This window comes from Candoia aspera, chromosome 4, assembly GCF_035149785.1.
Source record: "Candoia aspera isolate rCanAsp1 chromosome 4, rCanAsp1.hap2, whole genome shotgun sequence".
Classification (NCBI taxonomy): domain Eukaryota; kingdom Metazoa; phylum Chordata; class Lepidosauria; order Squamata; family Boidae; genus Candoia; species Candoia aspera.
The window spans coordinates 112,383,829-112,455,917 of record NC_086156.1 but is presented as its reverse complement, the minus strand read 5'-3'; the positions used below and the strand labels follow the sequence as shown (position 1 = coordinate 112,455,917).

At 42.6% G+C, this 72,089-nt stretch overlaps 4 gene segments (V, D, J or C); all 4 read right to left on the bottom strand.

The window, feature by feature from the left end:
- Positions 1 to 1,145: 1,145 nt before the first annotated feature.
- On the bottom strand, positions 1,146 to 1,619 carry LOC134495868 (immunoglobulin heavy variable 3-30-3-like; the record flags this gene model as incomplete). The annotated part of the segment is given in 2 exon segments: positions 1,146 to 1,492; positions 1,574 to 1,619. Coding segments are annotated over 2 exon segments (393 nt in total), but the record flags the coding sequence as incomplete, so codon positions are not given.
- An 18,690-nt stretch (positions 1,620 to 20,309) lies between these two features.
- On the bottom strand, positions 20,310 to 21,274 carry LOC134497135 (immunoglobulin heavy variable 3-48-like). The segment is given in 3 exon segments: positions 20,310 to 20,319; positions 20,846 to 21,146; positions 21,229 to 21,274. Coding segments are annotated over 3 exon segments (357 nt in total).
- Positions 21,275 to 23,078: 1,804 nt separating this feature from the next.
- Positions 23,079 to 37,151, bottom strand: LOC134497134 (immunoglobulin heavy variable 3-7-like). The segment is given in 3 exon segments: positions 23,079 to 23,291; positions 36,654 to 37,024; positions 37,106 to 37,151. Coding segments are annotated over 3 exon segments (630 nt in total).
- Positions 37,152 to 41,511: 4,360 nt separating this feature from the next.
- LOC134497133 (Ig heavy chain V region 5A-like) lies at positions 41,512 to 47,347 on the bottom strand (the record flags this gene model as incomplete). The annotated part of the segment is given in 3 exon segments: positions 41,512 to 41,735; positions 46,850 to 47,218; positions 47,302 to 47,347. Coding segments are annotated over 3 exon segments (639 nt in total), but the record flags the coding sequence as incomplete, so codon positions are not given.
- Positions 47,348 to 72,089: the final 24,742 nt, after the last annotated feature.

The window sequence follows — 72,089 nt, the reverse complement described above, 5'->3', positions numbered from 1 at the left end:
AGCATTACTCTATTATTTTGCATTTTCTGTGGGTGGGGGATTCTTGGTTTTTCTCCTAAAGAAAGGCCAAGTCACTCATGCTCACTATATGTGGGGCTGCCCTTGAAGACCACCCCAGAGCTTCACTTGGTTCAGAATGCAGTGGTGCAGGAAGTGATGGGCTTCCCTCCATATGCCTACCTAATAACTCTACTTCGCAAGCTGCACAGGTTCGATTCAAGGTGCTGGTCACTTCGTATAAAACTCTCCGTGGCATAGAGCCTGGTTACATGAGGGACTGCCTACAGTGTTGAAGTTTTGGGGCTGATTTCCTTTAATCACACGGAAAAAACTACAGGTCTCACAAGATGAGACCACAGGATTTATTTGGCTATATTTGCCTTTCCATTTCCCTGTTACGGAAGGAGGCTGAGGGATTCTAGGCAGTTAGTCTGCAGGACACCAGGTCAAGGCACCCCTGTGTTTGAGAGAAGGTGGTACCAGTAACTACCAAGAAGCTACACAGTCCAAAGTTTGCAGACCCAGAGGGCTCCTGAGAGAGGAGGTTCTTGATTAGCAACATTTTCCTTATATTTCTTATAACATGACCTCTTTTTCACTACCCTTTCCTGATCTTTTTACACCTTATTTTCTGCCTTCTGCCCCCTTCCTTGGTGCCACACCGCACCACACTCTTGGGGGTCTTAGACCATCCTGAGTTTATTACCTTGCTACATCCCTATTGCTAGCAGAGGAAAATGATTTTAAAGATATGTAAATTTTCAAACGTGTGCAGGCATGCATTTGTGTGTTTGTGGAGAGAGAGAGAGAGAATATATATACACAAAGAGACACATGAACCCAAAGGGGGGAAGATTTGTGTCTGAAGAAAGAATCAATGAGGGTTGAACTGCAGAACCAAAAGAAGCATGAAGAATTCTAATTAATGAATCCAATTTTGTATATCTAAGGAAAGTTTGACAGTAGAATGTGTGAGCACATTGCCTTTGCTGTCTTTGAGGATATTTGAGGATATTGCCCATGTAAAGATCTCTTCCTTATCCATCATGGCACTGAGGCAGCTTTCTCAGGTCCCTCTCAAGTCTCCTGGGAAAATCCAGCCTTCTGGGGCTGAGCTGACTTGCAGAGCAGCTCTGAGGAAGAGAAGGTTTTTGCCAGGCTTCAGACTCACTTCCTCCCACTGTGTCCCTCGCACAGTAATAGACTGCCGTGTCCTCCAGTTTCAGGCTGTTCATTTGCAGATAGACTTGGCTTTTGGAGTTGTCCCTGGAGATGGTGAAGCGTCCCTTCACTTTGTCCGAATAGTAAATGGTACCTGAATTGTAGCTTATGGATGCCACCCATTCCAGCCCTTTCCCAGGGGCCTGTCTCACCCAGTACATGGCATAGCTCCCGAAGTCGAACCCAGAGCCTTGGCAGGAGAGACGGAGGGACTCTCCAGGCCTTCTCACGTCCCCTCCGGACTCCACCAACTGGGCCTCTGACAGGACACCTAAAATAAAAGTTGTTTTAATGAGCTCTCTTTATGCAAGAATTAAAATGGAATGAACCTGAATAGGAGGGAACCAATTACCTCTGAGGACTGCTAGGAAGGAAACCAAATTCAGCCACAGGATCATTTTTGCTCCCGTTAAAGATTAAAGGGGACTTGACAGGAAAGGATTCAGGAAAGGGCACAAACTTTGTGTTGGTGGGTGTAGCCTGAAAAGAGACACCCTGGGGCTCCTTTAAAGGGGAAATTGTGGCCTGATTTCCATATTGCTCAGCATAAAAGAGCCCCTCGGGGCATTGAGGTATAGATTTATTTCAACACACCTTCCACACATGGGACATAGAAGAAAGGGCAGCTTTACCCTGGAATAGTTAAAGCTTCTGACAGATGCTCCTCACTTAATGTAAGGGTTTTAAGGTGACTGAAAGAAATCAGGCATTGCAATTTCCTCAAAAAGCCACGTTACAGTCCGGAAATAAAGAGGGTGGCACATCAGAGTTCAAAATGGTTGCTCCACAGTTGTTCCCTTGACCATGTTCTTTGGAAGAAACCAAAATTAAGTCAATGCAGACCAAGCCATAAGGCCCAATTAATAGGCCACAGATCAATTTTACATGCACATCCAAGTCTCAAAGTTGGAATATAAACCAATGGAAGACTGTAGAATGTTTCTTAATGGTTTGGTTTTTAACTCAGCGGCCATACTGATTACAAATATTGGGAGGTTTTTGGGTGGCCATTTTTATGGTCTTATGTGTTTTTGACTGCCCAGAGTTAATTCATACTAAGACTCAAAAAAACTTGCTCTCCTACACTTATTCCATGGACTGAGAAACAGAAATAAATGACTTTTCATATTCGAAACAATTCAGTTTGTTCTATATTTAGCAAAGCACATCTGTTCTCAACTCAGATATTGCTTCGTTGTGAGGAATTTAATCTCTTGGGATGTTAAATTTCTCTGAATTGCCTTCAGTGATCTCTCAGGAAAATGAGCGTTAAAGTAATGATGCCTCCGAAGTGAGACAAGGCCTGTAGACCCTTCCTTTGGTCCCCTCCCCCTCCCCCTCCCCACACATATGCAAAGCCATTCCCTGTGACAACACTGCCCCCTGGTGGAAAACCTGAGGAGGGGAGGCATCTACTTTACTTTCCAAAGATTCTTGCATTAAGAAATGGGAATTACGGCTCAAAAGAAATGAAAGAGCTCCAGGAAAGTAAAGGTTGTCTAGGGAGTAATCAAAAACCGCACTTTTGTTATATGAAAGGAAATTCCTTTTGATGGGTTATTCTATGAGATACTGTATTTTCCTGAGGTCGTGTATTCTTCTTTTTCTCCTAAATATCATGAAATCACGTAAAAACGAGTTGGGAAGGACCATCTCGGTCGTCTAGTACAACCATCCCTAAGTGGTGGGGAGCCAGACCCTCTCTGCAGACCTCCAACCAAAAGGGTCTGTTCTGGCCAGATTGAAGCAGGTCCCCCTCGTTCTTCCCTCGGCCTCGTTTTACTCTAGGCAGGGCTTATCATTGGTCAAAACCTGCTCTATACCAGTTTTGTATTCTCTCTGATAGGAAAATAATTCTTAGCACCTCTTGTCCTTCTTCTACCATTCATTTGCAAAAGATTTTGCTAAATATGGGACTTAGAGGAAAACATAATTTTATGCTCTTTTTAGTTTTCTTTATTTCTTCAAAATTTATTCCATTTTTCCTAGGTAAATTCCATGTCTACATACGCTGGACTATTTTGGCCATTTCGTATGGTTCAGTTAAAGGAGAAGCAGTATAGAGTCCTCTGGGAAAAAAAAAGATGCACTCAGTGCATGGACCTTCCACTTTTCCTTGAAGGTATATTCCACTGAGGGGAGGAGAGGAGAGGAGAGGAGAGGAGAGGACAATTGTCCCTTAGTTTACAAATGTCTTTGGATAAAGAGTCACTCTCTCCATTCACATGAAGGATTCCTTTGAAACTATTTTGAAATTATGTGAGTGCTCTCTAGGGCTATTAATTAATATCCTATCTTATATCCTATATTACTAAAGACACAATATCATACAGTTCTACCTATTATTATTTTGCTGTGGCGCTGTGGGTTAAACCGCTGAGCTGTCAATCGGAAGGTCGGCGGTTTGAAACCGTGCGGCGGGGTGAGCTCCCGTTGCTCATCCCAGCTCCTGCTCACCTAGCAGTTCGAAAACATGCAAATGTGAGTAGATCAATAGGTACCGCTTCGGCGGGAAGGTAACGGCGTTCTGAGTCGTCATGCTGTCCACATGACCCGGAAGTGTCTATGACAACGCCGGCTCCAAGGCTTAGAAACGGAGATGAGCACCGCCCCCTAGAGTCGGACTTGACTGGACTTTACATCAAGGGAAACCTTTACCTTTACCTTATAATATTACTTTTACGGTATACTATTGACTGAATCAACCTGGAGAGCGGCTGTACAGAAGGGACCGTTTTTGCCAGGCTTCAGACTCAGTTACTCTCACTGTGTCTCCTGCACAATAATAGACTGCCGTGTCCTCTGGCTTCAGGCTGTTCATCTGCAAATAGAGCTGGGTATTGGAGTTGTCCCTGGAGGTGGTGAAGTGTCCCTTGACTTGGTCCGAGTAGTAAATGCTACCTGAATTGCAGCTTATGTATGCCACCCATTCGAGTCCTTTTCCTGGAGCCTGTCTCACCCATCTCATCCAACAGCTGCTGAAGGTGAAGCCAGAGGCTTGGCAGGAGAGATGGAGCGATTCTCCAGGCCTCCTCATGTCCCCTCCAGACTCCACCAGCTGGGCCTCTGACTGGGCACCTACAAAGAAAGGTGTTTTGGTGAAATCTCCTGTATACAAGAATTAAGCTGGAAAGGACCTGAATATGATAGAAACGATGACCTCTGAGGACAGCCAGGAAGGACACCAAGTTCAGCCGCAGGATCAATTTTGCTCACTCTAAAGATTGGAGGGGAATTGACAGGAGAGGATTCAGGAAAGGGCGCAACCTTTGGGTTGGTGGGTGTAGCCTGGAAAGGGAATCCAATGGCCTCCTTTAAAGGGGAAATTGTGACTCAATTTTCATATTACTTCTGATAAAAGAGCCCCTCGGAGCACTGATCTCATAGCTTTCCTTGCACACAGCTGACACTGGTGACTTTCATCATAACTTTCCAATCCTACAAAAAGTGAAGGGAAGTTTTTTTTTTTTCTTTTTGTTCTTGTTTTTTACTGTGAGTACATAGGAGAAAGGCAGGTTTACATTACAGTAATTAAAAGACAGAGATGCAAAATCCCAGCTCAGGAAATTCTTTTCCACCTTCTTTCCCTTAACCAGGCCCCCCTGAAGAAACCCCAAAGAACTGAATTCAGAACAAGCCAGGAGGAACAATTTATAAGTCAGAGTTTCATGAGAGAAATCAGAGGGAGAAACAAAATAGATGGAGCCAGTGGGTTGTTCTTTGCCTATTTGAATGGTTTTTAAGTCAGTAGTTGTATGAATTTAATATATTGCTTTGTTTGAGTCGGTATTTTGTGTGGTGTTTTTATCAGTTGCCAGTTGCCCAGAGTTGATTCAGCCAGATGGGCAGTCATAAAATTTGAAAGAGTAATAATAATAATATTAATACCAATACCAATACTACTACTAATAATAATAGCAGTAGCAGTAGCATTAGTAATACCAATGCCCTATACCCATAAAAATGCCTGGAAATACACTCTCTCTCTTGATTGGGAAATACTAATAAGTCTGTTTCTATTCCCCAAAGGGTTCCGTTGCTCTCTATTTAGCAGAGCGCATCTGTTGTCAACTCTGACATGGCTTCCCAGTGAGGATTGGAGCCTCCTGAGATGTGAAATTTTCTTGACACCTTTTTGGTGAACTAATATGGAAATAAAGTAGAAAAACAGAAAAAACAAGGATGCCTCCAAAGTGAGACAATATTGATAGACAGACTTTATCCATCTTGCTCCAGTCCATTAATTTCTAGCATATAAGAGCCTTTTAGCTTCCATCTCTGGATGGATGAACCAATACCTTGGAAGGCTGCTAAAAGGGAAATGAGTTGGAGCAAAAGGATCATTTTCCTTTCTCAGTGTGTCAGAGAAGAAGTTCCAGGCAGTCTGGCTCTGGACCTCTAGCTACAGCTTGAGGAGGGGGGAGAAGGAGGCATATAAAGAGAAAGGGTGTCTCTGCATTAACATACACTTCAGGATAAAAGAGAAGCAGAGCTTCTTGGTATTTGGCCTTGGTAGTCTGGACACTTTGATGAATCCCTGCCTCTCAGGCAGGTAATTCCTGAATATATGGAATGTGTATTGCACAGTTTACATCTTTAGAACAATTAATTAAAAGTTTGATTTCCTACCTGCTAACAGGATATTGAATGATGATATCCCATTCCAGGATTTTATCTGAGTCCAGGCTCACCCCGATCACATTGCAAAGAGTGAAGTTGAAATTGGAATCTTCAGGCCATACTAATAATTTTTATTTTCCCTGCAGCAAACTTTCCGATTTGACACCTATAACAAAAGAGTCCTAAAGTTCTCACTAGAGGGCTGATATCTTCTTCTCAGGTAGCATATACACAAAAGAAACCCCTCTGTTATGGAAGTAGAGGAAACAAACTGCAGCAAAATGATTGCATTTATCTTTGTCCTTTCATTCCACCTGCTATGCTCTATTGTAGATGGCTGGAAAATGGACACAGAAACACAAAGGTTAATTTTATAATGAATTAGATCTTGGTGAAATACATTATATCCCCCAGTCAGATATACATTAGGTTTTCAAAAGCACTTTTTTCCTATCTGGAGACACTTATTCTTTTGTCCTAACAGGCAAGGCAGTTTGGGAGGTTATGGGAGCTAAAAGTGTGTGGGAACTTCCAGGGAAAAGATGGTGAACTGAGGACCAGAGTGGAGTGAATAGTGGGCCTGTAGACCGACTCTTCATAATTCCTCTCTGGATAAGGAGATGACTTGAGATCACCCATATGTCCTCCAGACAGTGGCTCCTCATGAGGTGGCCACAACACAGCAGTCTCCAGCAGGTGTAGCCCTCTGGGAGAAAAGGGAATTGCCATCATTTTGCTCAAGCCACAGATGGCACCTTTGAAAGGACACCCAGTGTTCCCTAGTGTAAAATGGGTGATCGTTACAGATGGTCTAAGGGTACAGATGGATCTGAAATAAGAATTTGGAATTAATTATCAGAACCTTCCCCTAGGGAATTTTTAAAATTATTCTAAAATTTTATCTTGTAGAGGGAGCTGTAATTGCATTGAGTTTTCATCCAAAAATGGTGGAAATGATCAGCCTCAGAAGTGTCATCCCCTCTGAATACACCCTTTCTACTGGCTCCATATTCAGGGGGATTTTGCAGACCATCAGTGCCCCCTAGTGGAAAACTGGAGAAGATGAGGCAGAAGGCTTAACCCTCCAAGGAGATGCCTGTATTCTAATTGGAGAAGGGAGGTAGGAAGAAGTTACTGAGCTCCGGAAGACCAAAACAGGTCCAGTGAGAGAGGTGGGGAAAGAATCAGGGCTTGTATGAATTACGGCTGTGTAATAATTACATTATTACAGCAACAACTTTTGCTGCTGACAACAAAGGAAAGAAATGAAATTAAGGTAGGCAAAACAAAGAGACTTTGAATTTGCTAATAAACCAGGAAAATGGCTGGCTTATAAAATGAGAAAAGATTGGGAGGATAAAATGATTATTAAAATCAGGGAAAATAATGAAGACTTAGTTGATATTAAAAGAATCAAAAAAGCATTTTATATATATTTTTTCACACTTATATGTTGTTGCTGTTGTTTATTCGTTTAGTCGTTTCCGACTCTTCGTGACTTCATGGACCAGCCCATGCCAGAGCTTCCTGTCGGTCGTCAACACCCCCAGCTCCCCCAGGGACGAGTCCGTCACCTCTAGAATATCGTCCATCCATCTTGCCCATGGTCGGCCCCTCTTCCTTTTGCCTTCCACTCTCCATAGCATCAGCATCTTCTCCAGGTTGTCCTGTCTTCTCATGATGTGGCCAAAGTATTTCAGTTTTGCCTTTAATATCATTCCCTCAAGTGAGCAGTCTGGCTTTATTTCCTGGAGGATGGACTGGTTGGATCTTCTTGCAGTCCAAGGCACTCTCACAATTTTCCTCCAACACCACAGTTCAAAAGCATCTATCTTCCTTCGCTCAGCCTTCCTTATGGTCCAGCTCTTGCAGCCATATGTTACTACAGGGAACACCATTGCTTTAACTATGCGGACCTTTGTTGTCAGTGTGATGTCTCTGCTCTTAACTATTTTATCGAGATTTGTCATTGCTCTTCTCCCAAGGATTAAGTGTCTTCTGATTTCCTGACTGCAGTCAGCATCTGCAGTAATCTTTGCACCTAGGAATACAAAGTCTTTCACTGCTTCTACATTTTCTCCCTCTATTTGCCAGTTATCAATCAAGCTGGTTGCCATAATCTTGGTTTTTTTGAGGTTTAGCTGCAAGCCAGCTTTTGCACTTTCTTCTTTCACTTTCATCATAAGGCTCCTCAGTTCCTCTTCACTTTCAGGCATCAAAGTGGTATCATCTGCATATCTGAGATTGTTAATGTTTCTTCCAGAGATTTTAACTCCAGCCTTGGATTCCTCAAGCCCAGCTTGTCGCATGATGTGTTCTGCATACAAGTTGAATAGGTAGGGTGAGAGTATACAGCCCTGCCGTACTCCTTTCCCAATCTTAAACCAGTCCGTTGTTCCGTGGTCTGTTCTTACTATTGCTACTTGGTCGTTATACAGATTCTTCAGGAGGCATACAAGATGACTTGGTATCCCCATACCGCTAAGAACTTGCCACAGTTTGTTATGGTCCACACAGTCAAAGGCTTTAGAATAGTCAATAAAACAGAAATAGATGTTTTTCTGAAACTCCCTGGCTTTTTCCATTATCCAGCAGATATTGGCAATTTGGTCTCTAGTTCCTCTGCCTTTTCTAAACCCAGCTTGTAAATCTGGCAATTCTCGCTCCATGAATTGCTGAAGTCTACCTTGCAGGATCTTGAGTATTACCTTACTGGCATGTGAAATGAGTGCCACTGTTCGATAGTTTGAACATTCTTTAGTGTTTCCCTTTTTTGGTATGGGGATATAAGTTGATTTTTTCCAGTCTGATGGCCATTCTTGTGTTTTCCAAATTTGCTGGCATATATCATGCATTACCTGGAAAGCATCATCTTGCAAGATTTTGAACAGTTCAGCTGGGATGCTTGTTATTAGCAATGCTTCTTAAGGCCCACTCAACCTCACTCTTCAGGATGTCTGGCTCTAGCTCACTGACCACACTGTCAAAGCTATCCCCGATATTGTTATCCTTCCTATACAGGTCTTCCGTATATTCTTGCCACCTTTTCTTGATCTCTTCTTCTTCTGTTAGGTCCTTGCCATCTTTGTTTTTGATCATACCCATTTTTGCCTGGAATTTACCTCCAATGTTTCTAATTTTTTGGAAGAGGTCTCTTGTCCTTCCAATTCTATTGTCTTCTTCCACTTCCACGCATTGCTTGTTTAAAAATAATTCCTTATCTCTTCTGGCTAATCTCTGGAATTTTGCATTTAATTGGGCATATCTTCCCCTATCACTGTTGCCTTTTGCTTTCCTTCTTTCTTGGGCTACTTCTAGTGTCTCAGCAGACAGCCATTTTGCCTTCTTGGTTTTCTCTTTCTTTGGGATGTATTTTGTTGCCGCCTCCTGAACAATGCTGCCAACTTCTGCCCATAGTTCTTCCGGGACCCTATCTACTAAGTCCAGTCCCTTAAATCTATTCTTCACCTCCACTGCATATTCCTTAGGAATATTAGTGAGCTCATATCTGGCTGATCTGTGGGTCTTCCCTAATCTCTTGTGTCTGATCCTAAATTGTGCAAGAAGAAGTTCGTGATCTGAACTACAGTCAGCTCCAGGCCTTGTTTTTACCGACTGTACAGATGTCCGCCACCTTTGGCTGCAAAGGATGTAATCAATCTGATTTCAGTGTTGTCCATCTGGTGAAGTTCATGTATAAAGCTGTCTCTTAGGTTGTTGGAAGAGAGTGTTTGTTATGCAGAGTGAATTGTCTTGGCAAAATTCTATCAGCCTATGTCCTGCTTCATTTTGTTCTCCCAGGCCATACTTACCTGTAATTCGAGGTGTCATTTGACTGCCCACCTTAGCATTCCAGTCTCCTGTGATGAAAATAACATCTCTTTTAGGCGTGTTGTCCAGTAGGTGCTGCAGATCCTCATAGAACTGCTCTACTTCAGCTTCTTCAGCATTTGTGGTTGGGGCGTATATTTGGATCACTGTGATGTTAGATGGCTTGCCCTGAATTCGAATTGAGATCATTCTGTCATTTTTTGGGTTGTATCCAAGCACTGCTTTAGCCACTTTACTATTAATTATGAAGGCTACTCCATTTCTTCTGTGGTCCTCTTGTCCACAGTAGTAGATCTGGTGGTCTTTTGATGTGAAGTGGCCCATTCCAGTCCATTTCAGTTCACTGGTGCCCAGAATGTCTATCTTTAATCTTGACATCTCACCAATAACCACATCCAATTTGCCCTGGCTCATAGATCTTACATTCCAGGTTCCAATGGTGTGTTGATCCTTAGAACATCGGATTCGCCGTTCACCACCAGCACCGTCGGCCGCTAGCCATCCTTTCGGCTTGAGCTAGCTGCGTCATCACATCTGGGGCTAGTTGAGCTCATCCTCTGTTCCTCCCCAGTAGCATTTTGACCATCTTCCGACCTGGGGGTCTCATCTTCTGATGGTATACCGACATATCTCTGGTTGTACTGATCCATTGAGTTTTCACGGCAAGAATACTGGGGTGGGTTGCCATTACCTTCCCCAGGGATCGCATTTAGTCTGACCTCTTTTTCATGACCTTCCCGTCTTGGGCGGCCCTTCACGGTTTAGCTCATGGCATCATTGAGGTGCTCAAGCTCCAGCACCACGACAAGGTAACGATCCTTTGCTGAAGCACACTTATATGAAAAACATGAAATTTTATTAGATAAAATTGAGGAATATTTAAATAAGCAAAATCTCCCCAAACTCTCACAAACTCAAAAAGTGGTTATTAACAGTCCAATATCAAATCAGGAAATAATTGAAGCTATAAAGAAACTCAAAATAGGAAAAACACCGGGACATGATGGTATATCGTCGGGATACTACAATCACTTTATAGAACAAATTATAAACCCATTTAGAGATTTATTGAACTGGATTATAGATGGATCAAAAATCCCAGAGAGATGGATTGAAGATAATATAACACTTATGCCAAAGGAAGGACAAGATGCAACTCTAACCAAAAATGATAGACCGGTATCATTGTTAAATAATGACTAGAAAAAAATTACTTCCATATTTGCAGAAAGATTAAAAACAATTCTACAAGAAATCATTGATCAAGATCAAAGTGTTTTTTTGCCAAAAAGACAATTGAAAGTTAATCTATGAACCGTCATCGACATTTTGGATTATGCACAACATCATAACGAATGCCAAATAGCTTCAATATTTTTAGATGCTAAAAAAGCATTTGACAATCTGACCTGGTCTTTTATGATTAAAGTTTTAGAGAAAATGAAATTTGGGAAATCATTTGTGAAAGGGATTGAAGCAACAAACACAACACAAAGAGCTAAGATTATAGTGAATGACATATTGAAAGATAATTGCAAAATAGAAAGAGGAACGAGACAGGGATGCCCCCTATCTTATTTATTCTAGTCCTAGAAGTCCTGAATAGAGATATAAGAGGGGAAGGTCAAATAAAAGGAGTAAAAATTAGGAAAAAAAACAAATTTATAAATTAAAAGCAATTGAAGATGACCTAGTATTCATATTAGAAATCCCCTAGGTTCTAAAGAAGATTTGTTTAAGAAATTAAAGGAAGTTGGAGAGTGGCAGGATTTAAGGTAAATAAATAAATAAAAAACCGGAAATGTTGAGTAAAAACATGACTCAAAAACAACAAGAAACTTTAATAACTAAATAAGGTTTTACAATAGAAAAAAAGATTAGATACTTAGGAGTAATATTATCAACAGATAATATAAATATTATTTGAAAAAGAATTATGGGAAAATTTGGAAGGAAATATTAATTGATATGGAAAAATGGGGAAAATTACAGCAATCTTTGCTGGGAAAGATATCCATAATCAAAATAAATGTATTTCCAAAGATGTTATTTCTTTTCCAAACATTACAAACTGTAATCAATGAAAAAAATATTTAAAGTATGGCAAAAAGATATCTCAATATTTATTTGGCAATGAAAAAGACAACAAATTAAATTTAAATTATTAAAAGATACTAAAGAAACCAGAGGGTTGGGGTTACCAGATCTTAAATTGTACTTTGAAGCTTGTTGCTTTCTGTGGAGAAGAGAATGGTTAATGTTAGAAAATCCAAACCTTCTACAGCGAGAGGGACATGAACTTAGATGTGGGTGGCTGCATCTATTTGGACTGAAAAAGCAAAAATGCACAAAGAATTGAGAAATGATACTATTAGAAAAGTATTATTGAGGGTTTGGTATAAATATAACAGTAGATTAATACAAAAAATACCAGTGTGGATATCGCCACAAGAAGCTTTTGCAAGGATTGAAAGTTCAGATGATTAGATAAATTGGTTAAGATATAAAGATATAATCAAATAGGAACAAGATACACCTCTGCTAAAAACAAGAGAAGAAACAGAAGGAGAAGGACACCGGTGTCATTGGTTCACATATATGCAGTTAAATGAACGATTTAAATGAGATAAATATATATATAAATTTAAAAAAGAAAAAACCTGATCGAAAAACAGTTATATATAAATATTGAGCATATTATGACAAAGATGTAGAAAATGTTAGTATAATTAAATCAAGAAGATGAAGAGGTCAAAGAGTCTTTGATTAATTGGGCATGAAATTTTGGATATAACATTTTATTAGATAACTGGGAAACGATGTGGACAAAGCGTTTAAAATTTTCTTTGTGTTATCATTTATTGGAAAACTTGTACAAAATTATCTACAGATGGAACCTAACGACACAAAAATATGCAAAATTGTAAAAAAAACCTTTCTAATGTATGTTGCAAATGTTCACAAAGGGAAGGAACATTTTACAAATCACTTTGCCTTTTCCCAGTTGGAATGCAAGAAATGCATGAAAACGAAGGGACAATCTTCTATCATCCCTAAATTTGTATATAATTTTGGATAAAGGAGATACACTATCCATTCACATAATTTGGATTTTCTTAAAATAATTTTGAAATTTTGGGCAAGTCCTTATAGGAGTCAAGACAGGCGTGTTGAATAAATCTTACCTAAGATATAGAGCAAGGTTACATTTTATAAATAAAAACCTAGCATTCCCATGTGGAGGTTCTGGTGTTGATTTTCATAAATCACAGATCAAAAACTACAAGGTGAGACCATAGAAGTAATTTCAATATTTTTTTCCATTTAATTTTCATGTTGTGCAAAGAGGCTGAGCGATTCCAACCTTTCTGCCACCCGGACGTTACTGGGAAGGACGGCAGGTGCAGAGGGAGTTTTCCTAAACCACCTGGAACATGACTTTCCCTGGAACTGACTTGAATCCCCCGATCTACTTTCCTTTGCTATTCTAAGTGTTATAACAGGACCGCAATTAGGCTACCCTTGGCCTGATGTTTTTAGGCCTTATTTTCTGACTTCTGCCCCATTCCTTTGTGTCAGACCACACCACACTCTGGCAGGCCTTGCAGCACCCTGAATTTATTACTACATAGCGACTGCTAGCAGAGGAAAATGATTGGAAACGTATTTAAACTTTCAAATGCCTATATGTGTGTGCTGCGTTCATGTGTGTGTGTCTTTTTGTTTGTACATATATGCAGTACATCGATGGATAGAGGGAGAGAGGATATATAGACACAGAAACAAATGTACATAAAGAGGGAGAGGGGAAGATTTGTGTCTCAAGAAAGAGTAAATGAGGGTTGAACTTCAAAACCAATAAAAGAATGAAGAGTTCTAATTAATGAATCAATTCTGTATTTCCTGATACTATTTGAGAGCAGAACTTAAGAACAATTTCCCTCAGCTGTCATTCAGGAGGGTATTGAGATTTGCCATTTTCTTCCTATCGAAATGGAAAACAGATCCCAGAATGCCCAGGCCAAGATCAGCTCTTCCTCCCTCTTGGCTCTCAGGCATCTTTCTCAGGTCCCTCTCAAGTCTCCTGGGAAAATCCACCCTTTTGGGGCTGAGCTGACTTGCAGAGCGGCTCTGAGGAAGGGAAGGTTTTTGCCAGGCTTCAGACTCACTTCCTCCCACTGTGTCTCTCGCACAGTAATAGACTGCCGAGTCATCCAGTTTCAGGCTGTTCATTTGCAGATAGACTTGGCTTTTGGAGTTGTCCCTGGAGATGGTGAAGCGACCCTTGACTTTGTCCAAGTAGTAAGTAGTACTGGAATCAGACCTTATGTATGCCACCCATTCCAGCCCTTTTCCAGGGGCCTGTCGCACCCAGTTCATGCCAGAGTTGCCAAAGTCGAACCCAGAGCCTTGGCAGGAGAGACGGAGGGACTCTCCAGGCCTTCTCACGTCCCCTCCGGAATCCACCAACTGGGCCTCTGACAGGACACCTAAAATAAAAGTTGTTTTAATAAGCTCTCCTTTATGCAAGAATTAAAATGGAAAGAACCGGAATAGGAGGGAAGCAATTACCTCTGAGGACTGCTAGGAAGGAAACCAAATTCAGCCACAGGATCATTTTTGCTCCCATTAAAGACTAAAGGGGACTTGACAGGAAAGGATTCAGGAGAGGGCACAAACTTTGTGTTGGTGGGAGTAGCCTGAAAAGAGACACCCTGGGGCTCCTTTAAAGGGGAAATTGTGGCCTGATTTACATATTGCTCAGCATAAAAGAGACCCTCAGGGCTTTGAGGTATAGATTTAGTTCAACACACCTTTCACACATGGGACATAGATGAAAAGGCAGCTTTGCACTGGAATAATTAAAGCTTCTGACAGATGCTCCTCACTTAATGTAAGGGTTTTAAGGCAACAGAAAGAAATCAGGCATTGAAATTTCCTCAAATAGCCATGCTGCAGTCCGGAAATAAAGAGGATGGCACATGGGAGTTCCAAGTGGTTGCTCCACAGTTTTTCCCTTGACCACGTTCTTTGGAAGAAGCCAAAATTAAGTCAATGCAGACCAAGCCATAAGGCCCAATTAATAGGCCACAGATGAATTTTACATACACATCCAAGTCTCAAAGTTGGAATATAAATCATTGGAAGCCTGTATAATGTTTCTTAATGGTTTGGTTTTTAACTCAGCAGCCGTAGGTAAAGGTAAAGGTTTCCCTTGACGTAAAGTCCAGTCGTGTCCGACTCTAGGGGGCGGTGCTCATCTCCGTTTCTAAGCCTTAGAGCCGGCGTTGTCCGTAGACACTTCCGGGTCATGTGGCCAGCATGACGACACGGAACGCCGTTACCTTCCCGCCGAAGCGGTACCTATTGAACTACTCACATTTCCATGTTTTCGAACTGCTAGGTGAGCAGGAGCTGGGACTAGCAACGGGAGCTCACCCCGCCGCGCGGTTTCGAACCGCCGACCTTCCGATCGGCAGCTCAGCGGTTTAACCCGCAGCGCCACCACATCCCAGCAGCCGTACTGATTACAAATATTGGGAGGTTTTTGGGTTGCCATTTTTATGGTCTTCTTATGTGTTTTTATCTGCCCAGAGTTAATTCATACTAAGACTCAAAAAAACTTGCTCTCCTACACTTATTCTATGGACTGAGAAACACAAATAAATGACTTTGTATTTTCCCAACAATACAGTTTGTTCTATATTTAGCAAAGCCCATCTGTTCTCAACTCGGATGTGGGTTCATGGTGAGGAATGTAATCTCCTGGGATGTTAAATTTCTCTGAATTGCCTTCAGTGGTCTCGTAGGAAACTGAGAATAAATGTAATGATGCCTCCGAAGTGAGACAAGGCCTGCAGACCCTTCCTTGGTTCCCCTCCCCCACCCCCACCCCACACATATGCAAGGCGATTCCCTGTGACAACACTGCCCCCTGGTGGAAAACCTGAGGAGGGGAGGCATCTACTTAACTTTCCCAAGAGATTCTTGCATTAAGAAATGGTAATTAAGGCTCAAAATAAATGAAAGAGCTCCAGGAAAGTTAAGTTGGTATAGGGAGTAATCAAAAGCCTCACTTTTGTTATATGACTGGAAATTCCTTTTGATGGGTTATTCTATGAGATACTGTATTTTCCTGAGGTCGTGTATTCTTATTTTTTCTCCTAAATATCATGAAATCGTGGAAAAATGAGTTGGGAAGGACCATCTCGGTTGTCTAGTACAAACCATCCCTAAATGGTGGGGAGCCATACCCTCTCTGCAGACCTCCAATGAAAAGAGGCTCTTCTAGCCAGATTGAAGCAGCTCCCCCTCGTTCTTCCCTTGCCCTCATTTTACTCCATGCAGACAGGGTTGGAAGGGCTTAACATTGGTCAAAATCCACTCTGTACCAGTTCTGTATTCTTTCTGAGAGGAGAATAATTGTTAGCACCTCTTGTCCTTCTTCTACCATTCATTTGCAAAAGAAGTTGCTAATTATGAGACTTAGAGGGAAACATAATTTTATCCTCTTTTTATTTTTCTTTATATCTTCAAACTGTATCCCACTTTTTTTACATAAACTCCATCTCTAAATGCACCGGACCCCTTTGGGCCATTTCCTATCCTTCAATTAAAGCAGAAGCTGTCACTGAATATACAGTCCTCAGGATAAAAGAGGCACTCAGTGCATTGACCGTCCACCTTTCCTTGAAGGTATATTTCACACAAGAGAGAGGGGAGAGGAGAGGAGAAATGTCCCTTAATTTAAATATATCCTCAGAGAAAATACTTGCTCTCTCTATTCACATGAGATATTTCTTTGAAACTTTTTTCAGATTATGGGCCAGTTCTTATAGGAATCGGGATGTTGGAGGAAATCAAACAAGTAATCTTTTTATATGTCAAATGATGACACTAAGTTTGGCTGGCATTCACCAATCATTGTGTAATAGCTCCTTAAGAGACAGAATGGGATGTCATAGGTGATTTCAGAAGAAAAAGTATGAGGGATTTTTCTATAAATATGGAGTGTCAATGAAACTATACTTTTTATTCATCTATATTTGAGCTTTCATCATCACCCATCTCACATGAAGAGCTTCTCTGTGGATTTTACAATAACAGTTAATATGATGTGGACTAAGGTAATGAGAATGGTATGCATAGCGCACTTCAGCAAAGGATCGTTACCTTATTGTGGTGCTGGAGCTTGAGCACCTCAATGATACCATGAGCTAAACCGTGAAGGGCCACCCAAGACAGGAAGGTCATGACAGAGAGGTCAGACTAAATGCGATTCCTGGGCAACCCACCCCAGTATTCTTGCCGTGAAAACAGAATGGATCAGTACAAACAGAGATATGTTGGTATACAATTGGAAGATGAGACTCCCAGGTGGGAAGATGGTCAAATTGCTACTGGGGAGGAACAGAGGATGAGTTCAACTAGCCCCAGATGTGATGACGCAGCTAGCTCAAAGCCGAAAGGACGCAGCTAGCGGCCGACGGTGCTGGTGGTGAACGGCGAATCCGATGTTCTAAGGATCAACACACCATTGGAACCTGGAATGTAAGATCTATGAGCCAGGGCAAATTGGATGTGGTTATTGGTGAGATGTCAAGATTAAAGATAGACATTCTGGGCACCAGTGAACTAAAATGGACTGGAATGGGCCACTTCACATCAAATGACGACCAGATCTACTACTGTGGACAAGAAGACCACAGAAGAAATGGAGTAGCCTTCATAATTAATAGTAAAGTGGCTAAAGCAGTGCTTGGATACAACCCAAAAAATGACAGAATGATCTCAATTCGAATTCAGGGCAAGCCATCTAACATCACAGTGATCCAAATATACGCCCCAACCACAAATGCTGAAGAAGCTGAAGTACAGCAGTTCTATGAGGATCTGCAGCACCTACTAGACAACACGCCTAAAAGAGATGTTATTTTCATCACAGGAGACTGGACTGCTAAGGTGGGCAGTCAAATGACACCTCGAATTACAGGTAAGTATGGCCTGGGAGAACAAAACGAAGCAGGACATAGGCTGATAGAATTTTGCCAAGACAATTCACTCTGCTTAACAAACACTCTCTTCCAACAACCTAAGAGACGGCTTTATACGTGGACTTCACCAGATGGACAACACCGAAATCAGATTGATTACATCCTTTGCAGCCAAAGGTGGCAGACATCTGTACAGTCGGTAAAAACAAGACCTGGAGCTGACTGCAGTTCAGATCACGAACTTGTTCTTGCACAATTGAGGATCAGACTAAAGTGATTAGGGAAGACCCACATATCAGCTAGAAAAGAGATCACTAATATTCCTAAGGAATATGCAGTGGAGGTGAAGAATAGATTTAAGGGACTGGACTTAGTAGATAGGGTCCCGGAAAAACTCTGGACAGATGTTCACAGCATTGTTCATGAGATGGCAACAAAATATATCCCAAAGAAAGAGAAAAACAAGAAGGCAAAATGGCTGTCTGCTGAGACATTAGAAGTAGCCCAAGAAAGAAGGAAAGCAAAAGGCAACAGTGATAGGGGAAGATATGCCCAATTAAATGCAAAATTCCAGAGGTTAGCCAGAAGAGATGAGGAATTATTTTTAAACAAGAAATGCACAGAAGTGGAAGAAGACAATAGAATAGGAAGGACAAGAGACCTCTTCCAAAAAATTAGAAACATTGGAGGTAAATTCCAGGCAAAAATGGGTATGATCAAAAACAAAGATGGCAAGGACCTAACAGAAGAAGAAGAGATCAAGAACAGGTGGCAAGAAAATACCGAAGACCTGTATAGGAAGGATAACAATATTGGGGATAGCTTTGACGGTGTGGTCAGTGAGCTAGAGCCAGACATCCTGAAGAGTGAGGTTGAATGGGTCCTAAGAAGCATTGCTAATAACAAGGCAGCAGGAGACGACGGCATCCCAGCTGAACTGTTCAAAATCCTGCAAGATGATGCTGTCAAGGTAATGCATGCTATATGCCAGCAAATTTGGAAAACACAAGAATGGCCATCAGATTGGAAAAAAAATCAACTTATATGCCCATACCAAAAAAGGGGAACACTAAAGAATGTTCGAACTATTGAACAGTGGCACTCATTTCACATGCCAGTAATGTAATGCTCAAGATCCTGCAAGGTAGACTTCAGCAGTTCATGGAGCAAGAATTGCCAGATGTACAAGCTGGGTTTAGAAAAGGCAGAGGAACTAGGGACCAAATTGCCAATAACCACTGGATAATGGAAAAAGCCAGGGAGTTTCAGAAAAACATTCCATTTCTGTGTTTTTGACTATTCCCAGAGCCTTTGACTGTGTGGACCATAACAAATTGTGGCAAGTTCTTAGTGGTATGGGGATACGAAGTCATCTTGTCTGCCTCCTGAAGAATCTGTATAACGACCAAGTAGCAACAGTAAGGACAGACCACGGAACAACGGACCGGTTTAAGATTGGGAAAGGAGTACGGCAGGGCTGTATACTCTCACCCTACCTATTCAACTTGTATGCAGAACACATCATGTGACCAGCTGGCCTTGAGGAATCCAAGGCTGGAGTTAAAATCTCTGAAAGAAACATTAACAATCTCAGATATGCAGATGATACCACATTGATGGCTTAAAGCGAAGAGGAACTGAGGAGCCTTATGATGAAGGTGAAAGAAGAAAGTGCAAAACCTGGTTTGCAGCTAAACCTCAAAAAAACCAAGATTATGGCAACCAGCTTGTTTGATAACTGGCAAATAGAGGGAGAAAATGTAGAAGCAGTGAAAGACTTTGTATTCCTAGGTGCAAAGATTGCTGCAGATCCTGACTGCAGTCAGGAAATCAGAAGACGCTTAATCCTTGGGAGAAGAGCAATGACAAATCTCGATAAAATAGTTAAGAGCAGAGACATCACACTGACAACAAAGGTCCGCATAGTTAAAGCAATGGTGTTCCCCGTAGAAACATATGGCTGCGAGAGCTGGACCATAAGGAAGGCTGAGAGAAGGAAGATCGATGCTTTTGAACTGTGGTGTTGGAGGAAAATCCTGAGAGTGCCTTGGACTGCAAGAAGATCAAACCAGTCCATCCTCCAGGAAATAATGCCAGACTGCTCACTTGAGGGAATGATATTAAAGGCAAAACTGAAATATTTTGGCCACATAAAGAGAAGACAGGACAGCCTGGAGAACATGTTGATGCTGGTGAGAGTGGAAGGCAAAAGGAAGAGGGGCCGACCAAGGGCAAGATGGATGGATGATATTCTAGAGGTGACGGACTCGTCCCTGGGGGAGCTGGGGGTGTTGACGACCGACAGGAAGGTCTGGCGTGGGCTGGTCCATGAAGTCACAAAGAGTCGGAACCGACTAAATGAATAAACAAAATTATTGGTGGTTCGCATGTTGCAAAGTCAAGAAATCTGTTTATAACCAAGCCTTTTCCAAATGGCTGAGAAAGATCATCAATCACTTTGCCTTCTCCCAGTTGGAATGCAAGAAATGCATGAAAACGAAGGGACAATCTTCTATCATCCCTAAATTTGTATATAATTTTGGATAAAGGAGATACACTATCCATTCACCTAATATGGATTTTTTTAAAAGAATTTTGAGATTTTGGGCAATTCCTTATAGGAGTCAAGACAGGAGTGTTGACTTATTCGTACCTGGGATAAAGAGCAGGGCTACATTGGATTAAATAGAAATCTAGCATTGCCATGTGGAAGTTCTGGTTTTGATTTTCATAAATCACAGATCAAAAACTACAAGGTGAGACAATAGGAGTTATTTCAATATTTATTTTCCATTTAATTTTCACGTTGAGCAAAGAGGCTGAGCGATTCCAACCTTTCTCCCACCCGGAAGTTACTGGGAAGGAGGCAGGTGGGAAGGCAATTTTCCTGAACCACCTAGAACATGACTTTCCCTGGAACTTACTTGAAACCCCCGATCTACGTTCCTTTGCTATTCTAAGTATTATAACACGACCGCAATTAGGCTACCCTTGGCAGAAAGTTGCCCAGGCCAAGATCTGTTCCTTTTCCATCTTGGCACTCAGGCAGCTTTCTCAGCTCCCTCTCAAGTCTCCTGGGAAAATTCAGCCTTCTGGGGCTGAACTGACTTGCAGAGCGGCTCTGAGCAATGGCAGGTTTTTGCCAGGCTTCAGACTCACTTCCTCTCACTGTGTCTCCTGTACAGTAATAGACTGCTGTGTCCTCCATCTTCAGGCTGTTCATTTGCAGGTAGAGTTGGCTTTTGGAGTTGTCCCTGGAGATGGTGAACTGTCCCTTCACTTTGTCCGAGTAGTAAATAGTACTGGAACCTGGATTTATGTATGCCACCCATTCCAGCCCTTTGCCAGGGGCCTGTCTCACCCAGTACATATTGTAGTTCCCGAAGTTGAACCCAGAGCCTTGGCAGGAGAGACGGAGGGACTCTCCAGGCCTTCTCACGTCCCCTCCGGACTCCACCAACTGGGCCTCTGACAGGACACCTAAAATAAAAGTTGTTTTAATGAGCTCTCCTTTATGCAAGAATTAAAATGGAAAGAACCTGAATAGGAGGGAATCAATTACCTCTGAGGACTGCTAGTAAGGAAACCAAATTCAGCCACAGGATCATTTTTGCTCCCATTAAAGTATAGAAGGGAATCAACAGGAAAGGATTCAGGAGAGGGCACAAACTTTGTGTTGGTGGGTGTAGCCTGAAAAGAGACACCCTGGGGCTCCTTTAAAGTGGAAATTGTGGCCTGATTTGCATATTCTTCAGCATAAAAGAGCCCCTCGGGGCTTTGAGGTATAGATTTATTTAAACACACCTTTCACACATGGGACGTAGAAGAAAGGGCAGTTTAGTTGGAATAATTAAAGCTTCTGACAGAAGCTCCTTATTTCAAGTAAGGGTTTTTAGGTGACAGAAAGAAATCAGGCATTGAAATTTCCTCAAATAGACATGCTACAGTCCGGAAATAAAGAGGATGGCACATCGGAGTTCAAAATGGTTGCTCCACAGTTGTTCCCTTGACCACGTTCTTTGGAAGAAACCAAAATTAAGTCAATACAGACCAAGCCATGAGGCCCAATTAAGAGGCCAAAGATCAATTTTACATACACATCCAAGTCTCAAAGTTGGAATATAAATCATTGGAAGCCTGTATAATGTTTCTTAATGGTTTGGTTTTTAACTCAGCAGCCATACTGATTACAAATATTGCCACTTTTTGGGTTGCCATTTGTATGGTCTTCTTATCTGTTTTTAACTGCCCAGCGATAATTCAAACTAAGACTCAAAAAACTCGCTCTCCTACACTTATTCCATGGACTGAGAAACACAAATAAATGACTTTTCATTTCCCAAACCATTCAGTTTGTTCTATATTTAGCAAAGCCCATCTGTTCTCAACTCAGATGTGGCTTCATGGTCAGGAATTTAATCTCTTGGGATGTTAAATTTCTTTGAATTGCCTTCAGTGGTCTCTCAGGAAAATGAGAGTAAATGCAATGATGCCTCCGAAGTGAGACAAGGCCTGTAGACCCTTCCTTTGGTCCCCTCCCCCTCCCCCACCCCACACATATGCAAAGCCATTCCGTGTGGCAACACTGCCCCCTGGTGGAAAACGTGAGGAGAGGAGGCATCTCCATAACTTTCGCAGGAGATTGTTGCATTAAGAAATGGTAATTAGGGCTCCGAAGTAATGAAAGAGCTCCAGGGAACATAAGCCAGTCTAGGGAGAAATCCAAAGCTGCTCTTTTGTTATATGATAGGATATTCCTTTTGATGGGTTATTCTATGAGATATTGTATTTTCTGGAGATTGTGTATTCTTATTTTTTCTCCTAAATATCTTGAAATCATGTAAAAACGAGTTGAGAAGGACCACCTCAGTTTTCTAGTACAAACCGTCCCTAACGGGTGGGGAGCCAGACCCTCTCTGCAGACCTCCAACAAAAAGAGGCTGTTCTAGCCAGATTGAAGCAGGTCCCCCTCATTCTTCCCTCGGCCTCGTTTTACTCCAGGCAGACCGGGTTGGAGGGGCGTATCATTGGTCAAAATCTGCTCTGTACCAGTTCTGAATTCTCTCTGATAGGAGAATAATTCTTAGCACCTCTTGTCCTTCTTCTACCATTCATTTGCAAAAGATTTTGCTAAATATGAGACTTAGAGGAAAGCATAATTTTATCCTCTTTTTATTTTTCTTTATTTCTTCAAACCTTTTTTCCACTTTTTTTTACATAAATTCCATTCACAGGACCCCTTTTGGCCATATCGTATGGTTCAATTAAAGCAGAAGCAGTAACTCATTATACAGTCCTCTGGAAAAAAAAGAGGCACTCAGTGCAAATCCAACCTTCTTTCCTCAACGTGGAGAGCTGTTCTGAGTAGCAGAAGGTATCTGCTTGGCTTCAACCTGCATTCTTGGCACTGTGTCATGCACAGTAATAGGCTGCCGTGTCCTCTGGCTTCAGGCCGTTCATTTGCAGATACAGCTGGCTTTTGGAGTGGTCCCTGGAGACGGTGAAGCATCCATTCCCTTTATCCAGATTATACCTGGGAGTTGAGGAGGTACCTATGTAGGCAACCCATTCGAGTCTTAGGCAACCCGAGGAGGAGGAGGAGGAGGAGGAGGCAACGTAGTCTTCCTGTGTTGAGAAAGTACACTTGAGAAAGGGATCCTCAGATGAGCATCGCTGGCTCTTGTTCTCTGAGGTTCAAACCCTCTTCCAATAATTGAACTCACAGATGCTTGCTCTTAGCCTGATGATATTTCTACAAATACTTCTCTACAGATTAGCAACTCTCAAAAGTGTATTTCTGCAATTAAGGCTGCGTAGGCAGATATGCAGGATTGTAAGAGGAGAAACAACGGAAGGATCAAAGGAGGGTCAGAGAAAATGGGAGCAATGAATTAGACTCCTTCTCTCATCCTTAAAACTGAGGACTTGAGCTCTGAGCCCTATTTTCTAAGGGCTGATCTTGATGAACATGGAGCAAAACAAACTGCATGGTTTGTAGTGGCTTCAAGGCAGATCTGAAAGCAGATGTGGGCAATTCAATTGATTTTATTATGGTCACTGACCAGTACAAGATACAATTCTATAAAAATATGCGCATTAGCATTTAGCCATAAAATATGAGCCATCTAAGTTAAAATAATTTTAAATTTGAGTTTACAAGTTCTATGAACTTTCTTTCTTCTATGAACTTGAACACCCTGATTGTTGCTTGCAAAAAAGGCTAATCTTTCTGCTCCTTGTTGCTTTCCATCTGTTGTATCTATGACATTACATTATTTATTTATTGTTATTATTTTTTACAATTATCAATCCACCAAAGAGGACCGAGCATGTTTTCGCCAGTGAGGCAAGGCTGCCCCATTTCTCATCCATCCTGGCTTTCCTCATAGAAAATTGGATTCACAGTCCTCTCCTCTCCTCTCCTCTCCTTTTGATGTTTGTGGTGTGTTGCAGGGGAATATTTTTTTTTACCTGGTCTTCTTTATCATCTCCCTTCAACTTCACTGACTAAGTATGTTTTTCACTGGTATGAGTTGCTGTTTCTTCATTCAGTTGCTTCCGACCCTTCGTGTGTTCATGGACCAGCCCATGCAAGAGCTTCCTGCCGGCCGTCAACACCCCCAGCTCCCCCAGGGATGAGTCCGTCACCTCTAGACTATCATCCATCCATCTTGCCCTTGGTCGGCCCCTCTTCCTTTTGCCCTCCACTGTCCCCAGCATCAGCATCTTCTCCAGGGTGTCCTGTCGTCAAATTATGTGGCCAAAGTACTTGAGTTTTAATATCATTCCCTCAAGTGAGCAGTCTGGCTTTATTTCCTGGAGGATGGACTGGTTGGATCTTCTTGCAGTCCAAGGCACTCTCAAGATTTTCCTCCAGCACCACAGTTCCAAAGGATCTATCTTCCTTCGCTCACATAGCATAAAATATTATCCTTTTTTATAATGCTATATATTAAATTACTATTTAGATAACTGTTTCTATGTTTTTAAGATCCTCCCTATCATGTCCAGCCTTATGCCCTTTTCTCATTTTCTACCCCCCAAATTCTTTCACTGAGTTAAAGTCACACAAGTGTAGGACAAAAAGAAACAAAGGAACAAAAACAATATATATCCATTTATTTAACAAATGCAAAATTCCTATTTGTGACAAAAAAAAGGGGGGGGAGGAACACTATTTCATCCTTTCCAATTCTTCTTCTATTCCCTTCCTTGATTTTCTTTGAGAATACAAGAAAAGAAGAGAAAAGTTAAAATATTGAGAATAACCTTTTCGTTTTGTTTTCTTTATAACTAAAATTTATCTATTCATTTTTATTAAGCATTCTAAACATGCAGAATGAAAAAGGAACTCTTCAAATGTTAAAAAAAACAACAACTTTGAAGTGTTTAGAAAAGGGACCATACAAGCAGACTAGAAAAGAAACTAAGAAAGAAAAAGAAAAAAGAATAAAATCTACCTTTCAGTTTATACCTATCAATAGTTAACTCTCTGCTAATAAATACGTGACTGTAATATAATCAGGACAATATTGGATTATCGGACATCATGCAAGTCCCAATATGTGTGACTGACGCAATCTACAAAACAGCTCCGAGCAACAGAATCTTTGCTCAGATATCAGATTCGCCTCCTCTCAGCTGGTTCTGCTCATGGAAAACACCTGGGGAAGTCAAGCAAGGGTTTCCCTCTTTTGTTGCCTCCATGACCAGTGGTGTTTAATCTCTGCTTTGGCCTCATTGAAGCAGCAGGAGAAGGAGGCAAGTTCACACAGTCACAGGCCTTATTTCAGCCACTGGCAGACCTCACAGTGGGCTCTCTCTGGACCATTCCTGCCTCCTTCTGACTGCAGATGGAGAGGTTCCTACACCTTCAGTTCAAGGAGGGAGCATCTCTCGGGGGCTCTAATTTCCCTCAGCAATATTTTGCATAACATTCATTCCTGACTCCTTCTCCTCCTCCTCTGCTCTATTTTTGATACAGGATTTCATGGTGTGTCTCATGACTGATCTTGGGGCATAAGTTGTGATATTAGCAGAAGGAATGGGTGATACACATTGAGGTCCACCCAAGAGGTCCACCCAATGGGTCACCAATGGGTGATACACATTGCATGTGTTACCCTCCCTTACCCCCAAATTCATTTAGACTGGATGACTGTGGTTTTGCTAAGTAGGAGACTTAAAGGAAAACATAATTTTACCTTCTTTTTTGTTTTCTTTATTTCTTCAAAATGTATTCCTTTTTTCCTAGATAAATTCCATCTCTACATACACTGGACCCCTTTTGGCCATTTCATATGGTTCAATTAAAGCAGAAGCTGTCACTGAATGTAGAGTCCTCAGGATAAAAGAGGCACTCAGTGCATTGACCTTCCACGTTTCTTTGAAGAGATATTCCAGACAATAAAGAAGAGGAGAGGAGAGGAGAGGACAGAATTGTCCCTTAATTGACCTTCCACCTTTCTTTGAAGAGATATTCCAGACAATAAAGAAGAGGAGCGGAGAAGAGAGGACAGAATTGTCCCTTAATTGACCTTCCACCTTTCTTTGAAGAGATATTCCAGACAATAAAGAAGAGGAGAGGAGAGGAGAGGACAGAATTGTCCCTTAATTGACCTTCCACCTTTCTTTGAAGAGATATCCCAGACAATAAAGAAGAGGAGAGAAGAGAGGAGAGAATTGTCCCTTAATTGACCTTCCACCTTTCTTTGAAGAGATATCCCAGACAATAAAGAAGAGGAGAGGAGAAGAGAGGACAGAATTGTCCCTTAATTGACCTTCCACCTTTCTTTGAAGAGATATCCCAGACAATAAAGAAGAGGAGAGGGGAGGACAGAATTGTCCCTTAATTGACCTTCCACCTTTCTTTGAAGAGATATTCCAGACAATAAAGAAGAGGAGAGGAGAGGACAGAATTGTCCCTTAATTGACCTTCCACCTTTCTTTGAAGAGATATTCCAGACAATAAAGAAGAGGAGAGGAGAGGAGAGGACAGAATTGTCCTTGAATTTACAAATGTCTTTGGATAAAACAGTCACAAGCTCCATTCACAGGATAGATGTCTTTGAAACTATACTGAGATTATGAGCAAGTTCTTAGAGGAGTCAGGAGAATACAGGAAATTAAAGAAATAACGGGTTATGTCTCATTTCAAATCTTGACATTAAGATTGACAAGGACCACCCGAGAATTATTTAATAGCTACTAAAGAGAGAGACTGGGAAGTCATAGGTGATTTCAAAAGGAAAAAAATGCAGTGTTAACATAATGCAAACTAAAATCTAACAGAAAAGAAAAACAGAAAGAAAATGTGCAAAAAGAAAAGAAGAAAAAGAAAAAGAAAGAAAAGACAAAAAGTAACTTCCAATCCAACCTTTATCCATCCACAAATCCAAAAATAATTCACATTTCTGTCCAATGTCAGGAAACGGCTCATAAACGTTTCCAGCATTTTATAGAAATCTTTCTTATTTTAACTTTGATCAAACCAGTCAACTTTATATTCTTCCATTTTGCTCAATATTCCAGCATTCTTGATCCTTAATATGACATTAAGGTGCTGTCGTTGGAACTGGTCTCCATCCAAATGTTCCTTATCCTTTCTCAAAAATCTTTCCAAGCCTTTGACCGCCCTCTTTTGTGAGCCCCGTATTAGGTCATTTCCCAGCTCTTCGTCCATCTCTTCGCTTAATATTTGTATTTCATCTCCATTTTTCTTCTCTGCCTTACAGTCAACCTCTTCTGTTTTATTTTCCAGTATTTCTGCAAAGGATATAGGTGTGTGTTTTTTTTTTTTTACGCCTTCATGCTGTCATCCTGTAGATCCTTTGAAATTGTTCTTCGCATATCTCAGTTCTTCATTGAGATCTCTGTTGAATAATGCATTTGCACAAGCAGATACTGTTGCTGTTCTTGTAGCTGCAAACTTTTCCCCCAGTTTCTTCAAAAATCCTTTGAAATGTCTTAAGTGTGACAAGATCCACTTTCCTGTTGTTGCTGTTGTTGTTTTCCTGAAGTGCTGCTCAAAAAATCTTTTTTTTTAAATAAATAAATTCCAAAGTTGAGGTTCAACGAACCCAGCTTCCATATTGGCTCCACTGCGGTTGAGACCTTGAAGGGTTTCCTCATCTCCCAGCACCCACCCCGGGAGTCTACTGGTGTCCTGCAGCCTCTTTGCAAGGAGCAGCTATCCGGAGCACAAGTGGGTGATATCTCATCCACTCTGTTTCGGGAGAGACAAGAGTTTTTATAACTATTAATGAACTACCCAGTTTATTCCATTGATCTGAGAGTTCCTTCATTTCCCCAGCCAAAATGCTAACCAGGTTAAGAGATCAGCTCTGGACTCCACTTTCTTTGATTGAGATTCATCTGCTGCTTCTCATTCCAATTACACAAATTTAACCTTCTGTGACTGAATCAACTTGGAGAGCTGCTCTGAGGAAGAGAAGGTTTTTGCCAGGCTTCAGACTCACTTCCTCCCACTGTGTCCCTCGCACAGTAATAGACTGCCGTGTCCTCCGGCTTCAGGCTGTTCATTGGCAGATAGAACTGTCTGCGGGAATCTTCCCTGGAGATGGTGAAGTGCCCCTTGACATTGTCTGAGTAGTAAGTGTCAGATGTACCCATTGCTGCAACCCATTCCAGTTGTTTTCCTGGAGCCTCTCTTACCCAGTCCATGTAATAGCTGCTGAAGGTGAACCCAGAGGCTTGGCAGGAGAGGCGGAGGGACTCTCCAGGCCTTCTCACATCCCCTCCTGACTCCACCAACTGGACTTCTGCCAGAATTCCTAAACAATAAAATGTGTTTCAATGAGACTTCCTGAATACAAAATCAGAAATTGAAGGAAATGCTGTAGAGAGGGAAGTATTACCTTGGAGCATAACGAATAAGGACATCGATTTTAGCCACAGGATCACTTTTCCTCTGTTTAATGAATGGAGGGGAATTGGCAGGAAAGGATTCAGGAAAGGGCAAACTTTGTGTTGGTGGGGATGGCCTGAAAAGGGGAATCCTTGGGGCTTCTTTAAAGAGGAAACTGTGTTTTGATTTGCATATTGCTTGGGATAAAAGAGCCCCTCAGCGCCTTGATCTCATAGATTTCGTTGCACAGATCTGATACTAGTGATTTCAGCATTTATTTCCAATTCTATGAAAACTGAACGCAAGGTTTGTTTTTTGTTTTTTTGGACTGTGAGGACATAGGGGAAAGGGCAGGTTTACATTAGAGTAATTAAAAGATAGAGAAGTCCAATTTCCCCACTTCTCCAAAGTGATTCAAGTCAACAGAGAAATAACAGGCACTAAGGACTTTTGAAAGAGACATTTTAGAGCTAGAACATGAAAAGAACAGCAGATCTGAGTTTGGGATAATTTTCCAACTTCCTTGCCCTTTTGAGGACACCCAAAAGAAAGCCAACCTAGCTATGAGGCAGAATTTGTATGTCGGAGTTGAATCAGAGAAGTCACAGGGAGAAAAAAAATTAGATAAAGCCAGTGGTTTGTTCTTTGCTTATTAGATTGGTTTTTAACTGAGAAGTAGTTTGGATTTTATATATTCCTTGTCTTTGTTTACTATTTTGAGTTCTGTTCTTATCAGTTGCTGATTGCCCAGAGTTAATTCAGCAAAATAGGCAGCAATATTAATTGAAATAATAACAATCATAACAATAATAATAGCAGCAATAGTAAGACACGACTTCATGGTAAGGATTGTAGCCTCCCGAGATGTGAAGTGTTCTTGAGACTTTTTCAGTAAACAATTAAAGAAATAACTGAAACAGGAATGAGGTCTGCAAAATTAAGCCAAGTCCAATGGCACTTGCTTTATCTCCCTACCCCACTCCGACCCCACACACAGGCAATTGGATTCAGTGTGGCGATGCGGCCCTCGGGTGGGAAGTGAGGAGGGTAGGCCTTGGCCCAATTCCACACAGAGATTCTTTCCAGGCAAAATTTTCCTCAGTATGACTATGGCTCTTTGGGTATTTGGAAGGATTATTCCACATTGGCATTTCCTGCCTCCAGCCATGACCCTATATCATATCCCATTCCAGTATTTTGTCTGAAGCCAGTCTCATCCAGATCAGATTGGAAGCAGTGAAGATGAAATTGGAAACTGCAGGCCGTATTAATAATTATGTCTTTCCTTCCAGCAAACTCTCTGGTTGGATACCTGGAAAAAAAGAGTCCTAAAGATCTCACTAGAGGGCTGATTTCTTCTTCTGTTGTAGATGGACAGAAGACATCCCCCTGTAATGGGAACAGAGGAAACAAATTGGGGCAAAAGTATTGCATTTGTCCTTCTCCTCTCATTCCACCTCCTACGCCCTATCGGAGTTGGCCGGAAAATTGAAAGAGAAATGTAAATGTGATTTTTATAATAAATGTGCTCTTCATGAAATAAAATAGAACCTATATTTAGATATACATTAGAATTCAAAGAGCATCTTCTCAGAATTTTCAGGGGGAAAAAGGTGGAGAGAAGTCCAAGGGAAGGGAGGGGCAGTGCCCCCTCAACATCTTGCCACCCCTCCTTGGAGCTCACTGCAATGTGTCACTGACTACAATCACAATTTGGAAATGAGGAACAAGTGATTGATCACTATGAATGACCAAAGGTGCATTTCTTTCAGGGTAAGTAAAACTGTGCATTGCAGCTCTTCACCAATTCAGAAAGGTATTTCGAGAATCAGTTCTTCAACCCAATATGGACAAGAAGTTTTTGAATAGCCACTGGAGTAGAACTCAATTTGGTTCTAAAATTGTGTTAAACCACTTTTTCTAATCTATAGTTTGTTAAATAAATTAGAATTGATTAGATTCCGACAGAACACTAGGGGAAGAAACAAAAATTTTGCAAAGTGCAGTTCATGGGTCCAATCACCACCCAAAGATATAGTGAAGGAAACCACATTACCATTAGCTTGTCCTTCTCTAAAACTTTTTTTTTTCTTTTTTAAACTATTTTTTCCTGGTTTTCTCACATCCAAATGGAAAAAAAGATCCCACAATGCCCATGCCAAGATCCCCTCATCATTCCTCTTGGCAAGCAGAAATCTTTATCAGGTTTCCAAAAAATCTCTCAAGTCCCATTGGCAAATCCAGCTTTTTGGGGCTCAGCTGAATTGGAGAGCTGCTCTGACCTTAGACAGGTTTGATCTTTTCTGTGAACTTTTACGATCAGTATAGAAAAATAATGTGACTCGCAAAGGAGACAAATGAAACAATGGATTTATTTCCCCACCCGGCTTGACCTCATGCATAGCCAAAGCAAGTAATCTGACAACACAGCCCCCTGCTCTGAAATTTCAGGAGGACAGGCATGTAGCTTTATTTCCAGGTTGTAACTGGGGCAGCTTCAGCAAGGATCGTTACTTTGTTGTGGTGCTGGAGCTTGAGCACCTCAATGATGCCATGAGCTAAACTGTGAAGGGTCACCCAGGACAGGAAGGTCATGACAAAGAGGTCAGACTAAATGCGATCCCTGGGGAAGGTAATGGCCTAGCACCCCAGTATTCTTGCTGTGAAAACTCAATGGATCTGTACAACCGGAGATATATCGGTATACCATCGGAAGATGAGACTCCCAGGTGGGAAGATGGTCAAAATGCTCCTGGGGAGGAACAGAGGATGAGTTCAACTAGCCCCAGACGTGATGACGCAGCTATCTCAAAGCCAAAAGGATGGCTAGCGGCCGACGATGCTGGTGGTGAACGGCGAATCCGATGTTCTAAGGATCAACACACCATTGGAACCTGGAATGTAAGATCTATGAGCCAGGGCAAATTGGATGTGGTTATTGGTGAGATGTCAAGATTAAAGATAGGCATTTGGGGCATCAGTGAAGTGAAATGGACTGGAATGGGCCACTTCACATCAGATGACCACCAGATCTACTACTGTGGACAAGAGGACCACAGACGAAATGGAGTAGCCTTCATAATTAATCGTAAAGTGGCTAAAGCAGTGCTTGGGCACAATCCAAAAAAAGGATAGAATGATCTCAATTCGAATTCAGGACAAGCCATCTAACATCACAGTGATCCAAATATACGCCCCAACCACAGATGCTGAAGAAGCTGAAGTAGACCAGTTCTATGAGGATCTGCAGCACCTACTGGAAAACACGCCTAAAAGAGTTGTTATTTTCATCATGGGAGACTGGAATGCTAAGGTGGGCAGTCAGATGACACCTGGAATTACAGGTAAGCATGGTTTGGGAGAACAAAACAAAGCAGGACATAGGCTGATAGAATTTTGCCAAGACAACTCATTCTGCATAACAGTCTCTTCCAACAACCTACGAGATGGCTTTATACGTGGACTTCACCAGATGGACAACACCGAAATCAGATTGACTACATCTTTTGCAGCCAAAGGTGGCGGACATCTGTACAGTCGGTAAAAACAAGACCTGGAGCTGACTGTAGTTCCGATCACGAACTTCGTCTTGCACAATTTAGGATCAGACTAAAGAGATTAGGGAAGACCCACAGATCAGCCAGATATGAGCTCACTAATATTTCTAAGGAATATGCAGTGGAGGTGAAGAATAGATTTGAGGGACTGGACTTAGTAGACAGGGTGCCGGAAGAACTCTGGAGAGAAGTTTGCAACTTTGTTCAGCAGGTGGCAATAAAATATAACCCAAAGAAAAAGAAAACCAAGAAGGCAAAATGGCTGTCTGCTGAGACACTAGAAGTAGCCCAAGAAAGAAGGAAAGCAAAAGGCAACAGTGATAGGGGGAGATATCCCCAATTAAATGCAACATTCCAGAGGTTAGCCAGAAGAGATAAGGAATTATTTTTAAACAAGCAATGCGCGGAAGTGTAAGAAGACAATAGAATGGGAAAGACAAGAGACCTCTTCCAGAAAATTAGAACCATTGGAGGTAAATTCCAGGCCAAAATGGGAATGATCAAAAACAAAGATGGCAAGGACCTAAGAGAAGAAAAAGAGATCAAGAAAAGGTGGCAAGAATATACAGAAGACCTGTATAGGAAGGATAACAATATCGGGGATAGCTTTGACGGTGTGGTCAGTGAGCTAGAGCCAGACATCCTGAAGAGTGAGGTTGAGTGGGCCTTAAGAAGCATTGCTAATAACAAGGCAGTAGGAGACGACGGCATCCCAGCTGAACTGTTCAAGATCTTGCAACATGATGCTGTCAAGGTAATGCATGTTATATGCCAGCAAATTTGGAAAACACAAGAATGGCCATCAGATTGGAAAAAATCAACTTATATCCCCATACCAAAAAAGGGGAACACTAAAGAATGTTCAAACTATCGAACAGTGGCACTCATTTCACATGCCAGTAAGGTAATGCTCAAGATCCTGCAAGGTAGACTTCAGCAGTTCATGGAGTGAGAATTTCCAGATGTACAAGCTGAGTTTAGAAAAGGCAGAGGAATTAGGGACCAAATTGCCAATATCCGCTGGATAATGGAAAAAGCTAGGGAGATTCAGAAAAATATATATTAATGTTTTACTGACTATTCTAAAGCCTTTGACTGTGTGGACCATAACAAATTGTGGCAAGTTCTTAGTGGTATGGGGATACCATGTCACCTTGTATGCCTCCTGAGGAATCTGTACAATGACCAAGTAGCAACAGTAAGAACAGACCACGGAACAATGGACTGGTTTAAGATAGGGAAAGGAGTATGGCAGGGCTGTATACTCTCACCCTACTTATTCAACTTGTACGCAGAACACATCATGCGACATGCTGGGCTTGAGGAATCCAAGGCTGGAGTAAAAATGGCTGGAAGAAACATTAACAATCTCAGATATGCAGATGATACCACCTTGATGGCTGAAAGCAAAGAGGAACTGAGGAGCCTTATGATGAAGGTGAAAGAAGAAAGTGCAAAATATGGCTTGCAGCAAAACCTCAAAAAAACCAAGATTATGGCAACCAGCTTGATTGATGACTGGCAGATAGAGGGAGAAAACGTAGAGGCAGTGAAAGACATTGTATTTCTATGTGCGAAGGTTACTGTGGATGCTGACTGCACTCAGGAAATCAGAAGACCTTCAATTCTAGAGAGGAGAGCAATGACAAATCAGAGACATCACACTGACAAGAAAGGTCCACATAGTTAAAGCAATGGTATTCCCTGTAGTAACTTATGGCTGCGAGAGCTGGACCATCAGAAAGCTCAGAGTAGGAACTGTCATGTTGGAGGAAAATTCTGAGAGTGCCTTGGAGTGCAAGAAGATCAAACCAGTCCATCCTCCATGAAATGAAGCCAGACTGCTCACTTGAGGGAATGATATTAAAGGCAAAACTGAAATACTTTGGCCACATAATGAGGAGACAGGACACCCTGGAGAAGATGCTGATGCTGGGGATAGTGGAGGGCAAAAGGAAGAGGGGCCGACCAAGGGCAAGGTGGATGGATGATATTCTAGAGGTGACGGACTCGTCCCTGGGGGAGCTGGGGGTGTTGACGACCGACAGGAAGCTCTGGCGTGGGCTGGTCCATGAAGTCACAAATAGTCGGAAGTGACTGAACGAATAAACAACAAAACTGGAGGAGAGTAGACATGAAGGTTCTCCTGGAGATCGAAGCAGGTCTCTTGTCCTTGGTACCAGTCTTTCACAGACTGTATAAACACCATAGACGCAGACATCAGGTTCACCAGGGAAGACATCAAGGACAACAGACTGGCATTCCTAGACTGTGAGGTTCTTATTGCGACCTGTGGCAAGCTAGAAATACAGATGTACAGGAAACCCACACACAGAGACCAATACCTGATGTTTGACTCCCAGCATCCACTGCAGAACAAAATAGGAATCATCAGGACATTACATCACAGGGCAGAGACCATCCCCACCACCATGGATGCCACAGAGGAAGAAAAACAGCACCTGAGGACAGCCCTGAAGGCCTGTGGGTGTCCAAATTGGGCCTTCATTAAAACTAACTCTACCCCTAGACCTAAAACAATGGCCAACAGGGCTGAGACCCAGAGTCAGTGGAAGAACCGTGTCATTCCTCACATTGCCAGCATGTCGGAAAGGATAAAACGGACATTTGGAAAAGACCACATACCAGTATATTTCAAACCCACTGAGACAGAGGCTTGTACACCCTAAAGATCCAAGACCAAAACAGATGAGGAGCAACGTAGCGTATGCAATCCAGGGCAGTTAGGAGTGTTCTGAGCTCTACACTGGGGAAACCAAACAGCCTTTGGAGAAGCTGATGACCCAGCACAGGAGGAGCAACACCACAGGACCAGTATCAGCAGTTTACCTTCCTCTCAAAGAAAAAGGACACTCATTTGAGGACAACAATGTTCACATTTTGGAAAGAGAAGATAGGTGGTTTGAGAGCGGGGTTAAGGAATCCATTCATGCCAAAGTGGAAAATCCTTCCCTCGGTGGAGGTGGAGGCCTCAGACACAGCTTGTCCCCCATTTTTCATCCTGTTCTTCCATCAGACCCCAGGAAGGTTAAGACCAGCAGTAAGGCCACTCTTAATGATCGACTCGGGGATGAACAAAGGATCTAGGAGTGAGACATCCCAAAATAAATCCACACCTCTAATGCACAATTAACAGCCATTGAGGTGCAGGGACAATGCAGCCACCCTGGAAGACATATAAGTGGTCCCCTCGCCAACCTTGGCCCAGACTGAAGAAGCTGCTTGGACAAGCAGAGAAACGTGTCAACCAAAAAGAAACAAATCCAGTTGCCATGACTCAACCTAGAGACGGTTTCCCATATATGGTCATTTGCTTACTTCAACCTTGTTGACCACTTGAGGCCTGACCTTTTGACTCTGCCAAACACTTAAGACAATGATTTGTTGCCATGGATACCTGGCTAACTGGTGTCTCTGTGACTTGCTCCTTGCACAACAAAATACCAACAAGGACCTCTGGGAGAGGAGGCTCATAATTGACATAGTTTGACTCTCTTGGCTCTGCCCAGCTGAGGGGAGAGAGTCTGGATTAAGGGATCTGAATATATGTTAATGTGGAAAGAATGAGAAAAGGGCAACATGTAGAACAGAACTGAACTGGGGAGGGCTGGCGTTAGGGATAACCAAAGGGGACTGAACTGCAACATTTGTCAAGGAAGAATTGTAGGTAATCACCTTTCTACCTCAAATTAGATTTAAACTTTTTAAAAACTGCCCAGGTTATTCTACCGCCCTGAATTTTCCTTGGTCTCCTCTAGCAAACTGCTAACCAGGTTCCACAGTGATAATGCTAAGATCAGGCCTGTATTCCAACTTGCTATGATGGAGATTCATCTGCTGCTTCTCACTCCAATGACACAAACACAGCCTTCTGTGACTGAATCAACTTGGAGAGTTGTTCTGAGGAAGAGAAAGTTTTTGCCGGGCTTCAGACTCACTTCCTCTCACTGTGTCTCTTGCACAATAATAGACTGCCGAGTCCTCCGGCTTCAGGCTGTTCATTTGCAGATAGACTTGGCTTTTGGAGTTGTCCCTGAAGATGGTGAAGCGTCCCTTGACTTTGTCTGAGTAGTAAGTGTTAGATGAGCCTGTAATTGTGCTGGCCACTCATTCCAGTCCTTTTCCAGGGGCCTGTCTCACCGGGTTCATCCAGGAGCTGCTGAAGTCGAACCCAGAGCCTTGGCAGGAGAGACGGAGGGACTCTCCAGGCCTCCTCACGTCCCCTCCGGACTCCACCAGCTGGGCCTCTGACAGGACACCTAAAATAAAAGTTGTTCTAATGAGCTCTCCTTTATGCAAGAATTAAAATGGAAAGAATCTGAATAGGAGGGAAACAATTACCTCTGACGACTGCTAGTAAGGAAACCAAATTCAGGAGGATTAAAAAAAAGAAAAGACACTATTTCATCCTATCCAAATGGAAAACAGCTCCCAGATTGCCCAGGCCAAGATCAGCTCTTTGTTCCTCTTGGCACTCAGGCAGCTTTCTCAGCTCCCTCTCAAGTCCCCTGGGAAAATGCAGCCTTCTGGGGCTGAGCTGACTTGAGAGCGGCTCAGAGGAAGAGAGAGTTTTTGCCAGGCTTCAGACTCACTTCCTCTCACTGTGTCCCTCGCACAGTAATAGACTGCCGTGTCCTCCAGTTTAAGGCTGTTCATTTGCAGATAGAGTTGGCTTTTGGAGTTGTCCCTGGAGATGGTGAAGCGTCCCTTCACAGACTCTGCATAGTACTGCTTACTGGAATCGGGCCATATGCGTGCCACCCATTCCAGCCCTTTTCCAGGGGCCTGTCTCACCCAGCTCATCCAATAGCCCCCGAAGTTGAAACCAGAGGCTTGGCAGGAGAGACGGAGGGACTCTCCAGGCCTTCTCACATCCCCTCCAGATTCCACCAGCTGGGCCTCTGACAGGACACCTAAAATAAAAGATATTTTAATGAGCTCTCCGTTATGCAAGAATTAAAATGGAAAGAACCTGAATAGGAGGGAACCAATACCTCTGAGGACTGCTAGGAAGGAAACCAAATTCAGCCACAGGATCATTTTTGCTCCCGTTAAGGATTAAAGGGGACTTGACAGGAAAGGATTCAGGAAAGGGCACAAACTTTGTGTTGGTGGGAGTAGCCTGAAAAGAGACACCCTGGGGCTCCTTTAAAGGGGAAATTGTGGCCCGATTTACATATCGCTCAGCATAAAAGAGCCCCTCGGGGCTTTGAGGTATAGATTTAGTTCGACACACCTTTCACACATGGGACGTAGATGAAAGGGCAGCTTTACACTGGAATAATTAAAGCTTCTGACATATGCTCCTCACTTAATGTAAGTGTTTTAAGGTGACAGAAAGAAATCAGGCCTTGAAATTTCCTCAAAAAGCCATGCTACAGTCCAGAAATAAAGAGGAAGGCACATCGGAGTTCAGGATGGTTGCTCCACAGTTGTTGCCTTGGCCACGTTCTTTGGAAGAAACCAAAATTAAGTCAATGCAGACCAAGCCATAAGGGCCAATTAATAGGCGACAGATGAATTTTACATACACATCCAAGTCTCAAAGTTGGAATATAAATCATTGGAAGCCTGTGTAATGTTTCTTATTGGTTTGGTTTTTAACTCAGTAGCCGTACTGATTACAATTATTGGGGTTTTGTGGGGTGGCCATTTTTATGGTCTTCTTATCTGTTATTAGCTGCCCAGAGTTAATTCATACTAAGACTCAAAAAAAACCCTCTCCTACACTTATTCCATGGACTGTGAAACGGAAATAAATGACTTTTCATTTTCCATACAATTCAGTTTGTTCTATATTTACCAAAGCACATCTGTTCTCAACTCAGATGTGGCTTCATGGTGAGGAATGTAATCTCTTGGGATGTTAAATTTCTCTGCATTGCCTTCAGTGATATCTTAGGAAGATAAGAGTAAAAGTAATGATGCCTCTGAAGTGAGACAAGGCCTGTAGACCCTTCCTTTGTTCTCCTCCCCCACCCGACACATATGCAAAGCGATTCCGAGTGGCAACACTGCCCCCTGGTGGAAAACCTGAGGAGGGCAGGCATCTACTTAACTTTCCTTGGAGATTCCTGCTTTAAGAAATGGTAATTAGGGCTCAAAAGAAATGAAAGAGCTCCAGGAAAGTGAAGCTGGTTCTAGGGAGTATTCAAAAACCACACCTTTGTTATATGACAGGAAATTCCTGTGATGGGTTATTCTATGAGATACTGTATTTTCCTGAGGTCGTGTATTCTTATTTTTTCTCCTAAATACCATGAAATCGTGTAAAAACGAGTTGGGAAGCACCATCTCGGTCATATAGTACAAACCATCCCTAAGTGGTGGGGAGCCAGACCCCCTCTGCAGACCTCCAACAAAAAGAGGCTGTTCTGGCCAGATTGAAGCAGGTCCCCCTCGTTCTTCCCTTGCCCTCGTTTTACGCCAGGCAGAGCGGGTTGGAAGGGCTTATCATTGGTCAAAATCTGCTCTGTACCAGTTCTGTATCCTCTCTGAGAGGAGAATAATTCTTAGCACCTCTTGTCCTTCTTCTACCATTCATTTGCAAAAGATTTTGCTAAATATGAGACTTAGAGGCAAACATAATTCTATCCTCTTTTTAGTTTTCTTTATTTCTTCACACTGTATCCCACTTTTTTTACATAAACTCCATCTCTCCATTCACCGGACCCCTTTTGGCCATTTTCTATCCTTCAATTAAAGCAGAAGCTGTCACTGAATATACAGTCCTCAGGATAAAAGAGGCACTCAGTGCATTGACCGTCCACCTTTCCTTGAAGTTATATTCCAGAAAGGAGAGGATAGGAGAGGAGAAATATCCCTTAATTTACAAATGTATTCATGGAAAATACTCACTCTCTCCATTCACATGAGATATTTCTTTGAAACTGTTTTGAAATTATGGGCCAGTTGTTCTAGCAGTCAGGACGTTGGAAGAAATAAAACACATATTTTTTTTATATGTCATATCATGTCACTAGGATTGGCTAGCACCGACAAAGAATTATTTAGTAGCTACTGAAGAGAAAGAGTGGGAAGTCATAGGTGATTTCAAAAGAAAAAGTATGAGGGATTTTTCTATAAATATGGATTGTCAATGAAACTAGACATGTTATTCATTTATATTTCATTTTTCATCATCACCGATCTCACCTGAAGAGCATCTCTGGACATTTTGCCAGAAAAGTTCATATGATGTAGACTAAGCTATTGAGAATGATATTCGTAGCACATTCGTTGAAGGTCCGCATGTCGCAAACTCAAGAAATCTGTTTATAACAAACCTTTCCCCAAATGGCTGAGAAAGATAATCAATCACTTTGCCTTCTCCCAGTTGGAATGCAAGAAATGCATGAAAACTAAGGGACAATCTTCTATCATCCCTAAATTTATACATAATTTTCGAAAAAAAAGATACACTATCCATACAGATAATGTGCATTTTTTTTATAGAATTTTGAGATTTTGGGCAAGTCCTTATAGCAGTCAAGACAGGAGTGTTGAATAATTCGTACCTAGGATAGAGAGCAGGGATACATTGTATTAAATATAAATCTAGCATTGCCATGTGGATGTTGTGGGGTTGAATTTCATAAATCACAGATCAAAAAGTACAAGGTGAGACCATAAGAGTTATTTCAATATATATTAACATAGAGGGAATGGGAAATGAGCATCATGTAGAAAATAATTTCACTGAGGAGAGATGGCAGTATTCAGAGAAAAAAATGGGAATGAACTGAAATGTTCATCAAGGAAGAAATATAGGTACTGAATCCCTATTTGTTCCTCTCATGAAATTTAAACTTTCTTTCTCTTATTTTTAAACTTCCTAGTATATTCTCCTGCCCCAATATTTCCTTTTTTCCTTGTCATGGTTCCATTTAATTTATGCCCAATTTGATTGCCTCAGGCTCAAAAGATCAGCCCAAAGCAGCAGACCGCAAGACAACTGGAGTTTTCGTATCTCCCTATAAGGGTTGGGCAGACGTTTTCTTTTAAACAAAGAAAATATATATATCTACAGTAGAAATGTGAAACTGCTCCAGACAGTTGCTCCTCATGGGAAGGCCACAACACAGCAGTCTCCACCAGGTTTAGTCCTCTGGGAGACGTGGGAGTAGCCATCTTTTTGCTCAAGCCACAGATGGCACCTTTGAAGGCACACTCAGTGCCCCCTAGTGTAACATTGGTGATCGTCACAGGTGGTCTAAGGGTCCAGATGCATCTGAAATAAGAGTTTGGAATTAATTATCAGAACCCTCCCCATCGAAAATGTTATTTATTTATTTATATAGTTATTTATTTATCTATCAAATTATCAGTTTAACTTTATGAAGTGACTCTGGGCAGCATAGAACACAGCGTAAGAATACTTAATAAATGCTAAGGAATTATTTTAATTATTAAAAACATTTAAAAATATAGAAAACTAAAAAAAAAGGAATATTAGTCAAGGTGAGACCATAGGAGTTATTTCAATATTTTTCTCCATTTAATTTTCCTGTTGAGCAAAGAGGCTGAGCGATTCCAACCTTTCTCCCACCCGGAGGTTACTGGGAAGGACGGCAGGTGGGGAGGCAATTTTCCTGAACCACCTAGAACATGACTTTCCCTGGAACTGACTTGAAACCCCCGATCTACGTTCCTTTGCTATTCTAAGTATTATAACACGACCGCAATTAGGCTACCCTTCGCCTGACGTTTTTAGGCCTTATTTTCTGACTTCTGCCCCCTTCCTTGGTGTCAGACCACACCACACTCTGGCAGGCCTTGCAGCATCCTGAATTTATTACTACATTTCGACTGCTAGCAGAGGACAATGGTGGTAAACGTATTTAAACTTTCAATTGCCTGTATGTGTGTGCATCCTTTCATGTCTGTGTGTCTCTGTGTGTGTACATATAGGTAGTACATCTATGGATAGAGGGAGAGAGGATATATAGACACAGAAACAAATGCACATAAAGAGGGAGAGGGGAAGATCTGCGTCTCAAGAAAGAGGAAATGAGGGTTGAACTTCAAAACCCATAAAACAATGAAGAGTTCTAATTACTGAATCAATTCTGTATTTCCTGATACTTTTTGAGAGCAGAACTTGAGAACAATTTCCCTTTGCTGTCTTTAAGGAGGATTAAAAAAAAGAAAAGACGCTATTCAATGTATATTCTGTACTGAGATTTGCCATTTTCTTCCTATCCAAATGGAAAACAGATCCCAGAATGCCCAGGCCAAGATCAGCTCTTCCTTCCTCTTGGCACTCAGGCAGCTTTCTCAGATCCCTCTCAAGTCTCCTGGGAAAATGCAGACTTCTGGGGCTGAGCTGACTTGCAGAGCTGCTCTGAGGAAGGGAAGGTTTTTGCCAGGCTTCAGACTCACTTCCTCCCACTGTGTCCCTCGCACAGTAATAGACTGCCGAGTCCTCCGGCTTCAGCCTGTTCATTTGCAGGTAGACTTGGCTTTTGGAGTTGTCCCTGGAGATGGTGAACCGTCCCTTCACTTTGTCCGAGTAGTAAGTACTGGAACCAGAACCAGAGCTTATCCGTGCCACCAACTCCAGCCCCTTTCCATGGGCCTGTCTCACCCAGCTCATCCAATAACCCCCGAAGTTGAACCCAGAGCCTTGGCAGGTGAGGTGGAGGGACTCTCCAGGCCTTCTCACGTCCCCTCCGGACTCCACCAACTGGGCCTCTGACAGGACACCTAAAATAAAAGTTGTTTTAATGAGCTCTTCTTTATGCAAGAATTAAAATGGAAAGAACCTGAATAGGAGGGAACCAATTACCTCTGAGGATTGCTAGGAAGGAAACCAAATTCAGCCACAGGATCATTTTTGCTCCCGTTAAAGAATAGAGGGGACTTGACAGGAAAGGATTCAGGAAAGGCACAAACTTTGTGTTATGGGTGTAGCCTGAAAAGAGACACTCTGGGGCTCCTTTAAAGGGGAAATTGTGGCCTGATTTACATATTGCTCAGCGTAAAAGAGCCCCTCGGGGCTTTGAGGTATGGATTTATTTCAACACACCTTTCACACATGGGCCATAGATGAAAAGGCAGCTTTACCCTGGAATAATTAACGCTTCTGACAGATGCTCCTCACTTAATGTAAGGGTTTTAAGGTGACAGAAAGAAATCAGGCATTGAAATTTCCTCAAATAGCCATGTTACAGTCCGGAAATAAAGAGGATGGCACATCGGAGTTCAAAATGGTTGCTCCACAGTTGTTGTCTTGACCACGTTCTTTGGAAGAAACCAAAATTGCGTCAAAGCAGACCAAGCCATAAGGCCCAATTTATAAGCCACAGATCAATTTTACAAACACATCAAAGTCTCAAAGTTGGAATATAAATCATTGGAAACCTGTATAATGTTTCTTAATGGTTTGGTTTTTAACTCAGCAGCCATACTGATTACAAACATTGTGAGGTTTTTGGGTTGCCATTTTTATGCCCTTCTTATCTGTTTTTAACTGCCCAGGGTTAATTCGTACTAAGACTCAAAAAACGCCCTGTCCTACACTGATTCCATGGACTGAGAAACAGAAATAAATGACTTTTCATATTCCAAACAATTCAGTCTGTTCTATATTTAGCAAAGCACATCTGTTCTCAACTCAGATGTGGCTTCATGGTGAGAAATGTAATCTCTTGGGATGTTAAATTTCTCTGAATTGCCTTCAGTGGTCTCTCAGGAAAATGAGAGTAAATGTAATGATGCCTCCGAAGTGAGACAAGGCCTGTAGACCCTTCCTTTGTCCCCCACCCCTCCCCCTCCCCACACATATTCAAAGCCATTCCGTGTGACAACACTGCCCCCTGGTGGAAAACCTGAGGAGGGGAGGCATCTACTTAACTTTCCAAAGAGATTCTTGCATTAAGAAATCGTAATTAGGGCTCAAAAGAAATGAAAGAGCTCCAGGAAAGTTAAGCTGGTCTAGGGAGTAATAAAAAAATGCACTTTTGTTATATGATAGGATATTCCTTTCAATGGGTTTTTCTATGAGATACTGTATATTCCTGAGGTCATGTATTCTTATTTTTTCTCCTAAATATCATGAAATCATGTAAGAACGAGTTGGAAAGGACCATCTTGTTCATCTACTACAAACCATCCCTCACTGGTGGGGAGCCAGACCCTCTCTGCAGACCTCAAACAAAAAGAGGCTGTTCCAGCCAGATTGAAGCAGGTCCCCCTCGTTCTTCCCTCGCCCTCGTTTTACGCCAGGCAGACCGGGTCGGAAGGGCTTATCATTTTTCAAAACCTGCTCTATACCAGTTCTCTATCCTCTCTGAGAGGAGAGTAATTCTTAGCACCACTTGTTCTTCTTCTACCTTTCATTTGCAAAGGATTTTGCCAAATATGAGACCTAGAGGAAAACATAAATTTATCCTCTTTTTATTTTTCTTTTTTTCTTCAAACTGTATCCCACTTTTTTAACATAAACACCATCTCTACATTCACCGGACCCCTTTGGGCCATTTCCTATCCTTCAATTAAAGCAGAAGCTGTCACTGAAGATACAGTCCTCAGGATAAAAGAGGCACTCAGTGCATGGACCTTCCACCTTTCCTTGAAGGTATATTTCACACAGGAGAGGGTAGAGGAGAGGAGAGCAGAGGAGAGTAGAGGAGGGGAGGGGAGAAGAGAGTAGTGGGGAGGAGAGTTGAGGAGAGTTGAGGAGAGGAGAGGAGTGGAGTGGAGAGGGGAGTAGAGGAGAGTTGAGGAGAGGAGAGCTGTTGCCTTAATTTACAAGTGTCTTTGGATAAAACAATCACTCTTTCTGTTAACTTTAGAGATTTCTCTGAAACTATTTTGAGGTCATGAGGAAGTCCTTATGAGAGTTGGGAAGTTCGCTACCCTGTTGTTTCCTTGACCTCTTGTTTTTGTTTGTTAGTTTTTTGGAAAAATTCCGAATATGTTAAATGGTGATCAAGCCTTGAGGAACAATTTGTGAGCCACAGTAGTTGTATCCACCCCACTCACAAATTCAGACTCAGATCACATTAGGATGACATACACTGTCTTGGCTGAATGAGAGAGATAAATAACTCCCTTTGTATTCAGCCAGAAAATCAGTTTCTTCTGTATGTAAGAAATCACCTGTTTTAAACTCAGACATGGCTTCACGTCTGACGATTTAGTCTCTTGAGAAGTTAAATTATCCTGAGATTCTCTGAGGGAACCCTCGAAGCCTAGTATCAGAAGATACAATCAACCTCAGAAATGACATTATATTTGTGCCCACTAGTCTTATTTCCCTGCCCAAACCATCCCTCATGGCCACCGAGACTAAGGGTGCAAGTGCTGCTCCCTTGTGGAAGTGATGAGGAAGAGGGCGTCATCAAACTCCCCAGGAAGATTCTTCTGTTGCAGGAGGGGAAGTGAAACTCAGAAAAAATGAAGGATCTCTAGGGGATTTAGAAGGTCTAGTAAGAAATCCAAAGCTGTTCTTCTCCTTCCTGATAGGAAATCCCTTTTGAAAAGTTACTCTATGACCGGTTGTATATTCTTTGGATGGGAGAATTCTTAGTTTTTCTCCTAAACTCAGAACAAGCCACTGGTGCCGTGGCCTCTTCATGACTTGACAACTGCAACAGGGTGTAGATGGGGCTGCCCTTGAACCTTACCCAGAAGCTTCAGATGGTCCAGAATTCAGCAGCAGGCAGTGATAGGCTTGCATCTGTAGGCCTATGTACTATCTCTGCTTTGCCAGGTGCACTGGCTGCCCGTTGGATTCTGACAGCGATTCAAGGTGCTGTTCACTATCTATAGAGCCCTATGTGCCATAAAGTCTGGTTACTTGAAGAACTGTCTGTCTCCCAGAGTGTCTGCCTGGGTGATCTGATCTGGCAGGGCTACCGTGCTCACGGTTCCTTCGATGAAAGAATGCCATTGATTGGGATCCCAGCAGTGCACTTCTTGATCACCACAGCTGCCCTCTGGAACTCAGTTTCCCCTGAGATTCAAATGGCCCCCGTCCTACTGGTGTTTGAAAGGTCCCTGAAGAACTGGCTTTTCACCCAGGTCCTTGGCAAGTGTGATTGAAGCCCTTGTTCTTCTTTTTCTTTGTTCCTATCTAGGAAGAAGGCTCAGAACTGTCATCTCCTCTGAGTACACCCTTTCTACTTGCTCCATATTCAGAGGGATTATTCACACCCACAGTGCCCCCTAGTGTAAAACCATTGAAGATGAGGCAGAGGGCTTAATTCCCCAAGGAGATGTCTGTATTCTAAGAGGGGAAGGGAGGTGGGAAGAAGTTACTGAGTTCTAGAAGAGCAAAAGAGGTCCAGTAAGGGAGATGGGGATAGAATCTGGGCTCTCAATAATTAGGGCTGTGAAGGTCATTCTTGTGTTGGAGGTGGGGAGGCACTTTTCCTAGAATTCCTAGAACACGACTTTCCTCGGAATTGACTTGAGAACCCCTGATTTACTTTCCTTTGCTATTATAAGTATTAGAACATGACCTCATTTAGGCTACCCTGGGCCTGATATTTTTATGCCTTATTTTTTAAGCCAATTAGTGGACAGCCAGGACCACTGAATTGGAGCAGAGCTTACAAAGCAGAGGAGCTGTGCAAAGAAAAAGAATATTATCAGAGATAGCTTTAATGAGCATGTCAGAGGAACACAGGTTATTGATCTTAAACACTCAGCCCTCCCAGCATAAATAATTACATGCTTAGATAGAGTAGGTTCAAAGTAAAGTAAAGGAATATCTTACTCATTTTATTGAAGGTCCAGTTACATTTTCATTCAGAAAGGATGACATCTTTGTTCTTCTTTTGTCTTCCCTAAATTAATTCACATTTAGCCCTATAGCTGTAAGACCTGCCTGTAGAAAGGGGAATTCCAAGCCTACCACATGGCCCCCAGAAAGATGGAGCAGCACACAGCCGTGCACATAGCGCCCAGTCTTGAAGAAGGATGAAGAGAGAAAAGTGGAATTGGGAGTGGAACTATCAGCTTCCTCTGAAACATGAAGAGTTGCATCATGGGATGGACTCAATTTACATGCTAATGCACATGCTAATGAGGCATGCTGGATTGGCTAGTACCTCCAACAATTTTCTGGCATTGGCCCCCTTCCTCGGTGTCACACCACACCAAACTATTTGAGGTCTTACAGCATCCTAATTTTATTACCTGGCTACATTGCTACTGCTAACAGGGGAATATGATTTTAAACATATTTAAACTTTCAAATACCTATATATATCTCTGTTTGTGTGAGTGTGTGGGTCTGTGTATACAATTGTGTGTGTCTGTGTGTCTGTGTGTGTCTGTGTTTAGAGAGAGAGAGAGAGAGAGAGAGATTGGGAGGGAGACAGAGAAATATATACACAGAAAATCAAACAACTGTAAAGAAAGAGCCATAGGGTGGATCTGGGTCTCAAGAGAGATTAAATTAAGGTTGAACTGAAAAACCAATAAAAGAATTAAGAATTCTAATTATTGAATCCAATTTTGTATTTCTAGAGATTTCTGGAGAGCAGAACTAGTGAGCACTTTGCCTTTCACACCTTTCAGTAGTTTTTCTCTTCTTTTGCTTTGTTTAAACTATTCTTTTTTTTTTTTTTTTCTGTTCAGATTTTCCACTTTCCTCCCATCCAAATGGAAAACAGCTGCCACAATGGCCAGGCCAAGATCATATCATCGTTCCACTTGGCTCTCAGGCAGCTTTCTCAGGTCCCTCTCAAGTCTCCTGGGAAAATGCAGTTTTCTGGGGCTGAGCTGACTTGCATAGTAGCTCTGACCAAGGGAAGGTTCTTGCCAGGCTTCAGACTCACTTCCTCTCACTGTGTCTCCTGCACAGTAATAGACTGCTGTGTCCTCCGGCTTCAGACTGTTCATTTGCAGATAGACTTGGCTTTTGGAGTTGTCCCTGGAGATGGTGAAGCGTCCCTTGACTTTGGCAGAGTAGTGAGTACCAGAATTTGGCCATATGAGTGCCACCCATTCGAGTCCTTTTCCTGGAGCCTGTCTCACCCAACTCATCCAATGGCTGCTGAAGTCGAAGCCAGAGGCTTGGCAGGAGAGGCGGAGGGACTCTCCAGGCCTTCTCACGTCCCCTCCAGACTCCACCAACTGGACCTCAGACTGGACACCTACAAAGAAATGTGTTTTGGTGAAACCTCCTATATACAAAAACAGCAAATTGAAGTAAATTCTATAGAGAAGTCAGAATTACCTCTGAGGACTACTACTAAGGACACCAGGTTTAGCCACAGGATCATTTTTGCCCCCACTAATGAACAAAGGGGAAATACAGGAAAGGATTCAGGAAAGTGCACAAACTTTGTGTTGGTGGGGGTAGCATGAAGGGGAAACCACGGGGCTCCTTTAAAGGGGAAATGGTGTCCTGATTTACATATCGCTCGGGATAAAAGAGCCCCTCAGGGCATTGGGGTGTGATTTCTTTGCACACAGCTTTCACATATGAATTTGAATGGATGGAAACATCTCAGAACAATCAAGCAAGACTTTTTTATTGTTATTATCAGTACATACAAAAAAGGAGAGAATTAGATGAGAATAAGTAAAGCAAGATCTGATTAAATCTCATTAGTTGGGGAAAGTGTTTCAAGACGAGAAAAATAAACCATGTGCTGAAAATCATTTAAACAGCCCTGTTAGAGACTGAACAGGAAAAGAAGGCCACATCTGAGTCCAGGATCTTTGCTCCACAGTTCTTCCCTTGACCATGTTCTTTGAAGAAACCCAAAACAACGGAATGTAGACCAAGCCATAAGGCACAATTTGCAAGGCAGAGTGGAATTGCACTTATAAGTCGAAGTTGCAAAATCAGAATCAAAGAAATCACAGTCAAATTAGCAATAGCTGGACCCTGTGGAGTCTTTTTTGTTCTATTAGCTTGGTTTTCACTCAGCAGTTGGATGGATTTTAGATACTGGGGTTGGTGATGGTGGTGACTAGTTTTTATGGTGATTTCATTGGCTGCTAGCTGCCAAGGTTGATTCTGCAAGATGGGCAGCCATAAAAATCGAAATAATAATAATGGCAAGTCCCACATTAATATTAACCTGACCAAATACCCTCTCTTTGTGAGTGAGACACAGAAATACATCTCTGTTTTCCAAAGAATTCTGTTTGCTCATTATTTAGCAGCACCCATCTGTTGTCAACTCAGACATGGCCAGAGTGAAGACTGTGGCTTCTTGAGATGTGGCTTTTCTTTTTCAGTGATCTCTTAGGAAAGTGAGAGTAAATATAAACTGTCCTCCAAAATGAGACAAAGTCTGCAGACAATTGCTTTATTCCTCTGCCCCACCCCCACCCCACACATAGGGAAAGCGATTCAGTGTGACAACACTGCCCCCTGCTGTAAAATGGGAGGAGGGGAGACATCTACTTAATTTTCCAAGGAGATTCTTGCCTTCAAAAATAGGAATTATGGCTAAGAAGAAATGAAGGATCTCCAGGAGATCTAAGCAGGTTTAGGGAGAAATCCGAAGCTGATCTTCCATTATATTATAGGAAATTGCTTTCGATGGGTTACTTTCTGCGAGATTGTATTTTCTCGAAATGGGGGGGGGTCTTCTCTTTTCTCTTAAATCTCATAAATTCATAGAATGAATTAGTTAGGAAAAACCTTCTAGGTCATCTCATAGAAACCGTCCTTAAGAGGTGGCCATCCAGGTCCTGTCTGCAGACCTGCCACCAAAAGAGACTGCTCTACCCACACTGAGCAGAGGCTGCCCTGTCCCTCCCTCATCCCAGGTTCCCTCTAGGCACACAGGACGGCAGCGTTAATCATCTGTCAAACTCTGGTCTGTACTAGTTTTGAGTCTCTGTTGAGAGCAGAATAATTCTTATGGTCCCTGCTGTTGAGAAATTCTATAGAGCTGAGAAGTGTGAAACAGTGAGGGAAGCAGGCATTTCATCCTTAATCTGTATGGAGCAGAGAATTTTGCTCAGTAGAGAGGACCACAAATCATGGCTTCCTGGATAATGTAGTTAGAATGAACCCTCCATAAAAGTTTGTTTGAAACTGTAGGAGTTCTTCGAAAATTCCTTTTCCATGGCTTTCATTTTAAATATTTCCTTGGATGGGACCCTTTTAATTCAGGCAGATTTTGTGCGCCTCTTCCATATATCACCAAGGGGTTGCTCCAATACGGGCAAGAGAGAAGTCATGGAGAGGCTGAGCAATTTAGCCTGCTGGAGAAAAATGAGCAAAGGACCACCACTCTTTTCATCGCAATTGTTTAGTATAATTTCTATTTTATCCTCATGGAAGCTGCTGGAGAAGTAGGCAAGTTCAAAGGGACAACCACAGGTATTATTTCAGTGATCGTCAGATACGGTATTGTGTGCAAGGGCTCCCAATACCAGGTACCATTACCAGTCTGTTCTAATTGTAGAGGCAGAGGTTCCCTTCGTCTTCAATTCAAGAAGAGAATATCTTGTCAGGCTTCCGATTTCCTCCAGCAATCCAGAGGCTTGGCAGGAGAGGTGGAGGGACTCTCCAGGCCTCCTCACGTCCCCTCCAGACTCCACCAACTGGACCTCTGACTGGACACCTACAAAGAAAGGTGTTTTGGTGAAATCTCCCGTGTACAAGCAGAACACATGGAAAGAACCAGAATAGGGAGGATACAATTACCTCTGAGGACTGCTAGGAAGGACACCAAGTTCAGCCACAGGATCATTTTTGCTCCCTCTAAGGAATGGGGGGAACTGATAAGAAAGGATTTGGGAAAGAGCAGAAACTTTGTGCTGGTGGGTGTAGCCTGAAAAGGAAGCCATGGGGCTCCTTTAAAGGGGAAATTGTGCCTTGATTTGCCTGTCGCTTGGAATAAAAGAGCCTCTCAGGGCTTTGCCGTAAATATGTCTTTGCACACAACATTTCAAATAAACTTCCAGATTAAAAAAAAAAAATCAAGACAGTCATGGATTATTATTATTGTTTTTTGTTAATATTACTATTAAAAAATTCAGAGTAAGTAAAGCAAGGTTTGATAATACCTGTGCAGTTCCGGAAAGTGTTTATATATAAGAGGAGGAAAACATCCACTGAAAATTATTTAAACAGCCACGTGAGAGACCGAACATAAAAAGGATGGCACATCTGAGATCATCATGTTTGCTCCCCAGCGGTTCCCTCAGCCACGTTCTTTGACGAAACCCAAAACAACTAATGCAGACCAAGCCTTAAGGCACCATAATAAGCCACATTTGATTTGCACTTAGATGTCCAAGTCACAAAATCAGAATCAAATCACAGCCAAGGGAGAAATAGCTGGACATTGTGCGGTCTTTTTTTGTTTAGTACATTGGTTTTTAATTTGGCAGTTGTGTGGATTTTATATATTGATTTTTTGGATGGCAATTTTGTATGATGATTTTAAGAGCTGCTCGTTGCCCAGAGTTGTTTCCACAAGATGGGAAGCCATACAAACTGAAATAATAATTCTAATTATCTCATGCTACTTCTGTTAATTTTAATGCTACCATGTCCACTCTCTCTGTAACCAGAGAAATACGAATATCGTACTTATAGTCTCCAAAAATTCATTTTGCTCTATATTTAGCAAAGCACATCTGCTGTGGAAAGGAGTATTGTCGACATGGCTTCACGGTGAGGGTTGGTTATTTATTTATTTAGTTCTCAAATTTCTCACCGACCATCTCCTCCGACCGGAGGGACTCTGGGCTGTTTCTAATACAGAACAATAAGTATACAATAGAATTCTAATAAATATACAATAAAATTCTAATAAAATCCCACTAAAAATAAAACTAAAATTACAACAATTTATTAACTACCCCACCTCGTGAAATCCAGATGGCTGTGATCTCCTTCAGTCATTATGTAGGAAGGGCCCTTCAAGGCACTAGCCACCCCCAAGTATGTTCATTCTCCTCCCTGCCCAAGCCTGGTGGCAGAGCCAGGTCTCCAACTTCCTCCGGAAGGCCAGGCGCGATGGGGCTAATCTCACCTCCGGGGGCAAGATGTTCCAAAGGGCGGGCGCTACTGCCCAGAAGGCCCACCTCCTGGACCCTGCCAGATGGAATTCTCTTGTCGATGGGGGCCGTAGCATGCCCTCTCTGCATGATCGGGTGGGACGGGCTGATGAAGTCGGGAAGAGGCGGTCCCTCAGCTAACCTGTTCTTGAGGGTATATACGTATATGTATATGTGTATTCATGAATATTTATAGGTTCTGGATTTTGTAGTGTTTAGAACTCCACCCTTTAATGTGGAAGACTGGGGTTCGAATCCCAGCTGGTACCTACCTTAGCAGGAGGGGTGCTTGGGCAGAGAGACCCTCAAGTTTCCACCGCCTACCTCAGAGTTGAGAGTGACCGGAACTAAGAGAGGGTGGCTCGGGCGTTGCCCAGATTGACCAGGTCCTCATCAGAGGTTGGGGAAGCAGGACAGTCCGACAATAAGTTCTACTGGGAGAAACCATAGATGGGTGAGACCAGAAAATCTGGAGTGGATGGAATGCCACTACAGCAGAGGAGCTAATGAGAGGGGATATATGAAAGGGCTGAGTGAACGTCCTTCGTGATGGGATTCCTGGAAGCTTGGTATGCAAGACAGACATCCATAGGCACCTAGAGATGAAGGTCATTTGCACACCATTTAAGAGAGGCAAGAAAAAAGCTAGAAAGGAAGAAACAGAGCAGAATACCTCCAGCCAGCAATCAACACCCAAATAAGCAGGGATTACCACCAAGATTAACACCAGACAAGCTTTCAAGCAGGAAAGGATCCCCTAATCAATCAAGGAACTGGCAACTCAGAAGAACAACCAGGCAGCAAACTGTTCCATCAAGGAACTACCCAGGGGGAAACTGCACCCCACCAACACTGACAGGGCAACCTACTGTGTCTCAGCAAAGAGCGAGCCCCACTCCCTTCGAGCACTGAAGGTGTTGCCTAGTCAGGTAAGGAAATGCCTGCAAGGAAACAGCCAAGTTCAGGGAAGACGAAGGACTCCACAGTTCAGCCCTGAGCTACCGATATTCTCTTCCACTGGTACTCATCAACCCTCGCTGGAGATTGTTCTCAAGCACTCCATGCTGCCCTGCTGAGTTGGTTTTTGGAATTGGCCCTGGAGATGGTGAAGTGTCCCTTCCCTTTGTCGAAGGAGCAGGTTCCTCTCTCCCCCACAGCCCATTCCAGCCCCTTTTTATGACACTGTCGGACCCAGTGAATGTCATTTTTTGAATAAAAAAAGGAATGACCTGCACGAAAGAACTTTGAGAAGGTTTGGTAAGCTAGAGACACTCAATGTGGACTTAACTGCGGAACAAGTATGCAGATTAGGAGTTCAGACTAACGAACCTAAATGCATCATCCAGGTCTCAAAGCTGAAATCCCAGAAAACATATTGGAAACCTTTGCAGAGCCCCTTATTAATTGGGGGTTTAGCTCAGCAGTTGCATCGATTTCACACATTGGGCGTGTTTTTGACTGTAACAGGGACCTGGGGTGTAACTCCAAAACATCTGGAACACCGCTTGAAGACCATCGGCCTTGACAAAATCACCACCAGTCAATTGCAAAAGGCAGCTTTCCTTGGAACAGCTTCCATCCTACAACAATATCTTTAATATTATTAAAATAAAGCATCTGCCCATCCCAGGTCCTTCGGAATGAGTTGATAAGAGGCCAAGATTGCCACCCAGTCTAAATATCTGGCTGACCATGAGAAGAACCTTAACAATAGTCTGATTATGACCTATTTATCCCCGATGGCAATCTAACCAAATGATATAACTAGAGTCAAAGTAGCGTGGGCTGGGGAATCACACTAATGGGCTCATCGCACCTCCAGATTAAGTAGAAATGAAAGTAGATTGAATAAAAATGAAGGATCTGCATGAAAGAACTTTGAGAAGTTCTTGCCACGCAGAGACGATCAAAGAGTATTGAACTGTGGAACAAGAATACAGATTAGGAGTTCTGACTAACGAATCTAAATGCATCATCCAGTACATGCCATAACTGCCGAAGGGAAAACCAGAAGCTTGCCTGGAGAGATGCCGGGACTCTCCAGGCCTTCTAACATTCCCTCCAGACTCTAGCAGTGGCATCTCAGATGGGACAGCTGGAGAAAAAGGAGATTTTGTGAGCTCTCCAGCAAAGAGGGAGAAGGAGAAGAGAGTTACATAGTCCTCCTGTGCTGGAAAAAAGTACACTTTAGAAAGGGATCCTAAGATGTGCATTGCCAGCACTTGCTCTCTGAGGTTAAAACCCTCTTCCACTCATTGAACTCACAGATGCATGCACCTAACCTCATGATATGGCTACCAATAATCCTCTAGAGAGAAGCAAGGCTCAAAAGAGTATTTCCCAAATTGAGGCTGAGTTGGCGGATATACAGGATTGCAACAGGAGAAATAAATGAAGGATTAAAGGTATGTCAGAGAAAACTTGACACCCAGTGTGACTCCTTCTCTCACCATTAAAAGAAAGGACAAGCTGCATTGTTTGCAGTGGCTTCAAGGCCGGTCCAAAAGCAGATGTGGACATATAGGGCTGCTAATGTCAGAGGGAGAGAGAGAGATGTCCTAAAAAGAGCAGGCCATGGAAATAGGTTGAGTGACAGGTATTCTGATGAACAGTTCTGCATACAGGGATCTAATTAATCGAGGGGAGTAGCTGTTCTTCCCAACGCTGGCTTATATTGCAGGGGTCAAAGAGGCTAAGTAATAGGAAAGGGGGATACATGTTTCCAGAAGGGAAACTGCATCCCCCAGGAGAGGTAAGAAAAGGAAATGGACAAACTCCATGAGTAAGTCTGTGAACTGTGCCTGGGAAGGGTTTTGGCAGCCATTTGACTGAAAGGCCAAAAAAGCAGTTTCTGGAATGACAGCAGGAAGCAGAACCCTGAAGTTTGAAAGAAATTAATATGGGGTTCTGAAGAATTGTGTGTGCTGAAATGAGAGGGGGGTTCAGGAAAGAGTGGACTGAGGAAACATCAGCCTGGATGGAGTCCGAAATTGAGGTGAGGGACTGATTATATGGACATAAAGAGAAGAGGCTGGTTCTTCCAGAAATAAGGAATTAAGGGTGAACTGCAAAATGAAGGCATGAAGGAAGAAACCTAATTAATGACGCTGTATTTTTGTTTTCAGAGACGTTTGCAGAGCTGTTGGGTGAAATGAGCAGTTTTGATTGGCTTCCGATTCGCTTCCTCTCACTGTGTTAGCTGGGCAGTAATAGACTGCCATGTCCTTTGGTTTGAGGTGGTTCATTTGCAGGTACGGCTGGTTCTTGGCATTGTCCCTGGCGACGGTGAAGCATCCCTTCACTTCATCTAGTAGAACTTTCCACTGGGATCAGTATAAATGAATGCCACCCATTCCAGCCCTTTTCCAGGAGCCTGTCTCACCCAGCCCATGTGGCAGCTGCTGAAGGTGAAGCCAGCGGCCTGGCAGGAGAGACAAAGGGACACTCCAGGTCTCCTTACGCCCCCTCCAGACTCCACCAACTGGACCTGAGATTGGACACCTAAAAAGAAAGATAGCTTAATAAGGCCTCCTGCAGGTAAACACAAAACAAGGAGGAAAAACCCCTCTGTCTGGAGGGGAAAATAATACCTCTGAGGATTGCTAATAACCACATGAGGTTTAGCCAGGGTGTCATTTTTGCTTGCTCTAAAGATTGGAGGATTCCTACTGATGGGAAAACATTCAGACAAGCACTCAAACTTCCTGTTCTTGGGTGTAGCAGGAGAGCAGGATGATAAGGCTGCTTTGAACAGGAAGCTGTCACTGAACTTACATAGCCCTCAGGATAAAAGAGCAAAGGGCTGCTTTGAAATTCTAGAGCTCCTTCAACTGATATTTCAGACATGGTCTTCGAATGCTGAACAAGGCCCAACACCAGTCAAGGCAGATTTTTTTCTTCTTCTTTAGGAAATATATGAAGCAGCAGGTTAATCTTATAGGAAGTAAAACCATGTCTTGCCACATTAGATATCATACAACATCTGGACCCTCCTACAACATCTGGACCCTTGGACTTCGCTTCACTGCTTACACGGCCTTGGCCAACTGTTTGGTTCCTTCACGAGTTCCTCAGGAAAGTTTGCGACTGCCTCCCTCGTATATTGTGTTGAGTGGCCCGGGACAGGACACACGGGGCCATCTCCATGAGTCTTCGCCACCCACCACGAGAATCATCAGCCTCAGAACTGGAGGAATTCCTGGTTTCAGTGACCTGCCCCTCCCACCATGGGCAATGGGATTCTGTGGGATGGCGCTGCCCCTGGTGGCAGGATGAGCAGAAGCAGGCCCGGCTCTCCAGGGAGATGCTTGTCTTGCCAAGAGGAAGCGGGTCTGGGATGGCCGGGCTCTGCTCCAGGAAATCGAAGCAGGCCTAGTGGGAAGAAGACAATAGAATAGGAAGGACAAGAGACCTCTTCCAGAAAATTAGAAACATTGGAGGCAAATTCCAGGCAAAAATGGGCATGATCAAAAACAAAGATGGCAAGGACCTAACAGAAGAAGAAGAGATCAAGAAAAGGTGGCAAGAATATACAGAAGACCTGTATAGGAAGGATAACAATATCGGGGATAGCTTTGATGGTGTGGTCAGTGAGCTAGAGCCAGACATCCTGAAGAGTGAGGTTGAGTGGGCCTTAAAAAGAATTGCTAATAACAAGGCAGCAGGAGACGACGACATCCCAGCTGAACTGTTCAAAATCTTGCAAGATGATGCTGTCAAGGTAATGCATGCTATATGCCAGCAAATTTGGAAAACACAAGAATGGCCATCAGACTGGAAAAAATCAACTTATATCCCCATACCAAAAAAGGGAAACACGAAAGAATGTTCAAACTATCGAACAGTGGCACTCATTTCACATGCCAGTAAGGTAATGCTCAAGATCCTGCAAGGGAGACTTCAGCAATTCATGGAGCGAGAATTGCCAGATGCACAATCTGGGTTTAGAAAAGGCAGAGGAACTAGAGACCAAATTGCCAATATCCGCTGGATAATGGAAAAAGCCAGGGGGTTTCAGAAGAACATCTATTTCTGTTTTATTGACTATTCTAAAGCCTTTGACTGTGTGGACCATAACAAATTGTGGCAAGTACTTAGCGGTATGGGGATACCAAGTCATCTTGTATGCCTCCTGAAGAATCTGTATAACGACCAAATAGCAACAGTAAGAACAGACCACGGAACAACGGACTGGTTTAAGATTGGGAAAGGAGTACGGCAGGGCTGTATACTCTCACCCTACCTATTCAACTTGTACGCAGAACACATCATGCGACAAGCTGGCCTTGAGGAATCCAAGGCTGGAGTTAAAATCTCTGGAAGAAACATTAACAATCTCAGATATGCAGATGATACCACTTTGATGGCTGAAAGTGAAGAGGAACTGAGGAGCCTTATGATGAAGGTGAAAGAAGAAAGTGCAAAAGCTGGCTTGCAGCTAAACCTCAAAAAAACCAAGAGTATGGCAACCCGCTTGATTGATAACTGGCAAATAGAGGGAGAAAATGTAGAAGCAGTGAAAGACTTTGTATTCCTAGGTGCAAAGATTACTGCAGATGCTGACTGCAGTCAGGAAATCAGAAGACGCTTAATCCTTGGGAGAAGAGCAATGACAAATCTCGATAAAATAGTTAAGAGCAGAGACATCACACTGACAACAAAGGTCCGCATAGTTAAAGCAATGGTGTTCTCCGTAGTAACATATGGCTACGAGAGCTGGACCATAAGGAAGGCTGAGCGAAGGAAGATCGATGCTTTTGAACTGTGGTGTTGGAGGAAAATTCTGAGAGTGCCTTGGACTGCAAGAAGATCCAACCAGTCCATCCTCCAGGAAATAAAGCCAGACTGCTCACTTGAGGGAATGATATTAAAGGCAAAACTGAAATACTTTGGCCACATAATGAGAAGACAGGACACCCTGCAGAAGATGGTGATGCTAGGGAGAGTGGAAGGCAAAAGGAAGAGGGGCTGACCAAGGGCAAGATGGATAGATGATATTCTAGAGGTGACGGACTCGTCCCTGGGGGAGCTGGGGGTGTTGACGACCGACAGGAAGCTCTGGCGTGGGCTGGTCCATGAAGTCATGAAGAGTCGGAAGCGACTAAACGAATAAACAACAACACAAAAAACCCAATCAACTTCTCTTTCCTCTTAAATGCCCACCACTGGCCTGTCTGGATGCAAGACATGCTTCAGACCATCCAGGGACTCCTGGCTCTGCCCAATCCCTTCCATGCTCCCTTTTGCAGAGGCCTGTAAGGAGGGATGCTCTCCTCTCCCCCCACCCCGCTTCAGCCTTCTCTTTCCCTCAAAGAACACACAGGGGCTGCAGGGCCCGTGTCCTGCTCAGCAACTTAAACGTACCCTGCGAAAACTCTCCTCTTTCATCCATGAAATTCACGGATCAAATGTGTGGATGGAGGCAGCTCTGGACAACGGGGGTTTCTGTTTGGCTCCAGGCTGAGCTCCTCTCCTCTAGTCCTGTTTAACGGAAAATGCTATTAGCAGGCAAGCAAGGTTTTGAACTTGGTCCTGGCCTCCCTCTTCCAGCTCTGTCACTGCCTTTTTTGTTCTTGTGGGTTCTTTTCAGGAGAAGAACTTTTTGTGATTTTTTTTTTGGGGGGGTATAGTCTTTAACAAATTCAGTGTACCAGTTCAAATTGTGGCTCATGGATGAACTTGCAGAGCAGCTCTGAGCAATGGGAGGTTTTTGCCAGGCTTCAGACTCACTTCCTCTCACTATGTCTCCCACACAGTAATAGACAGCCGAGTCCTCTGGCTTCAGGCTGTTCATTTGCAGATAGATTTGGCTTTTGGAGTTGTCCCTGGAGATGGTGAAGCATCCCTTCACTTTGTCCGAGTAGTAAATGCTAACTGAATTGTAGGTCATCCATGCCACCCATTCCAGCCCTTTTCCAGGGGCCTGTCTCACCCAGCCCATGGCATAACTGCTGAAGCTGAATCCGGAGCCTTGGCAGGAGAGACGGAGGGACTCTCCAGGCCTTCTCACGTCCCCTTCGGACTCCACCAACTGGCCCTCTGACTCGGCACCTACAAACAAAAGGTGTTTTGGTGAAATCTCCTGTATACAAGTATTAAGATGGAAAGGACCTGAATACGATAGAAACAATTACCTCTGAGGACTGCTAGTAAGGACACAAAGTTCAGCTACAGGATCATTTTTGCTCCCTCTAATGATTGGAGAGGAATTGACAGGTGAGGATTTGGGAAACTGCACAAACTTTCTGTTGGTGGGTGTAGCCTGAAAAGAGAAACCATGGGGATACTTTAAAGAGGAAATTGTGACCTGATTTACATATCACTCATCATAAAAGAGCCCCTCGGGACTTTGAGGTATAGATTTATTTCAACACACCTTTCACATACAGGACATAGGAGAAAGGGCAGTTTAGACTGGAATAATTAAAGCAAATCTGACAGAACCTCCTCAATTCAACTAAGGGTTTTAAGGTGACAGGAAGAAATCATGCCCTGAAATTTCCTTAAATAGCCACGTTAGAGCGTCGACATGGAAAGGATGGGACATCGGAGTTCAGGATGTATGGTACACTGTGGTTCCCTTGACCACGTTCTTTGGAAGAAACCCAAATTAAGTGAATGCAGACCAAGCCATAAGACCCAGTTTGTAAGCCAGATTTGAATTTTACATAAACATCGAAGTCTGAAAGATGGAATTAAAATAAATAAATAAATAAATAAATCTATTTGAAGGTTTTTTTACTCGGGAACTCTATGGATTACATACTGTATATTGGGGGGGGAGGGGCCCATTCCCATTTTGTATGGGCTTTTTATGGGTTATTAGCTGCCCAGAGTTGATTCATACAAAGACTAATAAAGACGCCTCTCCCACATTTACTCCGTAGACTGAGAAACAGAAATAAATGACTTCTCATTTTCCAAACAATTCAGTTTGTTCTATATTTAGCAAAACACATCTGTTCTCAACTTGGAGGTGGCTTCATGGTGAGGAATGTAATCTCCTGGGATGTTAAATTTCTCTGAATTGCCTTCAGTGATCTCTTAGGAAAATGAGAGTAAATGTAATGATGCCTCCGAAGTGAGACAAGGCCTGTAGACCTTTCCTTTGTTCCCCTCCCCCATCCCCTCCCCACACATATGCAAAGCTCTTCAGTGTCGCAACTCTGCCCCCTGGTGTAAAACCTGAGGAGGGGAGGAATCTCCATAACTTTCCCAGGTGATTCTTGCATTAAGAAGTGGTGATTTTTTTCATTTCTCAGAAGAAATGAAAGAGCTCCAGGGAACTTAAGCCGGCCTAGGGAGTAAGCCAAAGCTGCCCTTTTGTTATATGATAGGAAATTCCTTTTGATGGGTTATTCTATGAGTTACTGTATTTTCTTGAGGTTGTGTATTCTTATTTTTTCTCCTAAATATCATGAATCATATAAAAACGAGTTGGGAAGGACCATCTCAGTCATCTAGTACAAAGCATCCCTGAAAGGTGGGAAGCAGACCCTCTCTGCAGACCTCCAACCAAAAGAGGCTTTTCTAGCCAGATTAAAGCAGGTCCCCCTTGTTCTTCCCTCACCCTCATTTTAGTCTAGGCAGACCGGGTTGGAAGGGCTTATCATTGGTCAAAATCTGCTCTGTACCAATTCTGTAATTTCTCTGATAGGATAATAATTCTTAGCACCTCTTGTCCTTCTTATACCATTCAATTGCAAATGATTTTGCTAAATATGTGACTTAGGGGAAAACATAATTTTATCCTCTTTTTAGTTTTCTTTATTTCTTCAAAATTTATTCCATTTTTCCTAGATAAATTCCATGTGTAGATACAATGGACCATTTTTGGCAGTAACTGATTATGGAGTCCTCCAGAAAAAAAAGAGGCACTCACTGCATTGACCTTCCTCTTTTCCTTGAAGGTATATTCCATTGAGGAGAGGAGAGGAGAGGAGAGGAGAGGAGAATTGTCCCTTAATTGACAAATGTCCTTGGATAAAGAGTCACTCTCTCCATTCACAAGACAGATTTTTTTGAAACTTTTTGAAATTATGGGCAAGTTCTTTCAGGAAAGCCTATAATGTCAGGACATGAGAAAAAAAACAAGTAATGGTTTATGCCTCATTTACGTTCTTGACACTAAGATTGGCAAGCACCCAACAAGACTGATTTAATGGCTTCTTAAGAGACAGAATGGGATGGCCTAGGTGATTTCAGAAGAAAAAGGATGGGAGATTTTTCTATAAATATGGAGTGCCAATAAAACTAGACTTTTTATTTTTATTCATTTATATTTCAGCTTTCATCATCACCAAATCTCACTTGAACAGCATCTCTGCGCATTTTACGATAAAAGTTCATGTGATGTAGACTAAGCCATTGAGAATGATATGCATAGCACAATCGTTGAAGGTCCATATGTCACAAAACCAAGAAATGTGTTTATAACCAACCTTTTGCCAAATGGCTGAGAAAGATAATCAATCACTTTGCCTTCTCCCAATTGGACTGCAAGAAATGCAGGAAAACTAAGGGACAATCTTCTATCATCCCTGAATTTATATATGATTTTGAATAAAGGAGATACACTATCCATTCACATAATATGGATTTTTTTTAAAGAATTTTGAGATTTGGGGCAAGTCCTTATAGGAGTCAAGACAGGAGTGTTGACTTATTCATACCTGGGATAAAGAGCAGGGCTACATTTGATCAAATAGAAATCTAGCATTGCCATGTGGAAGTTGAGGGACTGATTTTCCTTCATCACAGATCGAAAACTACAAGGTGAGACCATAGGAGTTATTTCAATATTTATTTTCCATTTAATTTAATTAATTATTTAAAAAATGTCAGGAAGCATTCCTAGAAGGCCTTCCATCGTGATGCGATGTAAAGTTTGCAGGACATTCCCACAGTCACAGTTGGAATGATTGACCAGCCCCCATTTGTGTTTCCGGTATTGGCGCCTGCCATGAGGAGTATGAATCCGGTTAAGCCCTGTACAGTTTTTCCTTGGGAGATCAAAGTCATAGGGGCAGGAAAGGGGGATACATGTTTCCAGAAGGGAAACTGCATCCACCAGGAGAGGTAAGAAAAGTAAATGGACGTACTCCACTGGTAAGTCTTTTAACTGTACCTGGGAAGGGTTTTGGCAGCCATTTGATTGAAAGGCCAAAAAAGCAGTTTCTGGAATGATAGCTGGAAGCAGAATCCTAAGGTTTGAAAGAAATTAAAATGGGGATATGATAAACTGTGTGGGGGGAAATGAGAGGGGGGTTCAGAAATGACTGGACTGAGGAAACATCAGCCTGGATGGAATCAGAAATCGAGGTGAGGGACTGATTAATGGCAGAAAAGAAAAGAGTCTGGTTCATCCAGAAAGAATGATTTAAGGCTGAACTGCAAATTGAAGACACGAAGAATCCTAATTAATGAAGCTAAATTGTTATTGCCAAAGAAATTTGGAGAACAGCCCTGAGGAACAGGCAGTTTTTGCCAGGCTTCAGACTCACTTCCTCTCACTGTGTCCCTCGCACCGTAATAGACTGCCGAGTCCTCCAGCTTCAGGCTGTTCATCTGCAGATACAGCTGGCTTTTGGAGTTGTCCCTGGAGATAGTGAACCGCCCCTTGACTTTATCCGAATAATAAATTGGAGATGAGGATCTACCAATCACTGCCACCCATTCCAGCCCTTTTCCAGGGGCCTGTCTCACCCAGCTCATCCAATAGCTGCTGAAGGGGAAGCCAGAGACTTGGCAGGAGAGGCGGAGGGACTCTCCAGGCCTTCACAGGTCCCCTCCAGACTCCACCAACTGTTCCTCAGACTGAACATCTAAAAAGAAAGATAGCTTTATAAGGCCTCCTGCAGGTAAACACAAAACAAGGAGGAAAAACCCCTCTCTCTGGAGGGGAAAATAATACCTCTGAGCACTGCTAATAACAACATGAGGTTTACCAGAGTGTCATTTCTGCTTGCTCTAAAGATTGGAGGATTCCTACTGATGGGAAAACATTCAGACAAGTACTCAAAGTTCGAGTTCATGAGTGTAGCAGGAGAGCAGGATGATATGGCTGCTTTGAACAGGAAGCTGTCACTGAATTTATATAGCCCTCAGGATAAAAGAGCCACATGCTGCTTTGTTCTTGGAGAGTTTCTTCAAGTGACATTTTAGACATGGTCTTTGAATGCTGAACAAGTCCCAACACCAGTCAAGGCAGTTTTTTTTTTTTAATCCTTAACAAATATATGAAGCAGCAGGTCTATCTTATGGGAGGTACAGTAAAACCATGTCTTAAAGGCCATGTGTCTCATTTGAGCAGGAAACTGCTCCTGAATTTGCATAGCCTTCTGGATCAAAATGCCGGTCTCTGCTCTGACGTTCTAGATTCTCATGAAGTTTTATAGCGCGGATGAGGTTTGGATTATGAACAGGTTCTGACTTCCTTTCCTCACAGCAAATACGATTGGCAGCTTAACAAAGGTCCTGCATTTGTTCCCAGCTTCTCTCTTCCACCTCTGTGTTTTCATGTGCTTTTTTTTTTTTCTTTTCCAGGGAGAATATTTTTCTGCTTTTTTTTTTTTTTTGGTATGATTCTTCACAACTGCAGTGTACCAATTCAAAGTGTGGTTCATGAATGAACTTGCAGAGCTGCTCTGAGAAATAGCAGGTTTTTGCCCGGCTTCAGACTCACTTCCTCTCAGTGTGTATCTTGCACAGTAATAGACTGCCGAGTCCTCCGGCTTCAGGCTGTTCATTTGCAGATAGAGTTGGCTTTTGGAGTTGTCCCTGGAGGTGGTGAAGCGTCCCTTCACTTTGTCCAAGTAGGAAATGGTACCTGAAGTGTAGCTTATGTAAGCCACCCATTCCAGTCCTTTTCCAGGTGCCTGTCTCACCCAGTCCATGTCAGAGCTGCCGAAGTCGAATCCAGAGGCTTGGCAGGAGAGATGGAGGGACTCTCCAGGCCTCCTCACATCCCCACCGGACTCCACCAACTGGCCCTCAGACTGGGCACCTACAAAGAAAGGTATTTGGGTGAAATCTCCTGTATAAAAGAATTAAGCTGAAAAGGACCGGAATATGATAGAAACAATTACCTCTGAGGACTGCTAGGAAGGACACCAAGTTCAGCCACAGGATCATTTTTGCTCCCTCTAATAATTGGAGGGGAATTGACAGGTGAGGGTTTTGGAGACTGCAGAAACTTTGTGCTGATGGGTGTAGCCTGAAAAGAGAAACCCTGGGGCTCCTTTAAAGGGGAAATTGTGGTCTGATTTACATATTGCTCAACATAAAAGAGCCCCTCAGGGCATTGAGGTAAAGATGTCTTTCAACACACCTTTCACATACAGGACATAGAAGAAAGGGCAGCTTTACACTGGAATAAGCTTCTGACAGAAGCTCCTCATTTTAAGTAAGGGTGTTAAGGTAACAGGAAGAAATCATGCCCTGAAATTTCCATAAACAGCCAAGTTAGAGCTGGACATGGAAAGTATGGCACATCGGAGTTCAGAATGGTTGCTCCACAGTTGTTCCCTTGACCACGTTCTTTGGAAGACACCCAAAATAAGTGAATGCAGACCAAGCCATAAGGCCCAATTTGTAAGCCACTTTTGAATTTTGCATACACAGTGAAGTCTGAAAGTTGGGATTAAAAAAAGTAAATATATCTGAAGCCTGTAGGGTGTTCCTGATTAGTTTGGTTTTTTACTTGGCAACTCTATGGATTACATACTGTATATTGGGGTGGTGGGGGTGGTGGTGGTTCCCATTTTGTATGGTCTTTTTATGGGTTATTAGCTGCCCAGAGATCATTCATACGAATACTAATAAAAATATTTCTACACTTAGTCCGTGGACTGAGAAACACGAATAAATGACTTTTCATTTTCCAAACCATTCAGTTTGTTCTATATTTAGGAAAGCACATCCGTTCTCAACTCGAATGTGGCTTCATGGTGAGAAATGTAATATCTTGGGATGTTAAATTTCTTTGAATTGCCTTCAGTGGTTTCTCAGGAAAATGAGAGTAAAAGTAATGATGCCTCCGAAGTGAGACAAGGCCTGTAGACCCTTCCTTTGGTCCCCTGCCCCTCCCCCTCCCCCACCCCCTCCCCCACCCCACACATATGCAAAGCTCTTCAGTGTGGCAACTGCCCCCTGGTGGAAAACCTGAGGAGGGCAGGCATCTACTTAACTTTCCAAGCAGATTCTTGCATTAAGAAATGGTAATTAGGGCTCCGAAGAAATGAAAGAGCTCCAGGGAACGTAAACTGGTTTAGGGAGAAATCCAAAGCTGCTCTTTTGTTATATAATAGGAAATTCCTTTTGATGGGTTATTCTATGAGATACTGTATTTTCTGGAGATTGTGTATTCTTATTTTTTCTCCTAAATATCATGAAATCATGTAAAAACGAGTAGGGAAGGACCATCTCGGTCGTCTAGTACAAACCTTCTCTAACTGGTGGGGAGCCAGACCCTCTCTGCAGACCTCCAACCAGAAGAGGCTGTTCCAGCCAGATTGAAGCAGGTCCACCTCGGTCTTCCCTCTCCCTCGTTTTACTCCAGGCAGACCGGGTTGGAAGGGCTTATCATTGGTCAAAATCTGCTCTGTACCAGTTCTGTATTCCCTCTGATAGGAGAATAATTCTTCTTCCCTCTTGTGCTTCTTCTACCATTCATTTGCAAGAGATTTTGCTAAATATGAGACTTAGAGGAAAACATAATTTTATCCTGTTTATATTTTTCTTTATTTCTTCAAACTGTATTCCACTTTTTTTACAAAAATTCCATCTCTACATTCACAGGACCACTTTTGGCCATTTCCTATCCTTAAATTAAAGCAGAAGCTGTCACGGAATATACAGTCCTCAGGATAAAAGAGGCACTCAGTGCATTGACCATCCACCTTTCCTTGAAGGTATATTTCACACAAGAGAGAGGGGAGAGGAGAGGAGAGGAGAGGAGAGGAGAGGAGAGGAGAGGAGAATTGTCTCTTAATTTACAAATGTCTTTGGATAAAGTGTCACTCTCTCCATTCACATGGCAGATTTCTTTGAAACTCTTTTGAAATTATGGGCAAGTTCTCTCAGGAAAGCCTATAATGTCAGGACATGAGAAATAAAACACGTGATGGTTTATGTATCATTTAAGTTCTTGACACTAAGATTGGCAAGCACCCAACAAGAATTATTTAATGGCTTCTTAAGAGTCAGAAAGGGATGGCCTAGGTGATTTCAAAAGTAAAAGGATGGGAGATTTTTCTATAAATATGGAGTGCCAATAAAACTAGACTTTTTATTTTTATTCATTTATATTTCAGTTTTCATCATCACCCATCTCACTTGAAGAGCATCTCTGGACATTTTGCCAGAAAAGATCATGTGATGTAGAATAAACTACTGATAATGATAAGCATAGCACAATCGTTGATGGTCCGCACGTCGCAAAGCCAAGAAATTTGTTTATAACCAACCTTTTCCCAAATGGCTGAGAAAGATCATCATTCACTTTGCCTTCTCCCAGTTGGAATGCAAGAAATGCATGAAAACTGAAGTACAATCTTCTATCATCCCTGAATGTATATATAATTTTGGATAAAGGAGATACACTCTCTATTCACATAATGTGGATTTTTTTTTAAAGAATTTTGAGATTTTGGGCAAGTCCTTATAGGAGTCAAGACAGGAGTGTTGAATTATTTGTACCTGAGCAGGGCTACATTTGATCAAATAGAAATCTAAAATTGCCATGTGGAAGTTGAGGGGCTTATTTTCCTTCATCCCAGATCGAAAACTACAGGGTGAAACCATAGGAATTATTTCAATATTTATTTTCCATTTAATTTCCCTGTTGAGCAAAGAGGCTGAGCAATTACAATCTTCCCCCCACACGGATGGTAGTGGAGGGGATGGCAGGTCGAGGCATCCCTGGGTGGGGAGGGGGTGGCAGCAGGAACTGCCAGGCAGCTACCAAAGGCAGGAAGAGAGTCCAAACTCAACGGACCCAGGAGGATTCTGGGAGAGGATCTCTGCAATTCCCAAAGTTCGGTTTCTTGGCTCTTCCCGGCGGTGGGGAGGGAGTATCAGGATTAAGGGAATTGAATATCTATTAATATAGAAGGGAAGACAAATGAGCATCATATAGAAAAGAATTTAACTGAGGAGTTTGTTGTTGTTTATTCGTTTAGTCGCTTCCGACTCTTCGTGACTTCATGGACCAGCCCACGCCAGAGCTTCCTGTCAGTCGTCAACACCCCCAGCTCCCCCAGGGACGAGTCCGTCACCTCTAGAATATCATCCATCCACCTTGCCTTTGGTCGGCCCCTCTTCCTTTTGCCTTCCACTCTCCCTAGCATCAGCATCTTCTCCAGGGTGTCCTGTCTTCTCATTATGTGGCCAAAGTATTTCAGTTTGGCCTTTAATATCATTCCCTCAAGTGAGCAGTCTGGCTTTATTTCCTGGAGGATGGACTGGTTGGATCTTCTTGCAGTCCAAGGCACTCTCAGAATTTTCCTCCAACACCACAGTTCAAAAGCATCGATCTTCCTTCGCTCAGCCTTCCTTATGGTCCAGCTCTCGCAGCCATATGTTACTACGGGGAACACCATTGCTTTAACTATGCGGACCTTTGTTGTCAGTGTGATGTCTCTGCTCTTAACTATTTTATCGAGATTTGTCATTGCTCTTCTTCCAAGGATTAAGCGTCTTCTGATTTCCTGACTGCAGTCAGCATCTGCAGCAATCTTCGCACATAGAAATACAAAGTCTTTCACTGCTTCTACATTTTCTCCCTCTATTTGCCAGTTATCAATCAAGCTGGTTGCCATAATCTTGGTTTTTTTGAGGTTTAGCTGCAAACCAGCTTTTGCACTTTCTTCTTTCACCTTCATCATAAGGCTCCTCAGTTCCTCTTCGCTTTCAGCCACTGAGGAGAGATGGCGGTATTCAGAGAATCTAATGGGATTGAACTGAAATATTCATCAAGGAAGAAATGTAGGTAATGAGTCCGTATTTGTACCTCTCAAGAAATGTTAATGTTTTTGTAAATATATATATAAAAGCTTCCTAGTACATTCTCTTGCCCTAATATTTCCTTCCCCCTGTCATGGATTCTTTTTAAACTATTCCCAATTTGATTGCCTCAGGCTCAAAAGATCCCCCCAAAGCAGCAGAACATATGACAACTGGAGTTTTTAACTTAATTCATTTCATTCATTCATTTCCTGTCATGCTTTTATTATTTTTTTTATTATTATTAATAACTCAAGGCATAGCAAATACTTCCTTTCTCTGTGTCTCCTGCAAAGTAATAGATTGCTGTGTCCTCTGGCTTCAGGCTGCTCATTTGCAGATACAGCTGGCTGCGGGAATCGTCCCTGGAAATGGTGAAATGCCCCTTCACTTTGTCCAAGAAGTAGGTTTCTCCATCATAATCTACCATTGCAACCCATTCCAGCCCTTTTCCCGGGGTCGTCTCAGCCAGTGCATGTTGGAGCTGCTGTAGTCAAAGCCGGAGGCTTGGCAGGAGAGACGGACGGATTCTCCAGGTCTTCTCAGGTTCTCTCCATACTCCAGCACCTGGACCTCGGACTGAACTCCTAAAAAAAACAGTTGTTTCAATAAGCTCTCCTGTATACCAGAATTAAAATGGAAAGAAACTTTAAATAGAGGGGAGAATTACCTCTGAGGACTGCTAGGAAGGACACCGAGTTCAGCAAGAGGAATATTTTTCCTCCCTTGAATGAATGGAGGGAAATTGACAGAAAGGATTCAGGAAAGGGCACCAACCTTGTGTTGGTGGGTGTAGTCAGAAAAGGGAAACCATGGGGCTCCTTTAAAGGGAAAAGGGGTCCAAATTTCCATATAACTTGGGATAAAAGAGCCCCTCAGTGCATTGATGTCATAGATTTCCTTGAACACATCTGACACTGGTGATTTTCAAGATAACTTTCCAGTCCTATGAAAAGTGAACACAAGGGATTTATTTATTTATTTTTGTTTTTATTTTGCTGTGAGGAGATAGGAGAATGGGCAGGTTTACCTAAGATTAATTAAAACAAGGTCCTGCAAAATTTCACCACTTCTGAAATGTGATTCAAGGTAACAGAGAATGAACATGCACTAAGAATTTTTGAAAGAGAAATGAACAGATCCACAAATTGGAGTTCATGAAAAGTTTTACATTTCGCCTTAATGACGTCCCTTTGAAAAAACCCAAAAGGACTGAACGCCGACCAAGCCACGAGGCACAATTAGGACGTCAGAGTTTAATCAGAGAAATCGGAGGAAGAGAAGAAGCAGATCGAGCCAATGGGGTGTTCTTTCTTTAATAGATCACTTGCAACCTTCCCCGCCGGCTTCCCCATTGACTTTCTGGGGATCCGAGAAGATTGCAGATGGCGATGACGTGATTGCAGCCCCCTAGCAACAATATGTAAATGCGAGCTGGTTGCCGAGGGCCCAAAATGTGGGCACATGATCATGGGGGGGGGGACGTTGCTGCAGCATTTCACGATGGCCAGAAGTGCTTTACTGGCATCAAGCACCCTTTCCAAGGCCGTCATTGCTTTGAATGGTCATTAAGTAACCAGTTGTTAAGTGAGGACTTCCTGTATATTAATGTGGAGGGAACAAGAAAAGAGCAACAAGTAGAAAAGAACTAAACTGGGGAGCGGTGGCGATATTGAGAACCAAAGGGGACTGAACTGCAAAATATCTCAAGGAACAATTATCGGTAATGAATCCATATTTCTACCTTAGCTTAGATTTTATCTTTTTCAAAACAGCCCAGTTTATTCCACTGCCCTGAGATTTCCTTCATGTCCCCTTCCGAAGTTCTAACCATTGTTGGAAGGAAATCTCACCTGCTGAAAGTTTATTTTCCAAGCTGCTTGGAGGTGGAAACACTTAGGAATTTCCTGCCAGCCCTTTATATGGACAAGCTTTGCGACTGCGATGTGAAAGTGTTTTCGCCCTCTAGCAATGTCCGTGCAAGCGCACTTGGCTGGTGGATGGAAAGGCGGTGCTCTCTAGGAATTCTAGGAAGGAGCAATTCCCCGGCATTCAGAGGCGGGGCGCTCTGTGGTGGGGCCCCTGCTGGGTTGGGGTTCCCTTTGCTTGGGGCAGTTTGGCTTCTGACCGAGCTGGGACCTCTTCATGTTTGGCGCTGCTAGATCGGAAGGTGAACTTTCTGGAGAAGAAATCTTTTGTGGAGATCTCTTCGGCCTGGGAAGAATGATCACCTGAATGGGTCCTTTTATTTGAAAGATTGCTGGCCAAGTCTGAAAGGGATCTTTTGTCAGAACAGCTGGGTGCTTCCTGTTCCATTTTCACCTTTTTCCTTGCTTGAGGAGGGAAATCTGCATGGCGGGAATAGCAGTATTTGGGGAAGAAAGTAAGGAGGAAGAGAGAGATCTTGACTCCTTCTGACCCCGCATTACCCACCGCGTCTTCCAAGATCAGCTGTGGGCTCTCACTTCATTCTGTGGAGATTTATTTGCTGCTTTTCATTCCAACTACACAAACTCAACCTTCTGTGACTGAATCAACATGGAGAGTACTTCTGAGGAAGGGAAAGTTTTTGCCAGGCTTCAGACTCACTTCCTCCCACTGTGTATCCCTAATTAAATTTTAACTTTTTAAAGAACTATCCTGCTTATTCTCCTGCCCTGAGATTTCCTTTGTCTCCCCTACCAAAGCGCTAATCAGATTCCACACTGCTTATTCCAAAATCAGCTCTGAGCTTCCACAAGCTATCAGGGAGATTTATCAGTTGCTTCTCAGTGTGAAGAAACATATTCAACCTTCTGTGACTGAATCAACTTGGGGAGCTGCTCAGAGGAAGAGAGAGTTTTTGCCAGGCTTCAGATTCACTTCCTCTCACTGTGTGTCTTGCACAGTAATAGACTGCCGAGTCCTCCGGCTTCAGGCTGTTCATTTGCAGATAGACTTGGCTTTTGGAGTTGTCCCTGGAGATGGTGAAGCGTCCCTTGACTTTATCTGAGTAGTAAGTGGCAGATGTATCGATCCTTGCAACCCATTCCAGGCCTTTCCCTGGAGCTTGTCTCACCCAGTGCATAGTATAGCTGCTGAAGGTGAATCCGGAGGCTTGGCAGGAGAGAGGGAGGGACTCTCCAGGCCTTCTCACATCCCCACCGGACTCCACCAACTGGACCTCAGACTGGGCACCTACAAAGAAAGGTGTTTTGGTGAAATCTCCTGTATACAAGAACAGCAAATTGAAGCAAATCCTATAGAGAGGTCAGAATTACCTCTGAGGACTACTACTAAGGACACCAGGTTTAGCCACAGGATCATTTTTGCTCCTGATAATGAACAAAGGGGAAATACAGGACAGGATTCAGGAAAGTGCACAAACTTTGTGTTGCTGGGTGTAGCCTGAAAGGGGAAACCGCCGTGGGTCTCTTTTAAAGAGGAAATTGTGTGTCAATTTGCATATCACTTGGGATAAAAGAGCCCATCAAGGCATTGACCTACAGATTTCTTTGCATACTCCTCACACTGGTGATTATATAGATTGAGAAGCAGCTGTTTGTGTCCATCATGGCAAGTGGGAAAAGAGACCTGATTTTGTCTCATCACACTTTGTCGCTTTACTAAGCCTCTTTTGTTAATAAGGTAAGAAAAAAATATCCAGGTCAATCTCTTGGTTTCTCATTTGTGTTTCCTTTTTAAGTATTAAAACCTCGGCCAATTTCTTTTGTAGATCCAGTGTAACATCCTTTTCTAAATTGTTCTCTTGGCCTGTCAGTTGTAAAACCAGTTTTGATACCACCTTTATCTTGTCAGATAAAATTTGTTCTACATCTTTCGTTTCTTCAATAACATCTTTTGCACATAGTCTATAGAAGCAGACATTATTACTGACATTGTTGAGAGAATGGCTACTATTTTCTGATTCTGTTCTTCAAAAGTCTCCTTCATCTTTCCTCTACCTAAAATCTTTAGTCCCCTCTAGTGGCCAGGTTTTGAAATCATGAAATTCTTTATCTGTGTAATGTCTTGTAAAAACCAAAACAGGATCTATTTGCCATGAGAAGCTATTTGTATTTTATAATTAATTCCAGAATGTTTTTGTGAAAGTTTTGATATTCCAATTTTTCTAGACCCTTAGTCCATTTATAATTTTCTAGGATGAAATTTGATTTAGCTTTTATTTTTTTATCTACCTTCATTATTTTATAAATAACTCATACAAGCGAACAACCTAATACTCCTCCTTCCTCCTCCTATTTTCCCCACAACAACAACCCTGTTGTGTGAGTTGGGCTGAGAGAGAGCGACTGGCCCAAGGTCACCCCTCCGGCTTTCATGCCAAAGCAGGACCAAAAGTTACAGCTTTTTGCTGTTTATTTCAGATTCCTTAAATTCTTAAACTGATGATTAACATTTTCTTTTGTTCAGGATTAAAAGCAGACTCACCCAGCATTTTCAAGCTTGTCATTCTGAAGGTTTCTAATAGCTTAGAAACAGTTAATGAGTAATTTCCCAAACTGATTAGAAAGTGAGGTTTCCAAACTTTAAAAGTCTCCACTGCGGTTGCAAGCAAGGTGGCCAATCCTATTGTTTGCCAGGGCTCAAACTGGCAGGAACCCTCTGTCTGGTGTTCTCCTCATGGGGAGCAGCCATCTGGAGCACATGTGGGAAATTTCCCATCCTCTCCTTAACTGGAGAGGTTCCGAGGGACCGGTCTACTCACTGGTTCCTCGGTCTTTTGCCACGGTTGTCACATCTGCTTTCCCGAAGCTGTCTTCAGTCCACCAACCCTACCCCGGAAGTCCCTTGCAGGGGCAATTTTCAGATAATTTTCCAGTGCAGAGAAAAGGGATGGTAGGCATGTTTTTCATTGTTTGTTTGTTTCTTGACTGTCAGCCTATAGGAAAAAGCAGGTTTACTTTAGAGTAAGTAAAACAAACACATGAAAACTTTTACCACTTCCCAAAACTGATTCAAGGTAACAGAGAATAAACGTGCATGAAG